At 41.3% G+C, this 72,089-nt stretch overlaps 1 protein-coding gene across 1 annotated transcript; it reads right to left on the bottom strand.

Annotated features, from left to right (window-relative positions):
- Positions 1–42,340: 42,340 nt before the first annotated feature.
- Positions 42,341–64,798, bottom strand: IBSP (integrin binding sialoprotein). Its single transcript, XM_087723769.1, has 7 exons — positions 64,781–64,798; positions 61,375–61,439; positions 54,344–54,394; positions 54,173–54,244; positions 49,984–50,052; positions 45,475–45,591; positions 42,341–43,463 (listed from the first exon to the last, which is right to left on the bottom strand). Exons 2-7 carry the CDS (start codon positions 61,426–61,428, stop codon positions 42,906–42,908), a joined length of 921 nt encoding a protein of 306 aa, XP_087579895.1. The 5' UTR covers positions 61,429–61,439; positions 64,781–64,798; the 3' UTR covers positions 42,341–42,905.
- Between the last annotated feature and the right edge of the window lie 7,291 nt (positions 64,799–72,089).

Raw genomic sequence — 72,089 nt, 5'->3', positions numbered from 1 at the left:
CCCAGGGATGTTCAAACTTGACAGCTTTAAGACTTTAGGGTTTAGATAGGACTTTAAGGTTTAGAGGTGGGCGGGGCAATTGGTGAGCCAGCCAATCAGTGAGCGGCCGGCGGGGCAAGCATGGTGCGTGGCTGGGTGTGGGAGCTGGAATAGATTCTAAACGGCATGGTAGATTTGTGGAATCTCTTCTATAGAAGAAGTTAGAACTGGCAGAAACCCACCCCTGGTTTTCCCTCTGTTCTTAAATAAACCAGCACATTTATCCCTCAATAATTAAACTCTATTTTTAATGATTCTAAAATTCTCAAATTATGTTTAATTTTAACCCATCTGTCATTTTCTTTTGTTAGCCATGTCTATCTTTACAAGAGGGGGAAAAAAATTCTGCAATTATAGTAGCAAAGATTTGGGCGGGCTGGCATCCAGGAAAATATTATTTTCATGTCCAGGCTGATTTCTACAGAAATGAATTCTTAGATTCCAAAACAATAATAAGTAATAACCTACTATTAAAAGCTTAAACATTACAGGCCAATTACCCTGAAGCATAAGACTACATATAAATATACACTTAAATTTTAGAAGAAAGCTATTTTCTTATTATTCTCCCACTCCAGTTTTATGAATGAAAATTTGGGTAAATATTTTATGCCACCAAGAAGTAGAGAACTTTTAAGATTGTAACTGATCTCCTATTGTTCCTTTTTCATCCTTAATTTATACTAGTCAATATGCTAACTTGGATCCAAAATTTGTCACTTGTAGAATAGGTAAAGGTAAAGGTTCCCCTCGCACATATGTGCTAGTCGTTTCCGAATTAGGGGGCAGTGCTCATCTCCGTTTCAAAGCTGAAGAGCCAGCACTGTCCAAAGACGTCTCCGTGGTCATGTGGCCGGCATGACTAAACACCGAGGGTGCATGGAATGCTGTTACCTTCCCACCAAAGGTGGTTCCTGTTTTTCTATTTGCATTTTTTACGTGCTTTCAGACTGCTAGGTTGGCAGAAGCTGGGACAAGTAACGGGAGCTCACTCAGTTACGCGGCACTAGGGATTTGAACCACCGAACTGCCGACCTTTCTGATAGACAAGCTCAGCATCTTAGCCACTGAGCCACCACATCCCTCAACTTGTAGAATAGTCTCATAGAATACAAGTAGGCAACTTGTAGAATAGGCAAGTAGAAATTAATGGGATTAGTTACAAATACCTCTTGATCTCACTAGGTCCATTATAAGCCAAATAGCAGAAAGAAAACACACATTTTTATTTAGGTGTTGCATAAATTACTATGATAGCTGTAGATGGCTGCATGCCAAGTTATTTAATGTTTCATGTCACATTGCTCATGACTGCTGTCTGTTATTTTCCACCAGCACTTTCCCCGATCTGAGCGTGGGCAGGATTTAATGATTACCCAGGAATACAAAATAGCATCACTTCACTTTGGCATGCCATGTGTGGGAAGGAGGAAGAGGCGACTGTGGAAAGAAACGAGGGCTGTTCATTGACACAAACCTATCTGTTAAATATGCTCAAGGTTAACTGGTGACTGGACAGTACTGATGCAATAGCAGTTTGAGGGAAAGAAGCCTGGGTGGCTGGATTTGGTTGCAATGTATTGCCTTTAAGTAGAAAATATCAGTCTCAAATCCATCTACCATATTTTTCAGAGTATAAGACGCACTGGAGTATAAGACGCACCAATATTTTGAAGAGGCAAATTAAAAAAAAGTTCTTGCGCTCTGCAGACCTCCCAATAACAGCTCGTTCTTCGCAAAAACAGTCAAAAAAAGGGCATGCATAGTTTTAGAAGCCTTATAGAGTGCTCCTGGGGGGGCAAAACGAGCAAAAATCAGCCTGTTTTTCCCTCATTTCTGCCCTCCCCAGCCCCCAGGAGCACTCTGAAAGCCTCCTAAAGGCTATGCACGGCCATTTTGGTGAAGGGGGGGAGTTTCAGGAGGCAAAAAATGCTGTATTCAATGTATAAGACGCACCCAGATTTTCATCCTCTTTTTTGAGGGAAAAAGTTGTGTCTTATACTCTGAAAAATAGGGTAATTCAAAATAAAGGTATTGCTGTTCTAACGTATTGCTTCCAGACTTATCCATGAACATAATGTGTGGTAGTCCCAAAGGGGCTTTTGCAGGAGGCAAGGGGACTTCCTTGTTTTTTTCCCCTTTTGAAGATGTTTCGCATCTCATCCAAGAAGCTTCTTCAGCTCTGTCAGGATAGTGGGGAATGGAAGAAGCTTCTTGGATGAGCAGTGAAATGCCTTCAAAAGGAAAAAAACAAGTATGCCAAGTGCTCCTCTCTTTGGGATAATCATGACCTGGATGACTAAGAATCTCTACAGACCATTATGTGTGGCATGAAGTAATAGTGAAGAATGGCTGCAGGATTTGGGTTTGGCTCATCTAAGGAAAAGAAGAATTACGGGTGACATGATTGCAGTATTCCAATATTTGAGGGGCTGCCACAAAGAAGAGGGAGTCAAATTATTCTCCAAAGAACCAGAGGGCAGGACAAGAAACAATGGGCGGAAACTAACCAAGGAGAGAAGCAACCTAGAATTAAGGAGAAACTTAAGAAAGAAAGTTCCTGACTCTAGGGGGCGGTGCTCATTTCCCTTTCAAAGCCGAAGAGCCAGCACTGTCGGAAGATGTCTCCAGGGTCATGTAGCTGGCATGACTAAATGACGAAGGCGCACAGAACACTTTTTCCTTCCCACCAAAGGTGGTTCCTATTTTTCTACTTCCATTTTTTACATGCTTTTGAGCTGCTAGGTTGGCAGAAGCTGGGACAAATAGTGGGCGCTCTCTCCATTACGCAGTGCTAGGGATTCGAACTGCCAAACTGCCGACCTTTCTGATTGACAAGTAATGGGCGCTCACTCCGTTACACAGCGCTAGGGATTCAAACCACCGAACTGCCGACCTTTCTGATCGACAAGCTCAGCCTCTTAGCCACTGAGCCACCACATCCCTCAACTCATAGAATAGACTCGTAGAATCCAAGGAGGCATTTTTTACATGTTTTCGAGCTGCTAGGTTGGCAGAAGCTGGGACAAGTAATGGGTGCTAACTCTGTTACGTTGTGCTAGGGATTCGAACCGCCGAACTGCCGAACTTTCTGATTGACAAGCTCAGTGTCTTAGCCACTGAGCTACTGCGTCCCTCTCTGTGTTATACATAATACAACAACAATAATAATAACAACAACAGCAACAATAATGCAATGTTAGACCCACTATATTTCTTTTCACTTGCCACAAATAGCATGGTGCAGTAGCATTTGCTATACAAGCTTCATCATTACTATGGCCTACCGTTCTATTTTTTTCTGAGGCAAAACCACTGCAACGGAGTATTTCAAAATTGCTTGTAAAAATAGACAATAGATAACCGAGTTTTATCTTTCTCTCCCAAGTTTTTAAATAGGAACTATTCGAATGAATGACATCAGAGCAAACTCATGGGCCATGAGCTCTTAGTCAATCCAAGCATAAGACTTTAGTCCTATGACTTTAATGGAAAACCTGTTCTTTTCCTTGCTCTAAATATAGAGCACGTATTTGCTCAGTCTTGGAAAAAGAAGAGCAATGTTAGCTTTAAATTGAAATCACTGGATGGGGTGGGTTCCGGCTTCTTCTATTGCCGATTTGCTCAGGGATGCGCTTCGGGCGTGCACACCTGCGAACTAGGTAAAAAAAATGCTTCTCTGCATGCGCAGGAGCAAAAAACAAGATGGTGGTGCGGTAGGTAAAAAAATGCTTCTGTGCATGCCGATAGAATCAGTTTGGGGGTGTGGCTGGCCGAGTTACTACATAATCGGCCAAACTGGGCCGAACCCACCTCTGATCTAAGCTACAACATTGAAGTTATTTGAATTGGAATTGATATTAGCCCTGTTTGGGAAAAATATCATATATATTTTATCATAGATGAAATATTTATTTGTTTCAGTTCTCATTCGGCTTGGTGACAAATTGTGATTTTCAAATTTCTTTCACATTAATTTTTGTTATTGAAATTCTCAGGCCCAAAAAACCAAGAACAACACATCAAGTCGATTCTGAATAGTTACGTTATTGTTATTCACTTACAACAGAATCTTGCCAGACTAAAGCAATTATCAGCAATAACTATAGATGTACTCTATGAATTGCTAGAGAGGGTCTCTTTCTGCCTACCAGACATTCCAAGCTCCACAACTCTTCACTCACTGGGAAACAGCCTCTCTAACTCTGACTATATCTCTCCACAAATTCTAATGCATATCCATGCATCTATTTAATTAGACAAAGGGACCCGGTGGGCTCAGTGGTTAAGACGCTGAGCTTGTCGATCAGAAAGGTCGGCAGTTCAGCGGTTCGAATCCCTAGCACCGCGTAATGGAGTGAGCTCCCATTACTTGTCCCAGCTTCTGCCAACCTAGCAGCTCGAAAGCACATTAAAAAAATGCAAGTAGAAAAATAGGAACCACCTTTGTTGGGAAGGTAACAGCGTTCCGTGCGCTTTTGTGTTTAGTCATGCCAGTCACATGACCACGGAGACATCTTCAGACAGCGCTGGCTCTTTGGCTTAGAAACGGAGATGAGCACTGCCCCCTAGATTCGGGAACGACTTGCGCATATGTGCGACGGGAACTTTTACCTTATTTAATTATACGTAGTCCTTGACTTACAACAGTTTGTTTAGTGACTGTTCAAAGTTACAATGAAAAAAGTGAGTTCTGACCATCTTTCACACTTACAACCTCTTACCATCTTACAATCTCTCTATGGTCATGTGACCAAAATCTGGATGCTCGACTCATATTTATGATGGTTACAATGTCCCAGGAGCATGTGATCATCTTTTGCAATCTTCTGACAAGCCAAGTCAATGGGGAAGCCAGATTCACTTAATTACAGTGTTACTCACTTAGCAGCTGCAGTGATTCACTTAACACTTGTGGCAAGGAAGATCGTAAAATGGGGCAAAGTTCACTTAAGAACCGCCTCGCTTAGCAACCGAAATGTGGGGCTCAATTGTGGTCATAAGTCGAGGACTCCCTGTGTATCAGTGACCTGGCTACGTGTGAATGTTTTGTCTCTTAAAATGTATCCTAGAGATAATGCTATTAAACTTTGCTGGCATAGTGGCTAAATTTTGGCAATGTGATTTCAGCCCATTAACTTTTTAAAAATAACATAAATTTGAAATGATTTTAAATGTACAACTACATAGTTATACATCTTAATCTAGGCTACTGACCATTGGTGCTTTTGATTTTTTTTTTGTATTTGTATTTTTTTACATGTTTTCGGCATGCATCTTAAGTAGTAGAGGCTGAAAACCTCTGCTGTAACATGTACATAAAATAAAACAAAATACCATTAAGCAAAATGTGAAGGAAATTCCAAAGCTTTCTGGAAATTAGGTTAAAAAAAAATCCAAAGTATTTTTTTGTAGAAGAAAACATTTGAGAAACTGCAAGGCAGCATTGGGTATTCTGTGGTTAGGATGTAAAAAGAATGGAGTGATTAGTGAATACGTAAAATCCCGCTGACTCCTTTAAATCTGTAGTTCTGTCTGTGCTCATAATTTTCATTCAAGGGCTGTGAGTTAGGGACTAATGTTTCTGGTATGGGAGAAAGGTTTGAGAAGTCAAAAGAGAAATACCATGTGATTCCCAATGGGAGACTCTGTAAATGTTGACACTCCTTTTTAATTAAACTATTGGCAACTAAATCTCTTCCATTAGGTTTCAGGGCCTGGGTAACACTTACAGATCATATCACAGTGCAAAGAACATGTTATGTTATAGCAGTGGTCATCAACTAGTGCTCCATAGACCACTGGTGATCCACGAGAAGATTTTGGTGGTCTGCAGAAAAATTATTTGCAATTTTTATATTGCACCAAATCAGGGGTCCTTAAACTACGGCCTCTTTGCTGGATACATGCAATGAAGGCTTGTGTTGCTGCAGAGAGCCTCCCGCTTTCGGGGTCTTTTTGAGTGGGTCGGAGGGGGGGGGCAGAAATTCTGACTTGGGGTCTGCTTCAGCCTCCTGGTGCGAGGCTTTGGGTGAAGACTGGAGGGAAGTGCTGCTGGTGGCGAAGAGCTGGAGGGAAGGGTGAGTAGAGGCTGGTGAGGCACCCCTCGACATGAGTGACATCAAGTTGGCCATGCCCACCCAGTCACATGACCATGTAGCCACGCCCACCTGGACAGTCATTAGGCAGATCGTATTAGTGGTCTGCGGGATTTAAAATTATGAATTTAAGGATCCCTGAGGTCCAAAAGGTTGGGGACCCCTGTGTTAAAGGATCTGCAACTTGGTTTAGTGCAGAGATGTCACACTCACCTCATCACGGCATCGTCATTTGACGTATCGTGACTTTCTCCCTCCCTTCGCAAAACCGAGCATGGGTGTGGCCAGCATGTGATGTACGGGCCATGAGTTTGGCAGCCCTGGTCTAAGTGACTAAGGCCCCAGGCTAGAAACTGGAAGTTTGTGAATTCTAGTCCCACTTTAGGTATGAAATCTAACTGGGTGACTTTGGGCCAATGACTCATTTCCCAGCCCAACTCACCTCACAAGATTGTTGTTGCGGGAAAACAGGAGGAGGAAAAAGGAATATTAAGTATGTTTGTCTCCCTGAGGTTGTTTTTTTTTTGTAAAAATAATATGGGTGAGATTAAAAAAAAAATCTAGATAAATAAATAATGATATCATGGGCAGGGTACCATATGCAGCATTGCTATTTTCACTCCACAAAGGATGTGGTAAGTGGGGTTGGTTGTGGGCTTAGTTAGCAATAGATTGCCAAGATCATGGATTGATCCTTTATGTAGATTTAAGATATGACATCCTTTCAGCCCTCTGGTATAACACTGACGATTTCATACAAAAAGAGCATTTGCTTTGTACGCAAAAAGTCATGGATCTAGTCCTCAGCATCTCCCAGTGGCAACCCTTAGTTTTAAACCCTCCAGAGCTGTCTCCTATCAGGAGAGGCAAAACTGAATGAAACAGACTTCCTATATATGCAGTTTCCTATGTTACATGCCAGGAGTTGACTTTTTTAAAATATATAGTAGCTGTTGCCCCCTATTTCATTGTGAGTCCCATAAATGCTACTCCACTTCTAGATTTCCTCACTGAGAGCTAGAACCGGCATGATTTAATACCATGGAGAAAAACAAGATGAGACATTTTCAGATTCATCTCAGCCATTTCACCCAAATAACTTTCCGCCGGTCACTGTTCAACCTTCCTCATCCAAGTGTTAATGCAAGAAAAAATGAAATAAGAAAAGACATCTGTTCAGGAAGGCCTCGACTTACAGCAGTTCATATAATGGCCGTTCAATGTTACGGCGGCCCTGAAACAAATGTGACTTATGACCGTTTTTCCACAGTTACGACCTTTGCAGCATCCTCATGATCATGTGATCAAAATTCAGATGCATGGCGACTGGTTCATACTTATGACCGTTGCTGCGTCCCAAGGTCATGTGACCCTCTTTTGTGCCCTCCTGACAAGCCAGAAAAGTCAATGGAGAAGCCAGGTTCACTTAACAACTGAGTTGCTAAATTATCAACTGCGGTGATTCACTTAACAACTGCAGCAAGAAAAATTGTAAAATGGGGTACAGATGTCTCACTTAACAATTTGAGCTCAACTGTGGTCGTAAGTCAAGGACTACCAGTACTTTTTTAAGTGTCTAGGGAGAAAGAGAGAAAGAAATAAACACATTTTTCACATATAACACAACATGGTCTTTTCGTTGGACAAGAGAGGGATCCTAACGTAGAAGTATCTGTAAAATAATAATACAAGCAATTCTTATGAAGGCATTTTAGTATAGAAGTCAATATTGAATCATATTGACTTCTGAGCAGTGGCTCAGTGGCTAAGATGCTGACCTTGTCAATCCAAAAGATCGGCAGTTCGGCGGTTCAAATCCCTAGTGCCGCATAATGGCGTGAGCTCCCGTTACTTGTCCCAGGTTCTGCCAACCTAGCAGTTTGAAAGCACGTAAAAAATGCAAGTAGAAAAATAGGAACCACCTTTGGTGGGAAGGTAACAGCATTCCATGCACCTTTGGCGTTTAGTCATGCCGTCCACATGACCACGGAGACATATTTGGACAGTGCTGGCTCTTTGGCTTTGAAACGGAGATAAGCACCACCACCAAGAGTCAGGAACAGCGGTGGGATTCGGGAGAACTGGTTGGTAACTTTCTAAGTAGTTCAGAGAACCGATTATTGGAAGAAATATCCTTTTGTTTTTTTCCACTTCACAGGGCTAATCCTGTAAGGAAGGCAGGAAGGAAACATTCTGGTGTTGTTTCTAGCCTAATCTTTATTGCCCTGCTTACAGAAACTGCCTCTCCGGTTAACCCTTATTACATTGTAACAGCTAAGGCGAAGCGCCCGTTGACCTGAATGATCTTGAGTTGGCCACGCCCACCCAGTCACATGACCACCGAGCCCCACCTACCCAGATGGTCATTAGGGCAGAGAACCGGTTGTTAAATTATTTGAATCCCACCACTGGTCAGGAACGACTAGCACATATGTGCAAGGGGAATCTCACCTCTCACATGATTATATTGTCACTGCAAACAGTATTATTTCCCCAAAGTTTAAAACATCAAAGAAAACAAAAGCCTCTCTAGAATGCTTATGGAGACTATGAACTTATTCAACCTGACCTCAGCCAGATGTCCTGGATTATATTTCTCACAGCACCTGGTGACCGAGGAAGATGGGTGCTGCAGCCCAGCATCTCTGGAGGGGACATGTGTTTGGCAGCATCGTCATGGAACTTTTCAAAATTTGCTAACCACTTGGGAAAGGGAAGTAGAAAAATAGGAAGCGAAACCCTCTCAGGAAGATGTGGTTTGACGATCTGACCCAAGACAAACGTTGTGAGATATGAAATCCGGTCATTGCCACACAGCCACTGTGTCTATTGCCAAAGTTCATTATAGGCTTTGGCTTCAATGTCTTGTATAGTGCGTCTTTCAGGGACTCTAAAGAGAGCCTTCCCTCGCAGTAAATTACTGCCTACAGTTGGGTTTGAAGCAAGTTGGTAAACTTGTGTTTTCGTATAGTCTGGCTCCTGAGCCCTGCCTAAACATTGAATGTACACATGGCTGGAGCATGTAGCAAGGTGATTTGCGGTTAGGAAAACAAAACGTATGGATTTCTTCGTCAACAAGGAGCAACAACTTGCTAGGAGGAGTAACAACAGGGACGTAAGGATTTGCAACTGAATCATCCGTGCAACCAGACTATTGTTACGCAGGCCATTACTCAATTCAAACTCATCACTCCCACATTCCATAAACGTTAAACATTAAACTTGGGGAAAAGGGAAAATGTCTGTTAACATATGTTGGAAGAAATGTCCTTCTGGGTTCAGTTCCAAGTGGGGGGAAAAAGACCCTGGAAACACGGAGGCTGTTTGGAAAGATGGTTTAATGGTGGACATGATCACCTGGCTTGGAACTCCTGGATGAAAAGGGAAGAAATGCTGAGAATATCTGAGTTTTATGCCCCCTCTGGGCTTTGAACTTTCTGGGGCACAGGAAGAGTATCCTGACTGGTTGCTGTCAGAGGTCATAGCTAGCTTTGTAGGTTGTCTGTGTGCTAAGTTTGGTTGAAACTTGGTGGGTGGTGCAATGAAGGGCAATACAATGGGGTCGATCTTTGTTATGTAGAATAGACTGGCCCACTCCTTTTTTTATTTTTTATTTTGGACAGTGGTTATCTTACTTTTTATTTTTTTAAAGATTTTTATTAACAAACATGTAAAATACACGCACACAAAAATTAGACGTACACCACATTTATACAATACAGTACGAATAGGAACTTCCTGTTTTTTATAATAGCAATCATCAATCGATACCGCTCACCTTATATTATTTCCCCTTCTATTGTATTTCATTTGGATTTCACCATTCTTAACCCTCTTATTTTACTCATAACTATTATTTTTGAGTTTTATTATATTCCTTCATTGATTTTTGTTTCTTTCCTCCATCCACCTATACCATTTATCCCATATCTGGTAGAATTCTGATTCTTTCTTTCCCTGGATTTCTTTAGTTACTGTATCCATTTCGGCACAGTCAATAATCTTTCTTATTATTTCACTCCTTAATGGCCCATTGACAAAGGTGGGGCGGGTGAGTTTCTGCCTCCCTTTTAGGGGAAATATTCTTCCCTTTTAATATTTCCTAAAATATTTCCTTTTTCTAGGAGAGGGACGGGTGCTAACTTCCTACACATACATATAGAAAAGCAACAGGATAAGATTCAAGTACAAGTCTGATGTTTATTACATATCAACACTAGTCCTTTTATCTTCTCTTCATAGGACCTTGTTGAATTGGACTAACTCTGCCTATAGCCAAGAGTTCGATCCTGACCGGCTCAAGGTTGATTCAGCCTTCCATACTTCTGAGGTCAGTAAAATGAAAGACCCAGATTTTGGGGGACAGTATGCTGATATTTGTAAACCATTCAGAGATTGCTGTAAAGCACGATGGAGTGGCATATAGGTTTAAGTGCTATTGCTAGTGTTGGAAGAAATGTCCTTCTAGGTTCAGTTCCAAGTGGGGAAAAAGACAATGGAAACATGGAGGCTGCTTGGAAAGATGGTTTAATGGTGGACAGGACCACGTGGCTGAAAGGTGATCACATGCTTCAGATGTTGGGTGAAGAAAAAAAGAGAGAGGAGATGCTGAAAGTTCCTGGTTTTATGCCCTCTCTGGCCCTTGAACTTGATCTTGTATTCTGATTGGTTGTCAGACACCCAGGGGGCCATGTTTGTGAGTCCATGTTTGGTGGTCCGTTGCTTCTTCGTAGGTGCCCTGTGGTGAGACAGGTAAAGGGCTAATACTATCATGCCTTAATCCCATCACTCTGGATCTGAAGGGGGAGCTCTTCGTTATGTAGAATAGACTGGCCCCTTTGTTATGTAGAATAGACTGGCCCTGGCTTTTTAAATGGCTTATTGACAAAGGCGGGGGCTATTAAGAGTGAGTCTGCTTCCTGCCTAAAAACATGTTTCTCCATTTCTGATCCATGGAAATACAACTTTCTGCCTTTTCAATATTTCCCAGGATATTTCATTTTTCTAGGAGAGGGGTGAGAGTTTAACTTCTTACTCGAGTATCAGAGAACATGCTTTACATTTGGAAGATCCCAGGTTCAGTCTATGGCAGGCATGCCCAATTTGCAGCCCTGGACAGCTAATAATACAGCCCCACAAGATCTTAAACTTTTAACATTATTGTGTGCATTGTATATTTTAAATGTGCAACAAGAGCATTCCTTTTCATTCAATGCAGCCCAGGCAAGTCAAAAGATTGGATGTGCCTGATCTGTGACGTTTCTAAGAAACCCTGATCAGGTAAGCCTTCACATCGTAAAAATCCTTTTCTGCTGTAATCATCTGCTTCACCTTACATGGTGGTGACAGGTTCTGAAACCAAAGAATTGTGTGAGATATCGAAAAGTACAGATCAGAGGTGGGTTACTCCCAGTTCGGACCAGTTCGGGAGAACTGGTAGTGGTAATTGGGTGCGGGTCACCGAACCAGTAGTGATGGCTGGCTGGCCACACCCCCGAGCCAGCTCGCTCTGATGCTCACCTTGCCTCGTCTTTGCCACCTGCATCCACACAACTGCCTCCTAGTGTCTACACACAGGTAAGCAGCATGGGCTGCTCAGTGAGCCCCGAGGCTTTGCAACCACCGCCTCCTAAGTGAGATCGAGCCTCCCTACCTCCTCAATGCACAGAGGCAGGAGACGGCAGTTTTGTTTGCTGCTTGTGAGCTAGGGTAGGGGGGTGGCCGAGCAGCCAAGCAAGCATGCCAGGATATGCCGGCTGCCTCTAATCTGCAGTTTACTCATGAGAAAGTTTACTCATGGGTGCTCGGCAGCCGGCAGATTGCTGGCTTGGTCATTCGGCTGCTGCCCCCCTCCCCCTCACAGGCAGCGAACAAAACCACACACTCTTCAGACCCTCCAGCTCTCCTGCGTTCAGCTCGGCAAAGCTCGGGTTGCTGCTTTCTTTGGCCCTTTAAAATAAAAAACTTTTACAGTATATTTTATTCCCCATCTCCAATCTGAAACATAAATTTGCCAAGCCATGCCCACGAAATAAGCTACACCCACAGAACCGGTAGTAAACAACTTTGAAGCCCACCCCTCGTACAGATGCTTTTGGAGGTAACTTTGGACCCAAGTTATTAGGAACTCTAAACATCGACGCTAAAATTTCAACTAAAAACAAGGTACATTCAGGTACATTCTGACTCTACCACTTCATTATTTCTCCTCTTCCCCAGCATTAACCGCCTAAGCTTTTCTTAAGGCTGGGTGTCAAACTCAAGGGCCAGGGGCCGGAAACGGCCCATGGGGTGCATAGATCTGGCCCGCGGGGCTGCCCTGGAAACCGCAAAGGACCAGCCTGTGCTGCCTCTGCCAACAAAAACAGAGCTTGGGAAGGCTGTGCGTGGCCCTCACACGCTCCGTTTTCCCTGGCAGAGGGTTGCAGGAGACAGCTGCAGCCAAAAATAGATCTTGGGAGCCGGTTTTCACTGGCAGAGTGCTCAGGCCACCACAGGTGCTTTGACGAGTGACGTCGAGCTGGCCATGCCCCCCACGACTCCCCCCCAAGGTCAAACACAACCCTGATGTGGCCCTCAATGAAATCGAGTTTGACACCCCTGTCTTAAGTTAAAAAAACAATCATATTTTCTCTTCTTGTATAGCCTGCTTAGCATTTGAAACCCTAAGAGTTTCCAGGTTGATCAATACCACCATCATCAAATTTATCACTCTCAATCGCCGTGAAATTTGGCTGATAATGAATTATTACATGCGGAAAGGGTTACTTGACCACTGCTGGCCAATTGTTGTTCCCTCAGAATTTAGCAAAAGTTCACCAAACCACTATATGCATATATTTTTGAATCATTTAATTAATGTGCATTTAGATTACTGGTTGAGTGAGCCAAATGCATTTTAGAAAGCCTCAAAAGGAGAGGGGGGGAGTGAAAATACAAACAGTGTTGTATTTCTGGAACATAAGGTGAGATTTTATTTCTTATTTTTTTAAAAACTGGTGACCCTGAATTTACCACATTTTGAAGGCATCTGGGTTTGTTATGTTTTATTTGTAATTATTAACAATTATGTGAGTAGGTTGTGAAGCTGTGACGATATTTCTTCTTGGATTGGCAAACAATTCAATTACAGAAAACAGGATGTTGCATAATTACCCCCAGCCAGTGTTTTAATTTATAAATGTATAATTTATACATAGGTTATAGGTGCAATATCCATGAATATTTATCAGTTTCACTTTGAGGAGGAAAAAATTCTTTGTTTCAGGGAATGAATGACTCAAATAAAATCTAACAGGTTCCTGGAAAACACCCATTTGGGGCTTATGTATTAATATTAATAGGAGGTTCGATTGAAATTTACACTGTGTTATGACTTAAAACAGATTTTAAAAAAAGAAAAAAATGATATACTCTTAGTACGTGACTCCAGAAAAATGTCTAGAATGTTTAAAGATACTTGGAATTTATGTTGGCATTGTGGATAACAAGAAGAATTATTTTATCATTCCTGGTACACTTGCAAAAATACCCGTGTTTCTTAATCTTGGAAGCTTTTGTGTGGATTTCAACTCCCAGAATTCCCCAGCCACATATCTTCAAGTTGCAGGGTTGAAAAACACCGAAGTAAGGGTTAAACCATGTGGGAATGATGATGGCCCCTTTATGACTTGTGGACTTCAAATCCCAGAATTCCTGAGCCATCATTGGCCAAAGAAAGTATTTCTGAATTGTCTTTCAGCCACACATTACCGTATTTTTCGGAGTATAAGACGCACCTTTTTCCCTCAAAAAAGAGGATGAAAATCTGGGTGTGTCTTATACACTGAATACAGCATTTTCTTGCATCCTGAAACTCCGCCCCTTCACCAGAGAGCTCCTGGGGGCTGGAGAAGGCAGAAATGAGTGAAAAACGGCCTGTTTTTTGCTCTCCCTGCCCTCAGTAGCACTCTATAAGCTTCCTAAAGGCTATCCATGGCCTTTTTTGACAAAAAACGGGCCCATTTTCATGAAAAATGGGCCATTTTTTTGCTTGTTTTGCCCTCCCCCCCCCCCGAGCACGCTATAAGCCTCCTAAGGACTATTCATGCCCTTTTTTTGAAAAAAAAATGGGCCTGTTTTCACGAAAAACTGGCTGTTTTTGGGAGGTTTGCAGAGTGCAAAAACTTTTTTCTTTTTAATTTTCCTCTTCAAAACCTTGCTGCATCTTATACTCCAGTGCGTCCTATACTCCGAAAAATACAATAAACAATTTCATAGCAACTTGTAATTTAAAACTTTAGAACCATCTAAAACAGGGGTGTCAAGCTTGATTCCCGTGAGGTCAGGGTTGTGTTTGACTTTGGGGTGGTGGTACTTGGGGTCATGGCCAGGGGCCTTGGCCAGCTCAAGGTAACTTGTGTCAGGGGCCCCTGTGGTGACCTGACCACTCTGCCAGGGAAAACGGGCTCCCCAGCTTCGTTTTTGGCTATGATGACCTCCTGCAATCCTCTGCCGGAGAAAATGGAGCTCTGAATGGAGCTGCCCGTGACCCTCCTGAGCTCATTTTTCAGTAGCAGAGACACTGCTGGCTGGTTACTTGACCTGGGTACTTGAGAGACCGCCTGCTGCCAATTACCTCCCAAAGACCCATTAGATCACACAGATTAGGCCTCCTCCGGGTTCCGTCTACTAGCCCAGTGTTTCTCAACCTTGGCAACTTGAAGATGTCTGGACTTCAACTCCCAGAATTCCCCAGCCAGCGAATGCTGGCTGGGGAATTCTGGGAGTTGAAGTCCAGATATCTTCAAGTTGCCAAGGTTGAGAAACACTGTACTAGCCAATGTCATCTGGCCACTACCCGGGGGAAGGCCTTCTCTGTGGCGGCTCCGGCCCTTTGGAACGAGCTCCCCGCAGAGATTCGGACCCTCACCTCTCTCCAGGCCTTCCGAAAAGCCGTTAAAACCTGGCTGTGTCGGCAGGCCTGGGGTCGATGAGTTCCCTTCCCCTCTCGAATCGTGTGGCTGTTGGTTGTTTTAAATGCCTTGTATTTTTTGTTGTAGTTTTTGTGTTTCCCTTCCCCTCCTTGGATTTGTGCGCCGCCCTGAGTCCTGCTGGGAATAGGACGGCATATAAATAAAATGAAACTTCAACCTTGAACCTTGGTCCTTTGCTGTTTCCAGGGTGGCCCCACGGGCCAGATCTAAGCACCCCAGGGGGCTGGATCTGGTCCCCAAACCTTGAGCTTGACACTCCTGATCTAAAAAGTCAAAACAGCAGGCATAGAAAGGCAGAAGAAACAAACCTTAAGAAAGAAGCAAAGGAAAGGAGAATTATTTGAAATTATTTCAAAGAGTGAAAACCAATTTCGTTGTATTTAAGTACAATGACAATAAAGATTATACTAATAACAAGGAAAGGTTTAACAGTCTAATCCAAATTAAACATAAGTGCTTCTAATCTTGGAATACAGAAATCAGCAGTCAGCTGAAAGTGCATTGGAAAAACCAATTAGCAGTGTTCCAATATTTGAGGGACTGCCACAGAGAGGAGGGGGTCAAGCTATTTTCCAAAGCACCTGAAGGCCAGACAAGGAATAATGGATGGAAACTGACCAAGGAGAGATTCAACCAAGAAACAAGGAGAAACTTTCTGACAGTGAGAACACTGGACACCAATGGAACAGCTTGCCTTTGAAAGTTGTGAGAGCTTCATCACTTGAGTCTTTCAAGAAGAGATTGGACTGCCATTTGTCAGAAATGGTGTAGGGTCTCCTGCTTGAGCAGGGGGTTGGACTAGATGACCTACAAGGTCCCTTCCAACTCTGTTAATCTGTTGAAGCTTGTAGTTCATTAACTGAGATTCCAAATTACATGTGAATGAACTTCATCCCACTTTATATTTTACAGATAAAAGCAACTGAGCACTATTAAACTTACGCTTTATAGTAAAAACTGCACATGGTTACTGGACAGGAGTTGGCTAAACATACCCAGAAAATACCAGTTTGGGGAAGACCAAATAACAGCCATTAAATAAGGGCCACTTTTACCGCTAATGAGAAAGGATATTGATTTCCCTTTCAAAACCTTGTAGTTTTATGGCTGATGAATCACTTTGTTGGCTGACTGATTCCAGCTTCATCAGGTGAATGTTTTCCTTAGCTTTCACAACATAATATTCACCACCTATTAAAACAACATTTGCACATTCCATGTGCAATGGAACATGCTTCCTTGAAAAGGCATGTTATATTTTGTACAAGAATATTGGGTAACATTCATATCTGAAACTGTAATTAATGGCGGTAAACTATCCACTCATCCCTTCTTCTCTCTTTAGTATATTCAGTACTTTAAAGCTCCTAACTAACAGAACAATAAGAAATAAAGTATACTTGTATAAATGTAATTTTATTGAAATAACATATTGTACCAAACCTGGGAAGATAGGGTAACAGACAATATGTACGGCTAGATTTAATACTATGTGAAGAGACGGAGCATGCTCTATGTTAACATTCAGTGGAAATTTCTATAAATGACACTCATTTATTCTTTATTCTACATATTCTTTTCTGATTTTCTTAGCACTATTATATCTTTGGTTGTATTTTATCATATATTCTGGTTGTTATACTTACAAAATATTCTTTGAAAATCTGTCATTGAATGTAATGCCTAGGAAATCTATAGAATTGTGACGTTTTTAAGCAAAGTATGAAATGTCTATGTTATTTTAATATGCTATATACTTTCCCTAGGCATTGTATATAATAACTAGGCATTATGTAGAATGACAAGAACTATTTAAGTGAAGTATGAAAAGAGAGTCGTGAGAAGGATTAGGGTGAGGGTTAGAATTAGGGTTGTGTTAACTCTCACCCCTAATCCCTAATCTCTAACCCTCACTCCTAACCCCTAACCCCTAACCCTCACCTTCACCCTAACCCTCATCCTCACTCTAACCCTCATCGTAATTCTTTATTGAAAAGACATATATGAAAATGAGAGAAGAAATGCAAAATAAAGTACAGGACTTTCTTACTTTATAAAAAAAAGTGAAAAAGAGCACTATTGATTTACTTGTTGTAATTAGGAAGGCCAGAATGGCATTTTAGTGGGACTATTTTATACTTTGCCAATTTATCTTTGGGAATGTGTAGAATGTTTAGGAAACGTGTGAAATATTCAGCATTTCATACTTTTGGCGTTCCATTTTCGGCATTCTATACATTTCCTACCCATTTTATAAAATGCCTAATTTCACACATTGACACATTAATATATGTATTAAAGAAAATAAAAATAAAAATGCTGAGCAAAAATAATATACCTGGAATGAGCCCTGAGGAAAGTTCACAAGACCCAAAGCATAAAACCATCCCCAAACACTTCCGGTCTTGGAGGAAATGAAATGTGGCAAGATCCAAAGCCACATATGAGAGCCTTTTAGGGCGTGTGTGTGTGTGTCTCTCTGCCTAAGAAAATGCTGGCAGTGTTTATCTAGACATCCTCGTCATGGGAGTGTTTTTGCTGTTGCTTTTAAAATTAAATTTAGGATGAAATGTTTGCCCTGATCTTAGTGTATTGATAAACATCATTGTCCTTTCTGAAGACTGCCATTATCTATTTGTAGCTAAGGTGGACAAAATTTCTTCATCAATCCCAAAAAAGAAATACAGACAGGGCATCTTTAGTTACGTGAGTGTATCTAAATATCTAATTTTAAAGATCTATAAAAAAAATATGAGTCCTGAACACCAAGACCTTATGAGTCCTTAAGATAGTAACACGTAGACCCTGAAAAGTTATTATCCTTTTATTTCTAGGAAAACATTTTAGTGGCAAAAGTTGTCACTACCAGTTTGACGTTTGCAACAAAGGTTATCTTAGGTTATTTTAGGTTTTTGCCAAACCAAACTTTACATAGACAGGAGCATAAACAAGAAACTAAGGATGGGAGGTTTAATTAAGGCCTATATTCTGAAACACAATTTAGAGTTCTGGGTAGAACTTCAAATTATTATTTTAGCCTTCAATCTCAATCCAAATCTAGCAGGTTTGGGGAACTTGTACAATTGAATGCTTTATTTGGCCAAGTGTGATTAGACCCACAAGGAATTTGTTTCTGGTATGTAGGCACTCAGAGAACATGCAAAGCAACAGAATAATAATAATAATACCAATAAAAGGAGTAGTAGAGAAGATAACAAGGATAAATGGTAATAATAATAAGGTAGCCCTTGATTTGGCTGTTTGTCTCTTCTTAGAGTTTTAATGACTATTAGGCCTAATAAAGTGATTGCTAGGATGTTCTTCAATTAATTAAGATAAGGAAATTTGCTTGATGAAAAACCCTTTCCTAAAGTACACTGCATGCAATGTGATCTTCTTGGCCCATATGTAATTATAGATTATAGTTTCTACAACTGCTATAATGTAAGATCTATGTACTATTTAAGTAATTGTGAATTGTAACCTGTTGTTCAGAGCGTCCTAGTGGATTGTAGAGTGTATTAGTCAGTTATACGATTTATTCCATCAATCCATCAAGTACTAAGGAAAGTTGTGGCAAGAGCTGTTGGCTATAATTCATGTCTTCTATTCTTTTCCCTCAAGAAACAGTATATTTGTCAAAAGGTAAAGGTTCGTCTCGCACATATGTGCTAGACGTTCCTGACTCTAGGGGGCAGTGCTCATCTCCTTTTCAAAGCCAAAGAGCTAGGTTGTCCAAAGACATCTCCGTGGTCAAGTCGGCGGCATGAACAAACGCCAAAGGCGCAAGGAACGCTGTTACTTTCCCACCAAAGGTGCTTCCTGTTTTTCTACTTGCATTTTATTACATGCTTTTGAACTGCTAGGTTGGCAGAAGCTGACAAGTAACAGGAGCTCACTCTGTTACGCGGCGCTCGGGAATCGAGCCGCCAAACTGCCGACCTTTCTGATCGACCAGCTCAGTGTTGTAGCCACTGAGCCACCACGTATTTATTTGTTAGGCCTTTGTAAAAGCCTTGAAGGAGTATGCCCCCTTCAGCTGAGATTTCCACCATCCGCTTCTTTATTATGGCTTCATAAAATGACCTGGTGCTTGGATTCCAGATACTGATCAAATGGATCACTTAATTTGTCTTCAAGAGATTTTTAAACACAAGGTTGCAGAAGACATTTCCACCAAAAGAAAGCAAAGCAAAGCAATCTCATGCTATCCAAAGAAGATATTCAGTCAGAGTGCGTTGGCTGTCTGAAGTTCCACCATGAAGTAATTATCTCCAGCAATCAGAATTGAGGTGTGCCTTCTTGCACGCCTTTATTATTATTTAATATATTTTATTCCATTCCAATGACCTTGGATAAAAACAGGATATGCCTGCCCTCTAGTGGGAGATTAAATTTATTTGAATAGTTCTCAACACATGGCTTCTTCCAGGATTTGTCCATATGTGTTCTCTGCTTGGCTGGACCCATAGGAATTGGATGATTTTGCTGAATTCTTCAGGAATGGCTTTCTCACCAGCCCAGAAAGACCTTGATTTAACAGAGTAGCACAGCTTTTAAACAAAGTGTTTGAAGTTTGATCTTGGGATTTCCTGAAAGAAGCTCCTTAGGCAGACTGTGCTGACATCCCTGAGCTATCATCACTGTAGGTGTAGCTTGGTCTAAGGCGGGGGTCTCCAAACACGGCAACTTTAAGACCTGTGGACTTCAACTCCCACAATGAGGAATTCTGGGAGTTGAAGTCCACAAGTCTTAAAGTTGCAGAGTTCGGAGAGCGCTGGTCAAAAATAACCATTTAGTCTTGAAGTAAAATTCCTAGTTATGAGTACTATGCGGAGGTGGGATCCTACTGTATAACAACTGGTTGGTTGTTTGTGCAGTTTTGAGAAAACCTACCTTCCACATTACTGCTGGGGAGGAAACAGCTGAGGCACAGCAATCCGCTCTGCCGCGTGACTCAGCTGAGAGGATATAGGTCGCAAGGGCGGGTGGACGGGCCCAGCTGATCATCAGAGCAAACCAGCTCGCTCCCGGCTGATTCTTGGAGCTACCAGTTCGCCCGAACCAGTTCGAACCCATCAAATCCAACCCCTCGTACTATGTAATTTGAACCCAGGACAAAATGACCAAATATGGACTGTCTTTAACCTTGGGGTCCCCACTGTAGCATAGGGGGAAACCATGTGCCACGAATCCCCTTGGTTACCTACTAAACACTGTGCCCCACACAATTCTTCACTTTTTTTGGGGGTGGGGAAAGGTTGGTTGGTTGGTTGGTTTATTCGACTTGTATGCCGCCCTATTTCCGGAGGGAATGTGAAAAGGGACGTTGTCTTGCTGCTAAGCAAAAGTATCAGCCTCTAGCATTGCCTTGATTTAGAAATATGTCTTTGAGAACTAAATGGGCCCTATCCACTTAATGTTCGATAGTCATGATCTTTTATATGTATGACCCAGTGGTGGGTTCTGGGTGGTATGGCCCGGTACGGCCGTACTGGTAGTAGCCGGGAGAAGCGGCCACTGGACCAGTACAGTGGCTTGTTTGGTCCACTTGCCCACCTGCGTTCTATGGGTGTTTAATACCGCAACCGGCCCATTGCTCACGCGCGCACAGCATGCGGTGCCTGCGTGACCTCCACCGGACAGCTGGGTGTCACAGGGCAGTGGGGTGTGCATGCACGTGCAGCACGCATGCCCATCTAGGACACGTGGCCCCATGCTCAGCATACCGGCTACGCCAGGGTCCAGAACCCACCACTGGTATGACCACAGCAAAAGAAAAGTAAGGGGGCTATTAGGGAGGCAAACAGGTTAATAAAACTGAACATTTTCAGCAGGCTGATAGGAGTGAAGTTCATTGCTTTCCTCTTTTAGATTGGTAGACATTAACTACAATTATTTACCATTGATTTAGTAGTGAAAGAGGGCACAGTTCAATGGGTATAGAAACTGACCCATTTCAAATTTCTTTTGTGTAATTAGCTTTTCATAAACTTAATTTGTCATGTTGACAAGTTTCCAGCAGAGGGAGCAAGACTGAAACAGAGAAGCCCGCAATAGCAATAGCACTTAGACTTACATACCTCTCCATAATGCTTTACAGCTCTCTCTGGGTGGGTTTACAATGCCCACGTTGTTTGCATATTGCGCCCAACAATCTGGGTCCTCATTTTACCGATATCGGAAGGATGGAAGGGTGCCGTGTGACTCAGCTGAGAGGATATAGGTCAGTAAAACACAAGGGCGGGTGGGCGGGCCCAGCTTGATCCCTGTCGGCATCAAACTGCAGGCTGTGGGCAGAGTTGGCTTGCAGTACTGAATTCTAACCTCTGTACCAGAGGTAGGTTGCTCCTGGTTTGGCCTGGTTTGGCTGAACGGGTAGTGCCAGCGTCGGGAGACTCCGCCCACCCTCTTCTGCACATGCGCAGAAGTGTTGCGAACTCATGTGAATGTGCGTGCCAGAGAGAGTAAGAACATGAGCAAACCAGTAGTAAACCAGTTAGCAACTCACCACTGCTCTGCACCACCAGGGCTCCTAAAACTGATATCTAGTTACTAAATTCTATCTTGTTATTGTCAACCCTGAAGCTGGCCTGATTGAAGCCATTTTGATCGCTTCAGTGTTGCCACACTGGAGCTGAGGGATAGAGGGGGGGGGGAATCTGAGATAGAAGGCAACTTATAGCCAAAACAAAATACTTTCTCTTGGGAACCAAGGACATTCTCACACGTGGCTGGAGGAAGGCAGGGTGATGCTACCTGATTGTCAGACCGCACCATGATTGGACCATGTGACTTATTGTTTTGAGAAACTCTTTTTCTTTTAATTAAGTGAAAACCACAGGAGTCTTCAGATATATGCCAGTAGGATATTTCCCAAAAATATTCTTTGAGGAATTCAATTGCCTTGGAGTAGTGCTTGCCATGGATTTATTATTGGAACCCTGACAGTTATCAGAAATCGGGGGGGGGGGGGAATTTCATAACAAAGCTGCTGGAATGTGTCTTTCTGTCTGTCTTTCTGTCTGTCATCCTCGAATTAAAACCATTCATTTCGCAACTGTTTGAAGTTACCACAGTACTGAAAAGGTGATGTAGAACTGGTCGTCCAGGGGTGGGTTCCTGCCAGTTCTAACCTCTTCTATAAAGAGGTTCCACAAATCTACCGTTTAGAACTGGTTCCAGCTCCCTCCCCCTGCCCATCCACACATCATCAAGATGGGAGTTGAAGTCCACAAGTCTTAAAGCTGTCAAGTTTGAACACCCCTGGGTTTTTTTTTCTAAAGGGTTAGGGGTGCAAGGGTCTTATAACTTGACAGCTTTAAGACTTGCGTGCTTCAAATGCCAGAGTTTCTGAGCCAACATTTTGGTTGCTAAGCAAGAGCGTTGTTAAGTGCATTTCACCACATTTTACAAGTTGGCCACGCCCACTCATGAGTAACAGTCAATGACACAAATGGATATCAGATGAGAGGTGTGACTGATCATTCCCAAGCTTCTTCATCAGTGCAACATAAAAGATTCGCCCTATTTATCAATGAAAAGTTTTGTTTCTGGCACTGCCCTGAAAATTATTTGAAGGGACATCACTTTAAGGCTACTTCTTATTCTGTCTGTTTTCAACTTTTCATAGCCAGATGAGATTCCCTGGATTGTTTCCTACAGCATCGCCATAGGATGTTGTGTTGAAGTCAGTGGGGAAAAAATCAACTTGAGGGTATATTATTATTATTTTCAAAAATGACAAAAAGTTGGTGTTCTTAAATTCTTTATTGATAGGCAATATCACTGAAGTATCAGTTGTTAAGAAATCTTAATTGATAGATATCTAAGGTTTCATAATATATTGATAGATATCTAAGGTTTCATAATATAGTTTTATTGGTAGAAAATTAGAATGTCTGTTGTATGGATTAAGATTGCATTGGTATCCTGATATGGAGTCAAAGAACATAAATGCCATAGCTGTTTTCCTATACTTACACATTGGAATGAATAGATTTCATCCATGCTTTTAAAGGATTTAATGGAGTAGAAATGCTTCAACTGGACAAGTAATTTTTTTTCAAGAAGTCATTTCCCCCGGGTGACTATTCGGTTACCAATCTCTATCATGTTTCCCCGAAAATATGACATGTCCTGAAAATAAGGCCATGCCATATTTTTCGGGTGGGCAAAAATATAAGCCCTCCTCTGAAAATAAGCCCCTTAGATAACCCCTCCTTCTGGCCAGGCAGAGCGCCACTCACTGACCTAGCTGTATTCCGAAGGCACCAAACCGTGTGGCGCTCTGCCCGCCCCCCAGCTCTCGCGGCTTGCCGCCTTCAGGATACCCTTGGTCAGTGAATGGCACTCTGCCCAGCTGAAAAGGGAGATTACCGGGTGGCTTCTCGTGAGCGTAGTCACCTCATGGTGGCTGTATTGCGTTGGTGCAACAGCGCAACACAGCTATTCTCCCTTGAGGCTGTGTCTGGCTCTTCAGGAGACTGCTCGCAAGAGAGAAGCTGACCAGCAACACCAAAACAATAAGCCCCCCTGATAATAAGGCCCAAGTCATATTTGGGGGGGGGGGGGTTCAAAAGAAATAAGACCCTGTCTTATTTTGGGGAAAACACTGTACTTGTCAACTTCTTTTGTCCTGAATTATGGGAATCTGCTGGGGGTGGAATCTCTAAGACGGTGATCATGGCCTTATGGTCCAAATCCCACCTCTTCTATAAGGACATCGGTCAATTTATATGAATAAGCCAATAGATTTGTTTTGACTCTCCTTCCTTCAACTAATCTCTATTGTTGTTGTTGTTTTAAAGAAGGCATCTCACTAAATATTTATGACTTTTAATAATGTCTTTTAGACAGCCATCACATATATCCAAGCCTGACTGAAAGCTCCATTGAACTCAATAGGAAAACTATATCTAGATTAGTACTGTTAAGTCTGACAATATAAAATAGATGGATTGATTATGTGCAGTCAACTTAAGAGTCGACTGTTAGTGACATAAAACAGACCTTGTCTGAATGATCTGACCCCAACCTGGCCTTTGATGTCTTATAACTACGTATTGTGAGACTTGGGTGGTACCTAGGTAGGAGACAACCATTGGAAGCCAAACTGGGTAGTCCAAAAACATTCTGGAAGGAGGCAGGGGCAACTGTATTATTGACAAAACCCCATCATAAAATGACTATGAAGTGACTAGGATTTAAGCTTGACTTGAAAAGATATAGAATGCAGTGGTGGGATTCAAATAATTTAACAACCGGTTTGCCCAGGGTCAGGTTGGCTGTCATGAAGAGCTGGTATTTGACTGGTTTGGTAGAGGAAATCGCAGGTGGCCCCGCCCACTCGCCCTTGCTCTATATCATCCCAGTTAGGCTCCTTTTTAGCCAAAAGCTAAAGACTTAGCGCATGCACACATGCGTTCATATTTGCAAGCCAGTAGGGAAGGCAAGTAAATACCACTCCTGCTGTCATGGGAGACATGGCCCATCCCTAGGGGTGGGTTCCTGCCAGTTCTAACCTCTTCTATAGAAAAGGTTCCACAAATCTACCGTGCCGTTTAGAACCGGTTCCAGCTCCCTCCCCCCACCCATCCGCCCATCATCAAGATGAAGAGCGAGAGGAGGAATTCTGGGAATTGAAGTCCACAAGTCTTAACGCTGTCAACTTTGAACACCCCTGGGTTTTTTTCCTAAAGAGTTAGGGGTGCAAGGGTTTTGTAACTTGACAGCTTTAAGACTTGCGTGCCTCAACTCCCAGAGTTTCTGTGCCAACATTTTGGTTGCTAAGCAAGAGTGTTGTTAAGTGAGTTTCACCATATTTTACAAGTTGGCCATGCCCACCCAGTCACATGACTGCCAAGCCATTCCTACTCGGTCACATGGCTGGCAAGCCACTCCCACAAAGTAGGCCACACCTATAGAAGAGGTTCTAAAAAAATCTGAAACCCACCACTGCCCATCCCTGTCCTCCAGCTCCGCCACACATGCAGGAAGAGCCTCCCGCAATGACCAACCTGACCCTGGATGAACCGGTTGTTAAATTACAAATACACCCGCTATCAAAGTGGATCCAGGGCGCTGCGCCACACAGCAATGGAGAAACGGGCAATGGAGCAGCTGACATGAGGGGAGGAGGAGGAGCAGGGAGAAGAAAGAGGGAAAGCAGCCTTCTCCTTCCTTAGTGCCAGCTGCTCTGTGCCCATTTCTCCATTGCAGCGCAATGGATTCGCTTTGATAGCAGGGTGAGGGTGGTAATTTAACAACTGGTTTGCCTGAACCGGTGCGAACTGGCTGAATCCATCCACTGTATAGATGTATATCTTTCCAAGTCAAGCTGAAATCCTAGCCACTTCATAGTTATTACTTCATATATATAATTTAATATCCGTATTAAATTTAATTAATTAATTAAATTCAATAAGTTTACTTGCTGCTGATCTCACCACAAATATAGATTATATATTTATCAAGTGTAATTGGTGTTATTTTTTTAAAGAAAAAACAAATTTAATCACTGCTTCTGAGCTCCTTGGAACTTTCTTGAGAGGCTTCTTCCACGTGGCTATGATGGTCACTCAGATTCCTCTCAGCTGACAGGTCAATTTCAACACTTTCGGATGACTGATAACTATCCAGCTGGTCATTCTGATAATCTTTGGATTGGCGACTGTCATTCCGGCTATTTTCTTTACTCTCAGAGGATTGGCTGCTGTCACTTCCATGGACTTTCTTCCCCGATGAGTGCTTCTTATTACGCCGACTCTTCCTTTTCCTCAAAACGTCATGTCTGTGATGCTGCTTAGCTGCATGGCTTCTGTGTCTTCCAGTACTAACTTCAGCAGATGTTTTGCCTCCCTTTGGAACTTTTTTCTTCACGGTGGCTGAAAAATGTCCCTGAGCTTCGAGGTGACCCTTCTTTGGAATATCAGCAGCATGTTGTATATTATGAGATCCATGAGATAAAGGAAGGCCCTTGTTGTATTCATTGGCTTTCCCCCCGTGATATTCTGCCTCTGTGTTGGAAGGTTCTATAGTATTACTCTTCTTGAGTCCTGCAACAATTCCAGCGCCTACATGGAAATTAGGATTTTCTTTGTTAGCGTTATCCATGGCTTGAAATGTAACACCTAATCTCTCTTGACTTTTCTTGTTCCCTTCGGGATCATTCAGTGATCCAGAGGTATAATTTTTTCTGTTGATCTTTTCACCATTGGCAAGTTCTTTTCGAAACGCTTGGGGGAAACCAACATCTTCTTTAGGTTTTTCATTGGTGAAGTCAACGTTAAGGGTAATTTTCTTGCTTTGCTCTTTTGCGTTAGGATCCGCTCTTCCATTGCCAGAAATTCCTGTATGGAAAGTAACTTCACCCTTCAGGGATGGTTTGGTCGCTTCAAATCTATTTAGAAGACTATGGAGTTTTCCTTTCAATGTAACTTGATTTCTGTTTGTTTTATCTGGACTAACCTTTTTATTTATTAGTCTTCCGCTGACATCAACTTTCCCATAATCCTTTTCGTGTGTACTGGAAGGGACTTCCATGTCTTTGTTGGACTGCCCCCTCATTACATCTGCAATTGTTCCATCTTTCTTACGTTCCTTGTTAACATTAGTTTCTTGCACACGGCTGTTACGAACGATATCGACGTTCACTCCAACCTCTTCATGTGGCTCGCTAATTTTAGAGGTATTCATTGGCCTGTCCAATTTCCTAATGATAAGAGTGTCCTCACCTCCCTCTTTCTTGCGCACTGTTGCATTGCTAATGCTCTTTTCATTAGGTGCTTTAATTCCACTAGACTTTGAAACATGAATGTCATTGTTTCCGGTTCTTATGGGTTCAATTTTCTCCAGGAACTCTGTAGAAAGATTGCTTCGTACGTCAAGATGGCTAGCTAATTTGGACATTTCTCTGCCCTTTTTGCCCTTGTGTAACAGATCGATGGAATTGCTTTCACCTTTGTCTGGCTCAGTTGACCCTTTCAGAAAGGCCTTTGAGTCATCTTTCCTTTGAGGGTCCTTAGTTTTCTTAGGCACGGAAATGTTTATTTCTGGAGAGATCATGACATCGTTTTCTTTTGCTCCAATTTTGATATCACTCTGTTTTGATGACTTATTATTGTTGGCCTCCCAAAAATGAGGTTCTTTCTCTTTCATTAGGACTTGGTAGTTTTTGTCTTCCTCGTGGTCCTTATCACCAGTCGTGACAGCATGACGGTCAGGGAAATGATGCCCGCTTCCTTCTATTTCACCAGTCATATCTCCAGTAGAAAATTCATTCCTTCTTTTATCTTCAAAAAATTCCAGGGGACACTGGTCCAAATCCCACTTTCTAATGTTCCCATGATGTCCAATCAAATCCTGATTGTTTTCAGGAGTTCTTTCCAGGCTGTTAGTTCCCATTTCAGTTAAAGGCTTTTGCTGGTGATTTGTCTCTTGTTCGATTTCAGTATGATTGTCAACCAGATCTCTGGATTCCAGCACAGGATCAGGAATGGGATTGGAAATATGCAGATTGTCTTCCTTCTAAGTTGCATTTCCCCAAAAAGTTAAAAAAAAAAAAAGGTTATTTTGGCAAGAGAACGCCATTATCTGGCTCATTGTTAACAGTGAGCAAAGACATTATTAATCATTAAGGCCAAGATAAGTTGTAAGGAACAGAGTGGTGAAATTACTATCTCTAGTTATTTCCAGAGAAATAGTTCAACTTGGATTTAAAAAAAACTGTAGGAAGTTAGCACTCACCCTTCTCCTAGAAAAGTAAATATTTTAGGAAATATTAAAAGGGCAGAAAGGGAGGCAGAAACTCACCGCACAAACACACCTTTGTCAATGGGCCATTAGGTCCTGGGTCAGTCTGTTCTACATAACAAAGATCTACTTCCTTCAGGCAGAGCCACAATAGGAATCCCAAAGCCCTTTCATTACATCATCACCCAGCAACAGTTCAACCAAGCTTGGGACTCAAAAGACAGACAGCCTACAAAGTTAGCTAAGATCCCCACCCCTGGGAGTCTGACCACCAATCAGAATACATTTCTTACACAGGAACAGGAAGCTCCAAGGCGGGGCCCAAGAGAAGGTATAAAACTCAGGCTCTCTCAGACTCTCTTCTCTTTTTTTTCCTTCAAGATCTTCAAGGCATGTGACCCCCCATTTCCCCCCTCGAACCATGTGGTCCTATCCACCATTCAAACCATCTATCCAAACAGCCACCATGTTTTCAGTGTTTTTCTCCCCACTTGGAACGGACTGCAGATGGACATTTCTTCCAACAAAACAAATAAATACCATTGCTAGGGTGTGGTGTTTCTGTGTTTCCTTTCTTTTTGCTTCCAAATACTCTAATAGTAATTGTTTTGATTGATAACCTAACTCTAGAACTCTCCAGTCCAGCGTGCAAAACTCTTCAAACTTTTCAGGGCGACGGTATTGTGAATGAAACGCTGCTCATTTTATTTCTCGCGCTTTTATTTTCTCCTCCAGCTTGCTAATTGCCTACACAGATAAGAATGGTTGTACACCAGTTTCTTTTGTTGGAAAGAGAAAACAATGGTTTAGAGAGGTGAATCTCTGGTCTGCAGGCTACATATAGATTCTGAAAGTTCCATGTTCAGTCTGCCTGCCCACCATGCCCCGCCCGTGCCATCCCGAGAGTCTCCACGCCAGTGGTGGGATTCAAATAATTTACCAACCAGTTCTCTGCTCTAATGACCAGCTGGGTAGGTGGTCTCGGTGGTCATGTGATCATGTTTAGAGCCGAGGTGGCACAGTGGTTAGGGTGCAGTACTGCAGGCCACTTCAGCTGACTGCTATCTGCAGTTCAGCGGTTCAAATCTCACCAGCTCAAGGTTGACTCAGCCTTCCATCCTTCTGAGGTGGGTGAAATGAGGACCCAGACTGTGAGGGCGATATGCTGACTCTGTAAACCGCTTAGAGAGGGCTGAAAGCCCTATGAAGCGGTATATAAGTCTAACTGCTATTGCTATTGCTATGTGGGCGTGGCCAAGTCAATGTCACTCAGGTCGATGAACCTTAGTTGTTACAATGGAAATAACTGGAGAGGCAGTTTCTGTAAGCAGGGCAATAAAGATTAGGCTAGAAACACCACCAGAATCTTTCCTTCCTGCCTTCCTTACAGGATTAGCCCTGTAAAGTGGGAAAAAACAAAAGGAGATTTCTTCCAACAACCGGTTCTCCGAACTGCTTAGAAAGTTAACAACCGGTTCTCCCGAATAGGTGCGAACCGGCTGAATCCCACCACTGCTCCATGCGGCCTGTTTTGGATGTGAGGTAAGTGCAGGGCCTGTATGGAGGCTTGGGGAGAGGGAAAAACAGGCCTCCTAAAGGCCCCTGCAGCCTAGGGATGATGTTTTCACCATCCCAGGGTCTCAAGGAAAGCCTCCACAGCCTGGGGAAGGCAAAAATGCCCCCCCCCCCGGTGCAGGAGGCCAACTAGGCCTTGTCTACCTAGGCCATACCCACCCAGCAACTGAGCAGAGAACCCATTGCTGAAATTTTTGAAGCCCACCCCTGCTTCTTCCCATCCCTGATCCCAAAACTCCCCACGGACTTTTTTTTATTAAAAAAAACACCTGAATACAACATGGGGATGTTGTAGTAGTGGGAAGCACTGCTGGGAAGAAAGGACATTACCTTTCTTTACTAAATGAGGAAACCTGCCCCCCCTTTTTAAAATCACTTTTTGCTGGGGTCAATTGTAAAATATTTTCCCTGCGAGACTTTAAACTTTAGAAACAGCTATCGCTACCTTGCGAATCAAGCCTGCTTTACAGATAGTAGATGTGGCATCTACAGTACATAGCAGTTCTTGAATGAAATTATACAGCCTTGGCATAAAAGTGACGATAAAGATGGAGATAAAGGGGAAAAAATGCACAAATGAAAATATCATTTTACCTTAATCTGTGTTTGATTGTTTGGCTTTGAGGAGGAATACATATAATTGAATATGTAAAACCCATGCTTGGAATGACGACTTTTGACTGTTATCTGTGGACAAGAGAAATTAAGCGTTAGAAGCATTTTTTTTTTAGATTTTAAGAATAGAAGGCGTCAACTTATACCCTACAATACTTTTGACTTGAAAGCATCAAGTCACTTTCCTCAGCTTTGATTTCTATTTATTTCTGCCATGGGAAGGAGAAAAATAAAACAGAAACCAATGTTGTATTATCATCAGCATTGGTGATCACAAATAGGCACATTCAAGTTTCAATTCTAAGGTGGTAGTTTGTATCATTTTTTTTTTTTTTTACAAATTTAACTTTTCTCAATTTTTCTGGAAATTATTAGAACCACTAGATGGCAGACTTAATCCTCTTTCACCCCCAGACTTGGTTTTGTTGTTTTAGAAATATGTAAAACTAGCTGGATACCCATGCTTCGCGATGAAACTATGTGATCGGGCAATGCAGGAGAAATTTGGTGCACAATCTGTTGGCTCAGTGGTGGTCGGTGATTGATAAGGGAATATCGCTCCTGCCACCTTGAGTCCGGAAGCAGTTCCATAGGTGGAAGGCATAGACATTTTGGTGGGGTACCGACATTCAGTACTGTAAGGAGCCCCAGACCACTCCTGAGTGAGGGAATGGAATGTCTGCCAGTTGAAACTGAGGTAACAGAATGTGATGCAACTGGCAGTTGGAACAGAGTTCTTTTCAGGTGGGGAGGGGGAGTAAAACTCCTTAGCATCAGAGCATGTTAATTATTGTATAAGAAATACTAATGATCTGGTGGTCATTTCGAAAAACCCTTTCTTAACAAGAACCTAGAAGCCAAGAGGAACATATGTGCCAAATTTCAAGTTTGTAGACTTTACATTTCTGGAGATTTCGTGATGAGTGAATGGCACTTGGCTTTTATATAGAGAGAGTTCCTAGTACAGGCACCAAAACAATATTTTTAAATGCTGTACATCTCAGGAGTTTATCAAATCTGATAAGATTTTAGTGAACTCAGTTAAAATAATCTCAAATTTTAGGAAAGAAAATTACTGCTGTTTTTATTATATCCTCATTGTTTCATTAAAATAAATGAATTTTTAAAAATCCAAGAAACTTGCAAATAAATACATAATGCCTTGTTAGAACCACTTGAAATACTTGAAATGAATTTTGAACTCTTCAACATTCCAGCTGCCACAGTAGCAGAATTGCTTCCTTATTGGAAAAGACATGGCATCACTTTCTCTATCACTGAAAAACTATTCTCATTGAGATAACTCAGAAGAGATACACATATGACTCCATCTTGACGTAGTGGTGCAGTGGTTAGAATGCAGTATTGCAGGCTACTTCTGCCAACTGCCAGTAGTTTGATCCTAACCAGTCAAGATTGTCTCAGCCTTTCATCCTTCTGATATCGGTAAAATAGAGACCCAAATTGTTGGGGCCAATATGCTGATTCTCTAAACCGCTTAGAGAGGGCTTTAAAGCAACATGAAATGGTGTATAAGTCTAAGTGCTATTGCTTTTGACAGGGAATTGTTTGATTCGGGCAACTCTGCACATGCACACACTGGGAATAGATTCCAGCTGTGTGTCTGCCTCACTGATGTCCAGTGACGTGCGGTGAGGGATACCGTTGGTGAGGCAAGAGCGCGGCAGCGGCGAGAAGCAACGTCCCCGCCGCTGTGTCCGACAGGCTTCTCTCGTTTATGATGGACATAAACGCGAGATGCCTGTCGGACACAGGGGCGGGGGTGTTGCTTCTCGCCTCTGCCGCCTCGCCCCCCGCCTCCTCCGTCCCCGCTGACATTCTTGGGAGCAGGTCGGGTGGCTGGCTGGCTGGGAGGAGAAGAGCGGTGAGTCTTTGTGCCGGCTGGCCGGCCAAGCAGGGAGCAGGTTGGGTGGGGGTGAGTGGCTGGCTGGCTGGGAGAAGAGCGGTGAGTCCCTCCCCAGCCATCCACAAGGGCTCACCGCTCTTCTCCTCCTCCTCCTCCTCGTCCTCCCCGCTCGGTGCTGCAGAAGAAATGGCGGCTGGTGAAAGAAAATCCTCTCCAGAATCACTCTTGCACTTGCGCAGTTACTCAAGTGCAAGACATGATTCGCTGCTCCCAGATCAGGAGGCGGGAGAATCAGTGCCTCTTTTGCATATTAAATCTTTTGCTTTTTAACTCCGCCTTAACTTTTAAAAGGCGAAAAATTCCTTAAGCAAAAGAGGCCCCAAGTTCTCTGGCCTCCTCCTAGTTAACACTGAGAGCAGACACCAAGCCACTGTGACTTGAAATCTGGTAGCAACTATCCTGGCTTTAATTCATTAAAAAAAAAATTAAAACTCTTTCCTTTCTCTCAGGAGACTGGGGAGGCTCCGCCTCCCTTGCCTCTAGTGACTGCACGTCCCTGCTGATGTCTGACTCTGAAGGCAGCTGATAACTGGCATGTGACTCTGGCCCCCTCTCTGCCTCATCAGAGCCTTCCCCAGACTCCAGGACTGGCCCATGTTCCTCCCCTACCTCCTCACTGATGAATCTGCTGTCAGCTGCACTGGCCACTGGCAGGCCACAACCCCATTGAACACCCAGCATGCTTATTTAAACAATCACATCAATTGCATCAGGAAGAATAGGGAGTCAGGGTCATTAAGTGAGGCCATTTCACTTAGACATCACTCCTTTTGACCACAATGGGCAGGCTCCATTACAGTTGTAAGTTGCGGACTACCTACCTATCTTCATTAGCAAGAAATAGAGAAAACTATATTTTTGTCACAGTGATTGTTAAACGTACCTGATGTTCCCCAATACATTTCTGCTTTCCTTTTCTGTAATGGGTCTGAAGCTCCTGGAAGAAAATGGAGGAGACAATTAAAGTTAATAATTTCACGTCTTGTGCTCAAAGTAAGGTGCACAAATTTTGGAGGGCTGAGATAATGTGCTACAAAAGTTGGTTGTAACCAGGACAGAGTCAGAATAAAAATTGAATTTGACTGAATTTCAATGTAAATTAAGGAAACTTCCATTTTATACATTTTGCATTCTGTCAACCCTCACAAAGCAATCTGAAGCCCCCTTGCGATCCTCTGAATTTCTATTTCAACTGCTGAGCATAATATGGAGTGAACCTTTCAACCAAATTAATGCAACCACTAATCAATTTAGGGAGACTGCAAAGAATATCATTTAATCAGTGCTGTTTCTAGTTACTGACAATCTTGGGACAAGAAAAATCCTATTATAATAATCCCCTTATGTAAAGGTAAAGGTTCCCCTCGCACATATGTGCTAGTGATTCCCAACTCTAGGGGATGGTGCTCAAAGCCAAAGAGCCAGCACTGTCTGAAGATGTCTCCGTGGTCATGTGACCGGCATGACTATACACCGAAGGCGCACGAAATGCTGTTGCCTTCCCACCAAAGGTGGTTTCTATTTTTCTACTTGCATTTTTACTTGGTTTCGAACTGCTGGATTGGCAGAATCTAGGACACGTAATGGGAGCTCATCCCATTACGTGGCACTAGGTATTTGAATCGCCGAACTGCCAACTGATGGTCATCTCGAAAAAAACCCTTTCTTTGCAAGCACCAAGAGGAACGTACATGCCACATTTCATATAACAGTGTTCAGAGTAGAGATATAAAGAAGCCTATTGCATATAAAACATACAAATTCTTCAGAAGTATGCTTAAGACTGCTGCTTAAAATTACGAATACTTACTGACTGTGCCCAAGTAAGGCTGCAGAAGCAAAAATATAGCAGGACAGCTTTCATGTTAAGAATTCTCTAAGGATAAAGAAGAAAACACCATACTGTTTACTGTTTCATGTTAGTCAGCCAGCTAGCTCCAGAATGTTTTTATTTTTATGTTTAAGTATCATTAGCATTCAATTTCTTCTTTTGATAAACTGATTCAGTGAGGCAAGTGGAATCCACATGTAAAGAATAGAATAGAATAGAATAGAATAGAATAGAATAGAATAGAATGCAATGGGATAGATTTCACCATGTATTCATTGATTTGTTACATCTTTGATTGCCTTCTTCGGCATTTGTAGGTCCTTCCAACTTTTAACCTGTGCATGGTGAGGTAAGTGAAGAAGACATGGCTCTCTGACCCTTCAGATAAGGTATCTGATAAGGATATTTTCCCTAATTAAGTGGAGATTTGACATATACATCCCTGTCTCCAATTACTGGGTTCACAACAGCATACTAACTAAGCCATAGTTCTCCATAACTGTTCCACGTTGCAAAAATTGCTGTGAACTATATGGTTGAGTTATGGTTTGATTTATGTCAGATAACGTCTGATGTAGATTGAAAGTAAGATTTCTTACTCCATGGGTTGGATTCAGATAGAATAGAATAGAATAACAGAGTTGGAAGGGACGTTGAAGGTCTTCCAGTCCAACCCACTGCTTAGGCAGAAAACCCTACACCTCTTCAGACCAATGGATATCCAACATCTTCTTAAAAACGTCTAGTGTTGGATATCCAAAAACGTCCAGGTGATCAGGGCAATGGATGCTTTGGCTATCTAAGTAGGTAGGCACACACAAAATTGCATAAGGTATAAAACTCATAAATATTTAACAGAAATGTTTGTCTACTTTGGGACCAAGCAGTCTGATATCTTCCAAAATCCACTGAATTTCAATTATCCATCCATGTCAGTCAGCATAGCTAGCGGGGAGGTCTAATCCAAAATGACAAGGACATAAGGTGGCCTTATTCTACTTCAGATTATTTAAATCCACAAAATTGCCTAATTGCAATTGCATAGCTGCAATAATAAATAATAAATACTAAAAGTGCATAACTGCCCCCTAGATAGATGATAGATAGATAGATAGATAGATAGATAGATAGATAATATAGCTTTTATGTTTTTATGTCTTATTTGTACACCACCCAGAGTTGCAGTTTCTAAATGCAATAGATAGATAGATGATAGATAGATAGATAGATACATGATAGATAGATAGATACATGATAGATAGATAGATAGATAGATAGATAGATAGATAGATAGATAGATAGATAGATAGATAGATAGATAGATAAGACACCCACTTGAATTACTTGATTGAGTTGGGTGACTATAGTAATTGAATGAATGAATGAATAAATAATAAAATAGATAAATAAGTGAATAAAATAGTAGAACTGTTGAAGAAGGAAATTATTCAGACTACAATCTTATGCATACTAATTTCGTAGCACGGATTAGTGGGAGTTCTTTTAAATAAGGATTGTATTCCTAGTCTCATAAAACCTGCTCACTTAAACTAACGGCTAATCTGAACGTATCTTAGCAAAATGTTAACAATATATTAATGAAAATCTAAAACATAACAGTCCCTCCAATATAAATCATACCAACAATAAAATAAATAAATACATAACCAGTAGCAGTTAGATTCATTAGGCCAGCAGATAGTTCAAAATATCTTTTCCCAAACCGCAAATACAACAATTAGCCAATACAACAAATGATTTATAAAATGCTGATAGATATTTACAAATAATTATATAATACTATGAAGAGTAACATATTTGCCCAGATTCTATTTATTCTTTCATTTATCCTTCTAATTAACCTATTCACTTCATACTCCTTATGCTTTGGAGTTCAAATCCCTTCATTTTTAATGAACACAATTAATATCACCTTGGACTTGGTGATAATTATAGTTGGCTGCATGGTTGGGTTAAAAGAAAGGTTATGATCCAGTCAACTGGGTTTGTTTTAAAGGCAATTCAGCTCCTTCTAGCAAAATATCTGTTTAATCAATCTGAGTAATTCAATCAGGTTAATGCCTAGTTCAAGTTCCTTTTAATCAGCATTTTCAAGATAGGTCATACATTTGCAGATGCAGAAAGATTGCGCTTAGCCTAATCAGGGGAGAAGGAAGATTTTTGTAGGATAGAAGAAGCAAAGGTGTTACCTCTTCCTTCTGAAGACCAGATACCTCCAGCAGTTGTTCTCAGTCGTTCGCACACCTTGTTGAAGTTTAAATTATAACAGCCATGGATGCTCAATCTGGCTAATTTTAGGACTTGCCCACAGATAACTGGGGGAGGGTCAATTTTAACCTAAAAATGGTTTTGTGGTGGAAGACAACCACCTAATGTTCCAGCTGGTTGAATAAACAAAAGGTAGGTTATAAATAACTATTGTACGGCTTAAGAGGTTTTATTGTAAGAATGGCAGTCGGGGTAGAATGTAATATCATGGCAGAGCTATGTTTAAAAGAGCAGAGAGGGATTTCAGTAAAAAAAGGCAAGCCTATATCATGGCTTTAGACCAGTCACCTTCCCTTACCTCAAAGGGTTGTTGTTATTGGGGGGGGGGGGGAAGGAGGAGGAAGGAGTATTAAGTAGGTTTGCTGTCTTGTGTTATTTAACAATTTATTCCTGATTGGCTCAAGCTTGACTCAGCCTTCCATTCTTCTGAAGTCGGTAAAACAAGGCCCCAGATTGTTTGGGGGCAATTTGCTGACTCTGCACACAGCTCAGAGAGGTGTTCTGACCTAGGCTTCCCAAGCAGCACGGAGCTGAGTCCTTGTCCTGATAAACCCCTTTTATTTAATTTACAGTGAATTCCTCTCCAGCAAAGTCTTTCCTCTTCACAGTCTTTCAAAATAGTTCACAATTACCAACCTTTATCAGGCTTGGAGAGTGGCCAAGCCGGTATTTTTCAGATGCCGCAATACTTGGCAAGAATGCAGTAATTGTTTCCTGCAAACTCCTGCAAACTCCACTCCCCTTTCGCTCCTCTTTTATTTCCTCTGGGAGGGGCCATTCACCATCCACCTGTGGCCTTACTCCCAAGTCGATCCTTGTTCCTTAGCTGTTCCCTTTGTCTGGCAACTCTGCGCATGTGCACACTGGGAACAGGCTCCAGCTGTTCATCTGCAACACTGATGTCTGACTCCAAAGGCAGCTGATAACTGTCAGATGGCCCAGGCCCCATCTCTGCCTCTGACGCAGAGCCCTCATCAGAGCCTTCCCCAGACTCCAGGACTGGCCATGTTCCTCCCCAACCTCCTCACTGTCCGAATCTGCTGCCAGCTCTGCTGGCTGCTGGCAGGCCACAACAGGAGGGCTGTGAAGCACTATGGAGTCTTGTATAATTGTAAGTGCTAGTGCTATAAAAATAATAATAATAAAGGCAGATAATAATAAACAAATAAAAATTATTTGTGTAACAGCAAGATAGACTGATTGATGCATGTTCTTTTTTCCTCATCCCTCTTGCTGGAGGCAGAAGAAGCAGCTGTTGCTAACCGATGTGGAGTCAAGGAGTAAGTTTGACAATACCCTCAAAGGAGAAATGGTTGGTGATTAGAGAAAAAGGAACATCTACATTTATGGCTGAAAGGAAACCCTTTAAAGCAGGGGTGTCAAACCTGCGGCATCACGTTGCTGTCATATGACTTATTGTGACTTCTTTCCCCTTTGCTAAACTGGGGGTGGGTATAACCAGCGTGTGATGCAGGGGTGGGTTTCAACCGGTTCGCGGCGGTCCCCGCGAACCGGTTGGTCGGCGAACCCGGAAGTAAGTAACTTCCGGGAACGGCGAAGGGCGCACCTGCCCGCCCACGCTCCTTACCCGGTTTTGACGAGTTCTGCGCTTCCACGCATGCGCAGGAAGCATACATGCGCAGGAAGCACCTGCGCGATCCTCCAGGAGCAGCTGGCGCATCACACAGATGCTAGTACGCATGCGTGCACTGTGCGCGTACACGAGGACGCCGCCGGCCCCATTCCAACCGAACCGGTTGGAACGGGGCGAGAAACCCACCCCTGGTGTGATGCATCCTGCCCATGGACCGCGAGTTTGACACCTTTGCCTTATAGCCTTCTTATGATTTCTGCGCTTGACGATTGGGAAAAAAACCTGGGATAATAGAAAAGAACGCATCCTTTTGCAATCATAGAGTAAGAGATAACTTTGTAATTGTAATTATATTCACGGCAAAGGAAATCAGAAGCTCCTTCTTATTTTTTAAATCTTTCTCTCTGCACTTTTGAGGTTCTTTTTTTTTTCTTTCTCTGTTTTCTTTTTATTAGTTTGTGCTTGTTCTTTGCAAAAAAAAAATCAGTACAAATTTATTAAAAAGAAAGAAAGTCCAGGAGATGACTATGAAGGAAATAGGCAAGAACTGTTACATAAGCAAAGAGGGTTGAATCATTCCTTGAATTCTGCAAAGCAGGACAGTGCTTAGAAAAGATTCAGGTCAGTTCTTCCTGATTTACTGGGCTGTAACTGATCTATACCACAAAAGGAACTTAGAGTAATAAAGGGATGTGTAACAAAAGTACTTTTGATTCCCCCCCCCCCCCCAATATGTCAGCCATAAAAGAAAGCAGGGGCATGACTGGGCATGTTAGGAGATGGTAGTTGGATAATAACAGGATAGACAGAGGAGGTGGAGTTCTTCAGTTCTTATTCTCTCTGAAGAGGAACTAAGCAGAATACTAAAAAGTGAAGGAGTGGAAAACCAAGGTCAGGAATTCATGGCTAACGAGTTTGAGAGTCTAGGATCAAAACGGTTTCATCTGAGAGTCCCAAAGGACTTTGTAGATGTCACCTTGGATTCCTTTTGTCACATTTATCTCATTTACTGTGACACTTGAGGGTTCATGAAGGACTACAGAGGGCAAATGTTCTTTCCTATTTTCAATATAATAAGAATATATTATATATTCTTATATATTCAATATAATAATAATAAGAAAGAAGACTTGGCAACTACAGATGGCATAGCTTGACATTAGACACCAGGGAAATGTATGCATGTATGTATACTATGTATGTTTGTACAATTAGTCCTTCACTTACAACAGTTCATTTAGTGGCCATTCAAAATTACAATGGCACTGAAAAAAGTGACTTATGACCATTTTTTGCACAGCGAAATTTGTTGCATCCCCCTGATCATGTGATCAAAATTCAGATGCTTGGCACCAGACTCATACTTATGACCATTGCTTATGGTCAGAAATGTGATCCTTTTGCAACTTTTCAACAAGCAAAGTCAGCAGAGATGCCAGATTCACTTAACAACTGGGTTACTAAATTATCAACTGCGGCGATTCACCTAACAACTGTGGCAAGAAAGGTCGTAAAATGGGGCAAAACCCGCCTAACAAATGTTTCATTTAAGAGCAGAAATGTTGGGTTCAATTGTGGTCATATGTTGAGGACTTGGTTGTTGTTAGTTGCGAACTCATGTCCGATCTATCGCGACCCCACAGACAACATTTCTCCAGGCCTTCCAGGCCTCTACCATCCCCTGGAGTCCCTTTAAGCTCACACTGACTGCTTCGGTGACTCCATCCAGCCACCTCATTCTCTGTCGTCCCCTTCTTCTTTTGCCCTCAGCCTTTCCCAGCATTAAGCTCTTCTCCAGTGAGTTTGTTTCCAGTTGAGGACTACATGTATGTATGTATGTATGTATGTATGTATGTATGTATGTATGTATGTATTGCTGTGATAGATGTGATTAAACTGAATGTGTCAGAACTATTATAACAAGTTTTCTCAACCTTGGCAACTGGCAGGGGAATTCTAGGAGTTGAAGTCCACGGATCTTAAATTCAGCCGGTTCTATCCGATTCGGGTGAACTAGTAGTGGCGGGAGGCTCCGCCCACCCTCCCAGACATCCTGCGCATGCTGTAGGTCCTGCGCATGCCAGAGGTGGCCTGTGCACTCACATTTGAGAACCAGTAGCGAAGGTAAGTTGATTTCACCCTTGATCTTAAAGTTTCCAAGCTTGAGAAACCTTGAGTTATAAGGCTGTGTTTTGACTGCCAGGAAGACTTTTTTTTTTTTTTGCCTCGTGCTTGTGTTACTAAACGTACAAAAATAGCTATTGTGGAAAGTTTAGACACTAATTGGTCTGCAGTAGTCTCTTTTGTCAGATGCACATGGATCAGACAGAGTGGAAATGAGATAATGGAGGCCATTGGGTAAAAGAAATGACAACTCACCTGGTGAAAAGAAGAAAAACATTGTTTAAAATAAAAATGGAACATTGGTAAATGAGAGGAAAGATGCCTTTTATTGTGAAAGTACTATCCATCATCTCAGACGCTATGAAATACTGGCAGTTTCTTTTTTTTTAAATGTTAAGAGGTTCTGTAGTCATACTTTCACTGATACCAGCATGTTTTTTTAACAGCAGAAAGAATTCCCTCAGCGATTACTAAGAAAGATAAGAGGGTGACCAAATGTTATTCAGGCATAACCAGAGGTGGGTTCCTACCAGTTCGCACCTATTTGGTAGAACCGGTTCGTCAAATCTACCGAACCGGTTAGAAGAGGTTCCACCAGTGGACCCGGAAAGCAGGCCACACCTACAGAAGAGGTTCCAAAATTTTTTGAAACCCACCACTGGTCCTTGGATATGATTATTCTACACTATCATGCTCATATTTATAAAACTCCGTGCCTCTGTGAAAGGTAAGGATGACTACTGCGTTTGTGGTGCAATCAGAACATTGCGTGTGTTGAAGTTGTTTTAACGCAAACCAAAGATGCCTTTTAAAAAACAAGTTTACATCATCTTCTTATGCATGCCAGTGCTGGGTGTGAGGTAATTTAAGGTGGTTCTGACAAGTGTCGTTGGCATCTTCATATCCGGTCACATGGATGGCAAGCCACTCCCATCTGGTCACATGGGTGGCAAGCCACTCCCACAAAGGAGGCCACACCCACAGAGTAGGTTCGAACAATTTTTGAAACCCACCACTGGGCATAACTATAGGTACATAAACTCACATACTGTATATTCATTCCTAATATTTTTAGGAGGGAGAAACTGCAAATCATCTCAGCTGGATTGATTGATTTCTGCCAGGTGGCTCCTAGATCAGGAGGGTCAAATTCAAGGCCCGGGGGCTGGATGTGGCCCGCGGGGTGATTAGATCTGGCCTCCAGGGCTGCCCTGCAAATAGGATCGACCCGTGGTGCCTCTGTCAGTGAAAAGGGAGTTTGGGAGGGCTGTGTGGTCTCTACTTTATATTTAGCTTTCTATATTCTATAGTCTTAGACAAAGTCTAAGAAGAGCAGTGACCAGAACAAAAAAGTCATGTCCAAATCTATCTATCTATCTATCTACTGTATATAAAAATGGCTGTGTGTGTCTGTGTTTGTGTGTTCCAGCATAACTCTGGAAAGCCTCAAGCAATTTTGAGCCAAGGTGGCGCAGTGGTTAAATGCAGCACTGCAGGCTACTGCTAGATCAGCAGGTCAGCGGTTCAAATCTCACCGGCTCAGGGTTGACTCAGCCTTCCATCCTTCCGAGGTGGGTAAAATGAGGACCCAGATTGTTGGGGGCAATATGCTGACTCTCTGTAAACCGCTTAGAGAGGCCTGAAAGGCCTATGAAGCGGTATATAAGTCTACTGCTATTTCAACCAAATTTATTGCACAGATGACTTACTCTCTGGAAACAAATACGGTGGGGGTAAGACACCCCTAACACTCCTCGGTGTGTGTGTGTGTCAGTAGTTTGTGTCCGTGTATGTCCGTTCCAGCATAACTCCAGAATGCCTGGGTCGCTAGAATGAAAAGGACTGAATTATATCTATAGTGTCAAGTCACAGTACTTTTGACAGTGATAGTATGCATTTTGGATTCAGGTTCTGTTAAGATACAGCCTGTTGTGCCCTAAAATGGCTTCTACTGTACAGCACAGTAGAGGTTGCCATGGTAACAACTTCGCAGTACTCCATAAGGGAGGTCCCTCTAATACAGGATTGGAATAAATACATACCCTGGGCTACGCTGGGTTATCAGCCAGTGTTGTATAAGTGTGTCTTTGCAAGTTTTCAAGAATTTTTAAATCTAATTTTTTAAAATAACGTTGCCTAGTGAATCTTTAAGTCATAACATTACATCCATATATTTTGAATTTTGAGAATGTTTTCTTATTGCTAAACATGAACTGTCTGGTTCCGGAAATTTTTCATGTGTGCAGTTAAGTTGACCTTGTTGAGGTCTCTGATCAAAAAATGTACATATATGGTGGAAATATTATGGGAAACGTATTACAGATGTGGATATACTCAGTCACCCTCCTCCTTTTTTTAGAACTATCCTTAGTTTTAAAAATATTCTAGGGATCATGATGTGAGGTTTTTACTGATAACCTGAGGAGGGAGATGGTATTGTTTAAGCAGATTTGAACCAGAGTCAATATTTGAATGAGAATATCATCCAGATACCCAACAGATGGTAGTCCGAGCTTTCAATGCAATGTCGTAGTAGGAATGATTTTATTTTTCATCTGTAACTAATGTAAACATAATTATACTCTTTATCAGTACAGAATAATCAGAACAAAATGAAATTAGTCTGATACATTTAACCTCTTTCATTATGTTTACTTCGAGTTAATCTGGTTGGTATATCTCAGCTTTCATATAAATATAAGAATGGGCCATCTCTTTTATACAACAAACTTCAGTTTGATAATGTTTTCATCTGACAAAGAAGTGGCTAATATGGAACCAAGTCCAAGTTCAGCACCATCCAAAGAAAAACTGATGTTGAGCAACAAAATAATATTAATCTTCAATGTGATTATTTCTTTAAAATAAATCATTGTATAAATCCATGATGGGTACATGAATATTGATCAAAGACAAACCTTTAAAAACAGCATATTTTCATAGTTAGCACTAATACCAGATTATCAACTGCTTATTTCATTTTACAAGCACCATTCTATTGTGATGCATTTTCCTGAGTAGATTTTTGTGAACAATTGACATGCAAAAATATATAACCAACATGTCAAGGGTTGGCTAATTTTTTTCACTGATTATAGTAATAATCTTGGCCATATACATCGTATCCGTGCCCCTTGTAGTAACTATACTCATCCTCGTATGTTCTGAAAGTATCTCCTCGTGGGTACCCGTTCTCACTGCCATAATAATCAGTTTGGACTTCATATCCATGTTCATCATAACCATTTGTGGTGGTGGCATCATGCACCCATGGATCTTCAGTGGTCGTGTCATGCTGGCCCTGATCTGCAGCGGTGGTGCTGTCTTGAAATTGTTCGCCCGTAGTACTTTCAGTAGGGTTGACAGTTGTGACCAAGGTGGTGAGACTGATGGTGGTCGCTTCGTTTTCTTCCTCCTCTTCCTCCTCTCCACCGTTTCCAGTTTCTTCGAGAGTGCTGTTTGTGCTGGTGGCATTAGCGCCACTTCCATTTTCATCTACTTTCTCCTCTTCTTCCTCTTCATTCTCCTCTTCCTCATTTTCATCACTGTCTTCTTCCTTGGCGCCTTTTTTGGGAGCATTGTCAACCTTTTTATCGCCTGTTTCTTTGCCCGGTTTCTGAGGAGGCTCTTTTACTCCTGGCACCTATATTGATGCAAATTTTAAAAAAATTAAAAGGGAGGGATAGATTAGGAAGCTAATTATGATCCGCAAAGGCCCCCATTCCCAGAATGTATGATCTTGTTTTTACCTTCACCAATATGAACTGTATAAAAATTATGGGAATCTTAAATTCATAAAGTTGAAAGACCCACTTATACCACTGAATTCTTATTCAATACATATATCCTGTTGCAAGCCCCCAAAAATTCCTTCTGGGCTTAGAGCTGCAGTTCAATCTAGATCAGATAGTCAATTTCTGTATGATTCCAATTATGTTTGATGGGAGAATCATCAGGGTTGTCTTAACACATGGGCCTAATGGGCACTTGCCCGAACATAGGTGCCCCATACTAATATGTGTATGCTAACCCTTCAATGCACCTTGTATTATATAAATACAGCAACATGTTTATTACATTTTACTGCATTTTTAATTAATACTAACATGCAAATATATTTTTAATTTTATTGACCATTTACATTTTTATCCTTGTGAGTAATTGTCGTAGGGGCCCCAGTACACTGCTTTGCCCGGGGGGGGGGCAATAATGCTGTTAAGATGGCCCTGAGAATCATTTTCTCTTTATCCACTGAGCTACTCTAAATATCAAAGGCACGTGCACTTTACAATGTATGTCAGAATGCCCTTCCTTCTGAGCTTTCCCAGGCCAAGTATCACAAAACTCCTATAACATGTTTCATATGCTTTTGTGGCATGAAAGAAATTGAAATGGGTCAGTGGTGGGTTTCAAATTTTTTAGAACCTATAGATGTGGCCTGCTTTGTGGGAGTGGCTTGCCGGCCATGTGACCGGGTGGGAGTGGCTTGCCAGCCATGTGACTGGGGGGCATGGCCAACTTGTAAAATGTGATGAAATTCATTTAACAACGCTCTTGCTTAGCAGCCAAAATGTCAAGCTGTCAAGTTACAAGACCTTAGCACGTCTAACCCTTTAGAAAGAAAAACCCAGGGGTGTTTAAACTTGACAGCTTTAAGACTTGTGGACTTCAACTCCCAGAATTCCTCCTCTTGCTCTTCATCTTGATGATGTGTGGACGGGCGGGGGGAGGGAGCTGGAACCGGTTCTAAATGGCACTGTAGATTTGTGGAACCTCTTCTATAGATGTTAGAACTGGCAGGAACCCACCCCTGAAATGGGTACATATCTCCTTCTTCAATGATGATCTGATTTGGCCTTATACCAAAATATGATAATGATGATGATGATTGTCAAGCACTGGGGAAATCAGGTGATTCAGGCAGTTCAAATGAGTATAAAGATTTATTGCAAGCTTACGCTTTCTACAAGAATCTGGACTACTAACAGTCAAGGGAAATGAGTGTGAGTTAAGAAAGGAACTCAAGGTGGGCTGGACTTAGCTCTTTTGTGAGGGCTCAGGGATTCAGGATTGATTATGCCTTTGACTCCTCCCTCAGGCTCAGCCTAGTCATCCCCTACTGTGATGATATTATCCATTCAATTGTGTCCAACTCTTGGCAATTCTATGGATCAGGTCTTTCCATGTCTTCCATTACTTCTTTGAGTTGTTCTATGGTCAGCTTTGATGGTGTCCAGCCACCATGTTATTTGGCAGCCTGGCTTCCTTTTATCTCGCACTCTTCCAAACATAATGGCTTTCCCCAGTGAATTCTCCCACATGCCATGGCCAAAATAAATGAGATGCAATTTTGTGATTTTTTCCTTCCAGTGACATGTCTGTCTAGTGTTAATACCAAAACTTAATATTGCCTTCTTTTCAGTGATTAGTGCCATGACAGTCAGATGGTTATTATATAGCTTCCTATTAGCCAACAAGAACTTTCAGGTACTTTTTAACAACACCAAATTCTATTCTCTAGTCAAGAATGTGGCAGTTGATGATACACCCTGAAGCTCAGCTTCCTCCTACGCCTCTGTCTGTCTGTCTGTCTGCTTGTTTTATAGCTCTTTGACCATGAAAAGGTGTATTCCAAAGTCCCATAACTTGCTCACCTCTGTGGGAAGTTCAGCAATTCCATCAGTCTTCGTATCTGCAGCTGCAGGTGTAGTGGGAGCCACCGTGGTCTCTTCACTTCCCTTTCCACCTTCATTTTCTTCATTTGACTGTCCCTGTTAGGGCGTTAAACAATACGAATATCACACTGCGTTTTATTTAAAAAGATATGTAAATGAAAACATTTTAATTATCATATTCACTATCAATATTTTCATAGTACTAATACCTATAGATAGCAACAGCACAGACTTATATACCACTTTACAGTGCTTTACAGTGCTCTCTAAGCGGTTTATAAAGTCAGCCTATTTCCTCCAACTATCTGGGTCCTCATTTTACCGAACTCGGAAGGATGGAAGGCTGAGTCAACCTTGAGCCTGGTGGGATTTGAACTGCCAAATTGCAGGCAGCCGATAATCAGCAGTAGCCTGCAGTACTGCATTCTAACCAATGTGCTATCGTGGCTACTAATACACGGTGGTACATACCTCAAGTTGAAACAATCCTATCATCAAAAATCCATTCAAGCCACTAAATGAAAATGTATATTTGAATCTAAGGTAAAAATGGGGCTTGACACCTTTCCAAAATTAGAATATGGTTCATTCCTAGATCTCGAAAGAACAAATCCCATTCTTGGCAGAGATGGGGATGGGTGGGTTGATGGATAATGTTTCCCACATGTCAAGCACCTGGAATTCGTATCTAGTGATATGTACAAAAGGGCTTCTCATACAAATTTTAATCCCTAGATAGCTGGCTAAGCAGTCACAAGTTTCTAGAAAGTCACAAGTTTCTAGAAAGGGCAATTCACAGTGGGTTTTCTTACGTTTCTACAATACAATAGCAGAGTTGGAAGGGACCTTGGAGGTCTTCTAGTCCAATCGCCTGCCTAGGCAGGAAACCCTGTTTCAGACAAATGGCTATCCAACATCTTCTTAAAGACTTCCAGTGTTGGGGCATTCACAACCTCTGGAGGCAAGCTGTTCAACTGATTAATTGTTCTCACTGTCAGGAAATTTCTCCTCAGTTCTAAGTTGCTTCTCTCCTTGATTAGTTTCCACCCATTTCTTCTTGTCCTGCCCTCAGGTGCTTTGGAGAATAGTTTGACAACCCTGAGATATTGGAACACTGCTATCACGTCTCCCCTAGTCCTTCTTTCTATTAAACTAGACATACCCAGTTCCTGCAACCGTTCTTCATATGCTTTAGTCTCCAGTCCCCCAATCTTTGTTGCTCTTCTCTGCACTCTTTCTAGAGTCTCCACATCTTTTCTACATCGTGGCGACCAAAACTGAATGCAGTATTCCAAGTGTGGCCTTTCCAAGGCATTATAAAGTGGTATTAACACTTCATGTGATTTTGATCCTATCCCTCTGTTTATGCAACCTAGAAGTGTGTTGGCTTTTTTGGCAGCTGCTGCAGCTTCTGATGTTATAGAGCCAAGGTGGCACAGTGGTTAGGGTGCAGTACTGCAGGCCACTTCAGCTGACTGTTATCTGCAGTTCAGCGGTTCAAATCTCACCGGCTCAAGGTTGACTCAGCCTTCCATCCTTCCGAGGTGGGTGAAATGAGGACCCAGACTGTGGGGGCGATATGCTGACTCTGTAAACCGCTTAGAGAGGGCTGAAAGTCCTATGAAGCGGTATATAAGTCTAACTGCTATTGCTATTGCTATTAATGATCATGATTGGTGTGGAAAACAGAATATTTTCTGGAGTTGTCCTGCGGAATCCTTGCCCTTATAAACAAGATTATCAAATATCAACATTCCAATTTTCTTTTTAAAAAAAATTATTAAGCTTTTTTTAAACATTAAAAAAACAAAACAGAAATTTTCACTCATTACAGTGAATCCATATCAGTATTATTGATATCATTCGTATTTACATAAGCTCTATTTCTATATTCTCTAATATATTCTATATTGTATAATATATCAAATTAAATATATCAAATGTCAGCATTCCAATTTTCATTGGTAATTTCAATATTTCCCAAAGCTTATATTAATATTTAATTATAATTTTGGAGGGATATACAGTGGGACACGTGGTATAAATTCCATCAATCCATGACCTCATGATTGTAAGATACCCTGAAAAAGTTTAGTCTAAAATTTCCGGATGAAATTGAATCTGAAGCACTCGGGCAGTTGCCTGGAACTCTGATAATATCTTTCTACAAAATTGGCAGAATGTCGTGTTTTGCAATATTGTTCTAGCACACTGCTGGTCGGACCAACCTAAATATTTATATGCCAGTGTAGCTGAACTTAAGATCAGATGGTTAAAATGCTTAAAAATAAGTCGAAATGTGATACCCAGAAAAATTGAAGTCATTTCCCTCTCAATTGACAGGACTTGCAAAATTACAGGGTGTGGCCAACTATTTGGATAGCTACCAGAGGTCTCCATGACCCTCATATAATGGCAATGTCAGGATTATTTATTTAAATGTTGTTGAGGTTCTGCTTATGTCAAGACAGGACATATTTTGGAATAAAACCACTGAAATGGATCTGAGAAAAACTATAGCTCCGTGGAGTCCAGAGGTGGGTTGCTCCTGGTTTGGCCCAGTAGTGGCAGTAGCGAGAGGCTCCACCCACCCACCCCGATGCTTCTGCACATGCACAGAAGCTTTTATGCATGCGCAGAATCGTTGCACGCATGCACGAACACAAGTGAACCGGTAGTAAACCAGCTAGCCACTCACCACTGGTGGAGTCATGTATCTGAAGGTGTTGAAAACTCAAAGTTGGACTACCTACTGCCAGTGGTGGGATTCCAAATCTTTTCCTAGCGGTTTTATGAGAGCGCTTTGAACACATGCGTGCAGCACTCAAAGACTGCCCTCAGTGTCAGCACTGGTGAGCCGAGCTGTTTTTTTTAAGTCAGCTGAAGCGCAACAATCGTTCTGGCTCATGAATCAGCTGAGCTAAAAAACAAGGGAATATAGGACAGGGAACGACAGGGGCGGGAGGGCGGGGCCAACCAGAGGTGGTATTTGGCGGTTCTCTGAGCTACTCAAAATTTCCACTACTGGTCGCCTGAACCAGTCCGAAGTGGCTGAATCCCACCTCTGCCAATCGCCCCATTGATGTCTTTCCCCAACCGCTACATGTTTAGGCAAGAAATCTGAATGGACAAATGGAAAAAAAAAGGTTTAGAAACTTTATTAGTTGACTTTTACTTAAAAGATGTCATAATGGTGTAATGTTATTGGAGGATTTTTTGAAATAGCTAATGGATGCCATTCTGTGGTGTCTTTAAGTATGAATGATTTGAGGTAAAAGCACGTTCAAATAATTGTAGTCAAATGAGAATTGTGGTACATTGATAGTAAGATATACAAAGATTTTTGATTTAAAGTGTATAATCTAACATGAACTATACGTAACGACTGTGGAAGAAATGCACGAAAGTTATCTGTAACCAATCGACACACTTTCTACAAGATGTAATGAAGGATGATTCTTTTTGGTGTTTTTGTTCAATTAAAATAAAATAAAAAACAACAAAAAGAAATCTGAATGGGTGATGTACATAAACGTGTGTATGTATTTTAGACTTTTTTAAAATTCTGCCTTTATACTTTTATAGATAATTCAAGATTGCAAACATATCTAATATTCCTTCTTCCTCCTATTTTCTCCACAACAACAACATTATGAGGTAAGTTGCAGTGAGAGAAAGTGACAGACTTTCTCTCACTGCAGTGAAAAGTGAAAGTCACCCTGCCAGCTTTTATGCCTAGGCTGGGACTGGAATTCATGATCTCATTTCTAGCCTGGTGTTCTAACCACTAGACTGGATTGGGTCTCATAAACTCATCTTCCCCTTGTACAAATTGGTTCTCATGCAGTGACGAAGTTACCTTTCTTGGTAATGAAATATCTGCAACAGGAAAACAAACTCAGAGAACACCAGAAATCCCACAAATCAACTTTGATCTACCTATATCCTCCACCATTTTTACGATAATAAAGGCCCTTTGAGTCCACACTGGCTTGATAGCATACATTATCAAGCAAAAGCAAAACCACACTCAGTAGCAATGATGATGTTATCTAGTGAGGTATTGAAATGTCTGCATGAAAACAACCCAGCTCAGAAAGCACCAAGGACCCCACAGTTCAACCCTGAGCTACAAATATTCTTGTCTATTGATATTGTGTCTACCTGTCTGTCTGTCTACCACTGAACTCCTTAATTCAGGCCAGTTTCTTGTCAAAGAACTTATTCCTTCATTTTGATGGCCCAGTCAGAATTTTGTTGCTTGCAAGTCATGACAAAAATAGAAAGGCTTCCATTCTGATAGCTTTTACTGTATCTGCAAGGTTGCTGCTTGTTTAGATGACTTAGACTTAAAAAAAAATACAACATCAAACCAGAATAGAAACTTGTGGTCAGTTACTAATCTTCACCATAAGCATTCACAGAGTGTAGGGTTTAAAAACAATGCTCCTTGGGTTTGGTTTGAATAAAACCAGACACATTCCTTACCCCTTCTTCTTCTTCCTCCTCCTCTGAACTATTGCCACCAAAACCTTCTTCAGATGAGTCACTGTTAAACTGGAAAGAGAGACAGTTCTGAGACATTTGCTCCCAGACAACAAGAATGCATATTTACAGAAAAACAATCAACTTTTGCTCTCCCCTATGTATATAGCCGTGATGAGGAACCTATGGCCATCGCCCCAGCCCAGCTCCACCGTGCATGCGCGCACGCCTCCTGCCGCCCAACTGGTCTTTGAGTCTCTGCTGCGGGGAAGGGGGAGGTGCTTGCATTTTGGGACCCTTGTGCAGTATCCCCGGGCCCTTTTTTGGCTTCCAGGTTGGTGCACAAGGCCTTCCAGGCCCAAAAAAGGCCGTGGGAGGGGTGCATGTTCTGCCCCCTGTGCCACATTTTGGACCTGGAAAGCCTCCTGCACCAACCTCTGGAACGAGCTCTCCGTTGAGATCCGGACCCTCACTACCCTCCCGGCCTTCCGCAAAGCGACTAAGACCTGGCTGTTCCGGCAGGCCTGGGGCTTTTGAATTGTCCAGCCCCACTTCAGGTTTGTGACTGTTGTGTAATTTTAAACTGTTGTTTATTTTTTTTATACCCCACCTCCCTTTTATTGTAAGCCGCCCTGAGTCTCTTTTGAGAGTGGGTGGCATACAAAATGTAAATGAATGAATGAATGAATGAATGAATGAATGAATGAATGAATGAATGAATGAATGAATGAATAAATAAATAAATAAATAAATAAATAAATAAATAAATAAATAAATAAATAAATAAATAAATAAATAAATAAATCTCTTCTTTAAAACTTCCAGTGTTGGAGCATTCACAATTTCTGGAGGCAAGTTGTTCCACTGATTAACTGTTCTAACTGTCAGGAAATTTCTCCTTAGTTCTAGATTGCTCCTCTCCTTGATTAGTTTCCACCCATTGCTTCTTGTTCTACCCTCAGGCGCTTTGGAGAATAGCTTGACTCCCTCTTCTTTGTGGCAACCCCTGAGATATTGGAACAGTGCTATCATGTCTCCCCTAGTCCTTCTTTTCATTAAACTTTCATTAAATACCCAGTTCCTGCAACCGTTCTTCATATGTTTTAGCCTCCAGTCCCCTAATTATCTTTGTTGCTCTTCTCTGCACTCTTTCTAGAGTCTCCACATCTTTTTTACATCATGACGACCAACACTGAATGCAGTATTCCAAGTGTGGCCTTATTTGATTTAATCTTGATTGATTTAATCATAGAATCTCTAGATTCTACAGTAATCCTTGCATCTCTAATTTTCCCTAGAAGGATTCTTATCTGAAACCACGCAGCTGAGTATAGATTGCATTGTATAAAGCACTAGCTTATTTTACTAAAATGGCCTTCGAAAGGCAATTATTCCAGCTTAAACATGGCTTAGCAGCTTTGCCGTGCTCTGAATAAGCCACTTTAGGTTATGTCAATTTCTTTCATGCTACTGTAAAAGGCAAAAAACATTATCTCTTTCCAAAAGTGGGGGCCAAGTAGGCCATGACTTCAAGCTCTTCCAGGCTTTTAAGAAAACTATTGATGTTCAGAGTTAAACTTTGTCTTATCCATAAGGAATAATAAGACAAGCAAGAAGGATACACAATAAGTTGTCCAAGGCTGCAAGGCAGTGATGGGTTTCAAAAAATTTTGGGACCTCTTCTGTAGGTGTGGCTTGCTTTCCGGGTCCACTGGTGGAACCTCTTTTAACCGGTTCGGTAGATTTGACGAACCGGTTCTATCGAATAGGTGCGAACTGGTAGGAACCCACCTCTGCTGCAAGGCCACTGATCAATATAAAAATATCTCCGTTGTCCGTAACAGAGATGCCAAACCACTATTCTGTTGAGGCAACATTCCCAGAAGACAATTTTTAGTTCCTTACATGACCCATATTTGAAAACATATAATTAACAGGCCCCTGCATTACTCCCAACTTGTCCATAAGAAACCACTGTTTTATGGATGTTCTTTCACATCCCACTTGTCTCCTTAACAATAGAAGAAAGAAATCCTTCCAGAAATATATTATTTTCATGGATCATCAACAGTATTTTTCCATCTGTAGTCTATACAAGTTATTTCCTTTTCTGTGATTTTAATTCTGATATTTGACTATTTGGGCAAGAATTAATACATAATCAAGTTTTCTGCATATTTGTCAGGTGCAAAGGAACGGAAAGAATAGTAAAAATGTTACTATCCATGGGATTTTTATCTCAGCGAAGTTGAATATACTGTATCTGGACGGCTGTACATAAGTAAAACTAGGTATTTGGGGCATTTTATAGAATTACAGGTAATCCTTGAGTTATGACAACTGAGCCCAAAATTTCTGTTGCTAAGAGAGAAGAGTTGTTAAGTGAATTTTGCAACATTTTACAACCTTTTTTTGCCACTGTTGTTAAGTGAATCATTGCAGTTGTTAAGTTAGTAACACAGTTATTAAATGACTCTGGCTTCCCAATTGATTTTGCTTGTCAGAAGGTTGCAAAAGATGACGACAGGATCATGGGACACTGCAATAGTCATAAATATGAGTCAGTTGCCAAGTGGACAAATTTTGATCACATGGCCATGGGAAATGGTGCAAAGGTTGTAAGTGTGTAAAATGGTCATTTTTTCCAGTGCTGTTGTAACTCTGAATGGTCGCTAGCTATGTTCCAATATCTAAGGGGTTGTCCCAAAGGTGCGTTTTCAGGAGGCTTTGATTTTTTCTTTGAAGACATTTTGCTTCTCATCCAAGAAGCTTCTTCAGCTCTGACAGGATAGTGGGGAATGGATGAGAAGCAAAACATCTTCAAAGAAAAACCAGAAAGGCCAGTTGCCTCCTGAAAAGGCACCTTTAGGACAACCACGACGTGGATGACTGAGAATCTCTACAGACCTTTACATCTAAGGGATTGTCACAAAGAAGATGGAGTCCAGCTGCTCTCCAAAGCCCCTGAAGGCAGGACAAGAAGCAATGGATGGAAACTAATCATGGAAAGAACCAACCTAGAACTAAGGAGAAATTTCCTGACAGTTAGAACAATTAATCAGTGGAACAATTTGTCTCCAGAAGTTTTGAATGCTCCAACTCTGGAAATTTTTAAGAAGAGATTGGACAACCATTTGTCTGAAATGCTATAAGGTTTCCTGCCTGAGCAGTAGGTTGGACTAGAAGACCTCCAAGGTCCCTTCCAACTTTGTTATTCTGTAAACTAAACGAACTGCTATAAGTTGAGGAGGACTATCTGTATTTGCAGCAGGGGTGGGTTCCTGACAGTTCTAACCTCTTCTATAGAAAAGGTTCCACAAATCTACAGTGCTGTTTAGAACCGGTTCCAGCTCCCTCCCCCGCCCGTCTGCACATCATCAAGATGAAGAGCGAGAGGAGGAATTCTGGGAGTTGAAGTCCAGAAGTCTTAAAGCTGTCAAGTTTGAACACCCCTGGGGATTTTTTCCTAAAGGATTAGGGGTGCAAGGATCTTGTAACTTGACAGCTTTAAGACTTGCACACTTCAATGCCAGTTCCTGAGCCAACATGACTGTAGGAGGAATTCTGGGAGTTGAAGTCCACAAGTCTTAAAGCTGTCAAGTTTGAACACCCCTGGTTTTTTTTTCAAAGGACTAGGTGTGCAAGGGTCTTGTAACTTGACAGCTTTAAGACTTGCGGGCTTCAAATGCCAGAGTTTCTGAGCCAACATTTTTGTTGCTAAGCAAGAGCATTGTTAAGTGAGTTTCACCACATTTTACAAGCTGGCCTTGCCCACCCAATCACATGGCTGGCAAGCCACTCCCACCCAGTCAAACGGCCGGCAAGCCACTCCTACAAAGCAGGCCACACCTACAGAAGAAGTTCTAAAAATTTTTGAAAGCCACCACTGATTTGCAGGTATTATACAGCTTACATAGCTACTATATCCATCTTTGTATTGTGCTTCAATAATCAGCACTGGTGCTTTTAAAGATTTGAATCTGGAGCACGTGTGCCTATAGCCAAAAAGGTTAAGATGGCAGCCACAATTGTGCAATCAAAGACCTGCTTTTCTTTGTGCACGTGTTGCATATTAAAAGGTGACAGCTTTCGATTGTACTATTGGAGTTGCCATCTTACCTTTTTTGATCTCGCTTTCTGTAGAAACTCCTGTCTGGAGTCTAAATGTTTTTTTTCAAAAAACTGTATTTACCTGGAATCTTTTCATAGGCGGGTAGAAGTAAGGGTATCTATAAAGAAAATTCCTGTATCTGTTTTTGAACACCTGTCAAAAGAAAAGAAAGACATTTCAATAGTTAAATTTAAAAGGGAGGATTTAGATGCTTAGTAGCAAAGTAAAAATTCAAGGATTTTGCCAACATACTGCATTTTCTTCTGAATCGTCTGACTTAAATCTTCTTCGGAAGTGTTTTGCCTACAACAGAAGAGGAGATAACTTTAGAAAGGGAGTGATTTCATTTTTATTGTAGGGCTAACTTAATTTTGGCGTCAGCCTCAGTCTCCATATTTGTTTCCTGTAATGTACTTTGGACTTTTTTTTAAAAAAAAAAACTTTATTAATTTTCAAAAAAGTATAAAATTCAAAAAGCAAAACAGAGAAAGAGTTAAAAGGAGGGGGGGGAACACTGAAAGAACAACAGAAAAAACAAGATTTAAAGGGGAAAAACTAGAGGAAAAAGTAACTTCTGACTTTCTTCAATACAGATAAGAACTTAAAACATCAATGATCCTTTGAACTAGAATAAGGCATAACAAACAGTACTTCTATCATCATAAATAGATCTAATCTATTTAAGAATTCTTAAGTAATTGTTAAATAATAGAAGAATGCTTAAGAATTCTATTCTATTCTATCAATCAAAACACAAAGTTTTTTTGCAGTTTCAATAAACAAATCCAGAAGTAGTACAATAGGAGTGCTATCCTGTACCGAAATGTAATGAATACCATGTAATACCATCTGAAAAGGTATAGAGTTTCCTGCCTGAGTAGGGGGTTGGACTACAAGACCTCCAACTCTGTTGTTATTCTGGTATTCTTTATAGAAACAGCGATCAGCATTAAAGGAATATTAAGCTGGCCATCATAGAGCCTAGTGGTAACAGGCTGAGCATGAAAATAGAATGGTAAAAGCTTCCTATATATCTATAGGATCTGAATTTGCTTTTTAAATATTTCTTGTAAAAGTAGGGCAGAGATAGTGAAGCCTTAAACAAAATTCCAGGCTGGGAAACACATATGGCTAGGACCAGCAATGGTACATGGCAGCTTTCCAAGATAGATAAGGTCTGTAGTCATAAACATTCCTTTGAAAGACTGTTTGCCAGACCTTGCTGAATGTGAATGAGAGGAATTCACATTTGTTTAATAAAAGGGGTTTTGTCGGGACCAGGACTCTGCCTCGTGCTTTTTGGGGAAGCCTAGGTCAGAACTGGTACTTCTGGTTAGAATTAGCAGCACTTGGTTAAAGGGATGGGTGAGCTGGCTTAATGGTATCTTCAGTAACAATTTAGAGGTATATGAATTTGCTTTATATGAGACATACTATTATAACTGGACTATTTCAAGCAGGAATATTTTTAGCTCTTCTGGGAGAGGTTGGGAACTGAACTTAACCTCTTACTCTAAAACAGAACTATTGCTCATCCATACTAAACATGTAATGAAGTTGAGAGGGAACATGCAAAATTCATTCATTTGTTCCTGAATTGACCTATTTTGCATATGCCTAAAAATGAACTGATGGAGAAAAGAGAAAATGGTCTTATAGCCTAAATCAGTGGTTCTCAACCTGTGGGTCGGGATCCCTTTGGGGGTTGAACGACCCTTTCACAGGGGTCTCCTAAGACCATCGTAAAACACATATTTTCGATGGTCTTAGGAACCGAGACACCAATTTTATGGTTGGGGGTCACCACAACATGAGGAACTGTATTAAAGGGTTGCGGCGTTGGGAAGGTTGAGAACCACTGGCCTAAATGAATTCATTTGTTGTGTATGTTTATTATAGCTTAAGTCAGATGCCCAGAAAGAATGAGGGACTGCTATATAATTCTAAGCAATTGTTAGGATGCTAATTTGCACTTATGTTATATAGCAGATAGCTTTATACGTAAGGAAGAGTTGCTAATCAAGAGTTGTGCAATTTCCTGATGAAATATTAGTATTTATGTAATGCTGGTGTGCATTGTGCTCCAGCAAGAGATTGATATTGAAAATACAAGAAATTATTTTTCTTACTATTTTCCACTAGATGGCATAGCTGACTGACAAATAATTCAGCTGCTGGATTTCTTCCTTTACCATGAAGCAGGGGGTGGGGTTTTGGGGTTCCCAGGTGTTTGGGAGAACCTCTAGCTAAGATTCTGTGCAGTTTGGAGAACCCCCAAATCCCACTCCAGGCTGGCCCTGCCCCGCCCCACCCACCCCCTCCCAGGAGTCCCCACACAGCCCGTTCTGGATGCAGGTAAGTGAAGGGCGTGTGTGTGGAAGCTCGGCGATGGCAAAAAATGGCCCTACTGGAAGTTTGGGAAGGCTGGAAATGGGGCCCAGGGGGCTCCGGAGCCTGGGAAGACTGTTTTCACCCTCCTGGAGGCACGAGGAAAGCCTCCGGAGTCAGGGGAGGGCAAAAACACCCCCTTCCCACCGTGGTGCAGGAGGCTGACTAGGCCACGCCCATCATGGCCATGCACCAGTAACCGGGCAGAGAACCCCTTGCTAAAAATTTGGAAGCCCACCCCTGCATTGAAGTATAAGATATGTTCACTACTTTTTGGGATATGAACAATTACGCTCCATTGCTTTATCATTATCGTTCGGTTATATCCTAAATATAGTGTAACAACAAGAGTATTTTTAACAATAAATTTGTGGATGTTCCTGTAATTGCCTTAAGTCATAGATTTCTTTTAACAACATGCAATCTACTACTTACAGAACATAAAGTTTAAATGATATCTTATTCTTGGGATAAATAAATATAAATTTCTACACTACCAACAAGTGAGTAGCCAGCTTGACTCGTCACATTTATCAGACCATGTCAAGTTGGCAAAGTTTAAGAAGCTAAGTGAAGTGCATCTTCCAAAGGACATATATTACACCATCCAGACTCAGAATTTCAGTGCAAAGTGCAAAAGGAAGCAGGGTAGATCACACTTGCGCTGATGAAGTTGTTGGCTAATATTATCTCTGTACTTCATTTGTCTCCAGTTCGACATACCATGTAATTGTGGATTTGGGCAATTGTTAGTTGATTATCTAACAGGCTTACATGAAATATTTGGCTTTGCCTTTGCAAAGTGGTTTCTACTATGTCGTTCAGGCAAAGCTGAACGACAGTTATCTTGAACTGTGAAGCAGTTCTTGAAAAGGCTGTTAGAACTATCAGAAGATCCTCAGGTGAGAGACAGGAAAACAAGGAGCAGCTCCGTTTTTAGATGGGAATGGACTATGTCGTTCCATAAACAAGCCTTAAGAGGTGCTTTTCTCAAATCGCTCTCAAAATGAAGCATCCCTATAAAGATCTGCAAAATTGCGCACTGTTTCAATCTCACTGTCCTAGACCATTCATGACCAGGGTGTTCCTCGATATCTGTTTGAAAACATACAGGAAGAGTACACTTCTACAAATATTTAGATGACGTCTGATCTCAGATGAAGAAGGTCCACTAGGTACCTTCTCTTTGCTATAGGTTCTCCTGTCCTGTCTCCCATCCATCCATCTGTTGTTGCCCGTCAGCAGCCAGTGGAGCTAGCAGCAGATTTGAACAGTGGGGAGGTTGGGGAGGAACGTGGGCCGGTCCTGGAGTCTGGGGAAGGCTCTGATGAGGGCTCTGCGTCGGAGGCAGAGAGGGGGCCAGAGCCATATGACAGTTATCAGCTGCCTTCAGAGTCAGACATCAGTGAGGCAGATGAACAGCAGGAGCCTGTTCTCAGTGTGCGCATGTGCAGAGTTGCCAGACGAAGGGAACAGCTAAGGAACAAAGGTCGACTTGGGAGTAAGGCCACAGGTGGAGGGTGAATAGCCCCTCACATAGAGAATAAAAGGGGAGCAAAAAGGGAGGGGTGTTTGCAGGAGACAATTAGTTCATTCCTGCATTATTCCCAAGTATTGCAGCATCTGAAAGATATCAGCCTGGCCACCCTCCTAGCCCGATAAAGGTCGGTAATTGTGAACTATCTTGAAAGACTGTGGGAGAGGAAAGACTTGGCTGGAGAGGAATTCACTGTAAATTAAATAAAAGGGGTTTATCGGGATGAGGACTCGGCTTTGTGCTGCTGGGGAAACCTAGGTCAGAACACCATCTATCCATCCATCCTTCTATATAACAATTCCTATAGGGTTCCTTGAAAGTATTAAGTATTCCAGTAATCTTTTTATGACTTTAAACCTTCTCAGTTCCTTCACGTTTTTCTCTATGACATTTTTCCATAGCTTGGATCTTGTACCAAATTAGTCCTTAGCTTTCTTGTAGTATGGCACACGGGACAGGACAGTATATTGAGGTAAGATTTTAATAATATGTATTAAAGCCAATCTGTTATACTGTATGTAGTGACTTGGAAAGTATGGCTCTTCAAACAGAACTTGCTACAAAAAGATTCACGGAATAACGTCTTATTAAGAATTCATGCTTCTGTGGCCTTCTGTAGGATTCTCCATTCCATCTGAATTCATCAGATTCATCTAGTTTTGTCCTTCCCATTGGATGACTCGATGAGCAAACTGTCCACCAGGGGGTGTCTTCAGGGTGGGGTCAAAAAGTCAAGATGGCTGCTAGGATCAAAGTTCTGCCTGTATTTTTCGTGTGTGTCCATGTGCCACGCATTTTAGAAAAGTTACACTTTCCAGCCATGGTCTTGAATTTTGGCCATATCATGGGGATACCTTGATGCCTATTGTGAACAAAGTGAGCCTACATTGGATGCTCTGGGTTTCTTCTTCTGCCTTCTACCTACCTGTCTACAAAGATTTTTCATAGCTCTGCAAACCTCTAAGTTACCTTAAATATCGGTCACTCACGCCCTCGTCACCTCAAGACTTGACTACTGTAGTGCGCTCTACATGGGGCTGCCCCTGAAAAGTGTTCGGAGACTACAACTAGTCCAGAATGCAGCCGCGCGAGAGATACTGGGTGTACCAAGATACACCCACATTACACCTATCCTCCGCGAGCTGCATTGGCTTCCCATTGGTCTTTGAACGCAATTCAAGGTGCTGGTTATTACCTTTAAAGCCCTACATGGCCTAGGACCTGGATACCTGCGAGACCGCCTACTGCCGCATACCTCTCAACAGCCGATAAGATCGCACAGGGTGGGCCTTCTCCAGGTGCCGTCAACCAGACAATGTTGCCTGGCAGCGCCCCGGGGGAGGGCCTTCTCTGTAGCTGCTCCGACCCTATGGAATGAACTACCCCCAGAGATCCGGACCCTGCCCACTCTCATGGCCTTCCGAAAGGCTATCAAAATCTGGCTATTCCGGCAGGCCTGGGGCTGTTGACCTCATGACTGAGGTCCAGCCCCGACCAGATTGGGTTTATGATGTGGTTTTTAATCCTGTTTCCTCTGTTTTTTAAATTCCTTCTTTTTTTTAAATTTTACTTTCTGTAAGCCGCCCGGAGTCCTTTGGGATTGGGCGGCCGATAAATTTATTAAATACTAATACTAATACTAATATGCTTGTATTTTCCTCCACTTCATGGGTAGAATTTTGGCCAAATGATAACTGGCATTTATAGGTGTGAGTTTTATTATAATTGTTCTACGATGAACATATATTTATGATTCATGTTTCCTAAAACAATATTAGACTCTTCGCAAGCATACAGATCAAGTTTCTGATTCATGTTTAAACTGGCAGGGCCAGAAAAATTCCATAGCCAACATCCTATCAATTGACTGTGCTTGTTGGATGATCAGGACAAAAGTAATAGTAAATATTTTAAAATTAAAATTAAATTAAACCTATATGCTGCCTGACTCCCAGGGATGCTGGGTGATTTACAGTTTGATAGACATTTAAAAACAAGGAGCAACACAATACACAAAAACAGCATAAAACCAAAGAGCAGAGATACAGTAGCAGAGAAAACAAACTCAAATGGGAACAAGGAAAGGAAAGAAAGAGGCATCAACAGTCCTCACTCAAAGTCTTGGCAAACAGCCTTCAAAATACTAGGAGGTGGGGGCTGTTCTAATCTTGGGAGGTACCTCATTCCAGAGGCAGGCACTGCTAAAGAGAAGAAATGCTTCCAAACTCTCAATAGGTGGCATCGTTCAATCAATGGAACTTGGAGTACATCAACTCTGCTAGATCAAACCAGCCAGGCAGCTCCCATGCGCGACAGATGATTCCCCCAAGTAACAACGCCCTCTAATGTCCTCTACAAAGAGTGACCATCACCTTGAATCATGCTTGGAAGCAAACTAGCAGTCAGTACAACTCATGAAGGAGAGGTTTTATATGGGCATACCCAGGCATGCCTGGCACTGCCCATGCTGTTGTGGTCTGGACAGAAGCTGAAGCTTCTGAATGGTCTTCAAGGGGAGCCCCACATAGAGTGCATTGTAGTAATCAAGCCATCTGATGACCAGGGGATAATGGAATTGAGCAAAACTTCATTTTTTTCAACATGAAAACAGACTGATCTATGCATTTATATTACTATCAATTAATTTGAAATAGTTCTTTATGGGGCTGTCTTGCTTTTTAAAATATGTTTGTACTAAAGGATACTGTATAGCTGTGTAGTTAGGGTATAAATATGAATAATGTAAAGGGAATGCTTTATGAGAGCAAATGCCTACTCTGGATAATTGTCAATTAATTGCTCCAGCAAAAGCACCATGCGTGCAAACAGTTTTCGGCAAGCATAACCTACATGGATCAAGATGTTCACCTCAACTATTCCAAAATCTGAATTCATAGATAAATATCCAGAATCATCAGTTGCAGCCAGTAGATTAGTAGTGTTAATTGCCAGAGATAAAAGCAGATTGAAGCAAATCTAAAGAAGGCTATTCGTAATGTATAAAGGGCTGGAAAGAAGAAAAATACATAAAAGCATAAAAAGATAATAGGTGAATAAAAACAGGTGAATTTAAAAAAAAAGCCAATGGGTAATAATTTGTCCCAAAAGAACTGAACCCAAAAATGATTTATCATTTGGAGATAATGTATTTTATATTAGCATGAAAAATACTGATTAACTGATAGATTTTTAAAATCAAAATATTATAATGGATTTGAAATCTGTTAAGTTGTGGAAAAACTTCTCTAATTAATAAAAATAATATAGTCCTAGTAATAATACAACGAATGGACATTAAAGTGAATATTCACAATACAATATATCCTAGCCAAGATAAAATATTGTTATTTTTACTCACGGAGAAGGCGCAAGTGATTCCTATAATACAGAGGAAAAGCAGGGCTGTCTTCATTTTTCTGGTGTCTGAAAAAGAAAGAAAGGAAAAGAAAATATATTTCCAAATAGGAAGCTAAAGAAAATTGGAAGATATTAAAGATAGATAGATTTGAATTGTGTTCAAATAATACCATAAATATATCTGTTGGGTATCATTGTAGGATTTTGACAAATGATTGATTGATTTCATCAGTACATTATACAGACCTTCAATTAATGACAGGGAAAGATTTTTAACATTGGTCATTCTATACTTATATTTAAGTGAGGGTGAGTTTGAGGTAGTGGTTAACCTGTTAGTCTAGAAACCAGAAACCTGAGAGTTGTGGTTATACCAGTGGTGGGATTCAACCAGTTCGCACCTATTTGGGAGAACCGGTTGTTAACTTTCTAAGCAGTTTGGGGAATCGGTTGTTGGAAGAAATCTCCTTTTGTTTTTTCCATTTTACAGGGCTAATCCTGTAAGGAAGGCAGGAAGGAAACATTCTGGTGTTGTTTCTAGCTTCATCTTGATTGCCCTGCTTACAGAAACTGCATCTCCGGTTAACCCCTATTACACTGTCACAGCTAAGGGGAAATGCCCATTGATCTGAGTGACAGTTGAGTTGGCCATGCCCACATGCCCACATGGTCACATGACCACTGAGCCACGCATACCCAGCTGGTCATTGGGGCAGTGAACCGGTTGTTAAATTATTTGAATCCCACCACTGGGTTATACCTTAGGCATGAAAGCCAGCTGGGTGACTTTGGGCCAGTCAATCTCTCTTGGCCAAATCCACCTCGCAGGGTTGTTATAGGGAAAATAGTATGTTGGAATATTAGATATGTTGGCCACCCTGAGACAAAAATTAATATAGATAAACATCTATTAGTAAATTGTCCATTCTCGCAGACATTTAGAAATATTCTAAGTTGAATTTAGAAATATTAGATTTAATATAAAGATTTAAATACAGATTTATACTAGCAGTTTATGTATCGTAAGATCTAGATTTCCATGGCTAACTCATGCTAACTCAATTGGTATTACAAATGGTGGCGCAGGGAGACAAACCATATCACATCATGAATTCTGAATTCCCTTCATTCATTAATTGAGCCAATTCTGTGAATATTGGCTGTGATGAATATGGCAACAAGAAAGTTATGGGATAGAAAAATGGGGGGGAGGGTTGAGGAGAGTCCCCATCTCCCTAAGTGACACATTCAGTTTCTCATGATTGCTTTTTGGTATATCTCCATATGTCTACCTCAGAGGTGGGTTGCTAATATTTTTACTACCAGTTCGGGTGCACTGCCGCATGCGTGCGACACTTCTGCGCATGCACAGAAGCGTCCGGGTGGGTGGCAGAGCCTCCCGCCATTGCTACTACCGGTTCAGCTGACCCAGGCCGAACCGGAAGCAACCCACCTCTGGTCTACCTCAGAACCAACTTTCAGGCTGTGGCAGTGCCTTGAATGAAGGAAGAAATGCATAGATAACTTTATGCTTGGAGCTCTTTCATGCTTCTTTATTTCTGCCCAGATGTGGACGTACGTGAAAGCCTTACTGGAAGAAAGAATGGGCTGAGGGAGCAGGAGCAACTCTATGAACAGCATCAAAAGGCCACCATTACAGCCTCTCTATAATGTTTCACAGTCATGTAATGCTGCTTCAAGGACCTGAGGGAAAGCATAATGATTTCCAAAAATTGCGGAGGGGGGAGAGAGATGAGGCCTGAGCTCATTTTCTATCTGCAATTGTACAATTTTTGCTGGGAGATGATTTCTGACTTACAAATGTTGCAGCCCTCACATTTATGTATTTATTGATATGTTCGTTGCATTTCTGGCTAATCTCTTTTGGGTTATCATACTTGTAATTTCAGCACAACCAGCATGCATTTAATCATTTTGCCAACAATGCTGAGCTAAAAGGTATATTGCTTTGAACCCAAGGAAACCCAAAAAGCGAAGGAGGTATTGTGGAATATGTATTTTTGGAGAGGGACTAACAAAGCTTTGTTTTATATGAAATAACGGGTTTTTAAATTTGGGGAATAGACTTTCACAACCTGATTACACCCAGATGTATTTATTTTCAATCAGCATTTTGAAAGTTGGACACCAAAATATCTGAAGAGTTCCAAATTGAGAAAGGATATTCCAGATCTCAGAGTCTTAAAAAACACAAGAGATGCATAATTGCATATCACTTCTCTGTTGCTAAAAACTATCCATTAAATTTCAGAATTTGTCTAGGACGCTGCTCTGGAACAATTTCATCAGCTTCATTGGGGTTAATGTCCTTGATCTACATGCCTTAAAACAAACTTCCAAGTTTGGAAAGCCGACAAAAGCCGACAGCATATTTAATTGAAAGTATCAGTAAGTGGAATAAACCTTGTTAAAAGAATGCCATGTTAATCCATACCTAATGTGCTTTGTTACAATTTGTATTTAAACCACCAATTGAAAGAAACAAAATTCAGTGAAGCATAATCCATTAAGGATTATGAACATGTATAAGTAAATACTTGGATTAGTTTTACCTATATTCAACCCTTCTAGAAAATATTCAAAGGCCTAACATAACAATACATTTAATTGGGGATATCCATATTAATATTTTTGTTTCTACAATACAAATAGTAAGCTACAAATTCCATGTTATGTGAATTATCTTTGGGTAGCAGACCAATGATCTTGGCTTAGAACCTTTATTAATTTATTAATGACCAAGAAACATTTGAACAATAATTTTGTGGACTTTGAAATGTATTAGGTTCATCTCTATCTGCATTATAGAGAATTATGTTTAGGAGTTTATTTAATCAAAGATGGTGGTGGGGAGGCGAAATTTGGCCCTCCAGATGGATAGAAATTCCTATTATCATCAAGGCCCGTGCCAAATGATGAATGTTGGAGTTCAGTCATTGTTGGAACGTGCCTCATCCCTGAAACTTAGTTAATGCAGGAGAAGTGCCATAAAAACAGTGTTTTGATTAAACACAAGTTTCTTTGTAATAATGATCTCTCTATCGCTTGGCTTTCCATCACCATGCCCTCTTCCCAATTCCTGTTAGAAATCATTTTAAAATAAATCCAGCGTTTTTTAAGAAAAGGAAACTAGACGGTCTCTGTGTTATAGTTGGTACAGTGTAAAAATCCCAGCCTTATTAATCTAACAGAAATAAAGCAAGCAAAATATAGTGGCTCAGTAAATCACTGATTTAAATCACAGAAGTAATGTGCATGAGAAATTCATATCTGAAAAACAAGACATTATCTTAAAAACAGAGTTCAAAAATTGAGAATTGCACGGATTAAGCAACGTCAGAGACCTCATTGCTTGCAAAGAGCCAATATAACTGCCCGTCACTTACCAAGCTGCAGTCCTGCAGGATGGAGATTGGTCTCCAAGGAGTCAGGGAACAGAGATTTAACAGAGCATCTGTTTGTTCTTGGCCAACCTACTGGGGATACGCACACTATTTTTACCCTCCACCAGCCAATCAGCGCTTTCCTTGCGTGATGTCAGCAAGTGGACTCTTACCAGAAAAAATCTCCAAACTTCAACCATTTCCCTAGTCACAGATGTCACTTTCAAACATAAAGAGCTGTTTTAGTGCCCAAAGTTTTGGATCATTCCACTTAATTGAAGGGTTGAGCTAGAGATGAATAGGTTTGGATGCTGAACTCTATAATGATGGTCTGGGTTTGAATTGAGCTCAATATTGGGATCATTAGTTTTGTGTGTGTGTGTGTGTGTCTGTGCCTGTGCCTGTGTGTGTGTGTGTGTGTACTCTCTCTCTCTCTCTCTCTCTCTCTCTCTCTCTCTCTCTCTCTCTCTCTCTGTTTCTTCTGTGGGAGAGGGGTAGACTAGTCCAGTGTTTCCCAACCTTGTCAACTTGAAGATGTCCGGACTTCAACTCCCAGAATTCCCCAGCCAGCGTTCGCTGGCTGGGGAATTCTGGGAGTTGAAGTCCGGACATCTTCAAGTTGACAAGGTTGGGAAACACTGGACTAGGCAACAAGTACAGAAGGAATTTTCATTCTGTTATAAAACTGCAAATAAAAGCAAGTGAAATGTCTGCGGGACAATTCATCCGAACATGGATTACAGTTGACTTTGTCCTTGAAAGGTCATTTTACCCCGTATTTGTCTTACTTGGGGTTCTTCGAATAAACATAAATGACGACAAACGAATAAATGTGTGGAATTATTTTCCAACTGGCAGCTTATTGCCTATTTCATACTCACTGTTTTTGGGTGGCTAATGCATTTCATGCCTTATATATCTCCAGAGCAAAGAAAACTTAAAGCCACAAAAATGTAGCAGAAATGTTTTGAAGCAAACAATCCCAGATATTCCTAATAACCATTCCGAGTAAGAAGATTTAAAATAATAAGAGGCTGAGCTGGATCGATATTTGGTTGTTTGTTTTTTGTTTGTTTATTTCTATTTATATGGCTCCTCTTCCTGGGCAGCAGAGTTTCAATAACAATAGTATATGGCAGTGATGGCTAACCTTTTTGCCATCACGTGCCAAAAGCGGGGAGAGTGCAGAGGGGTCGTGCACAGGTGTGCCCACACCCATAAATCTATGCGTGCGGCCCTCTGTGCATGCACGTGCGACACCCCCCCCCATACACACACTTTTTGCGTGCGATGGACTCATTTTTCGCTCTCCCCAGGCTCTAGAGACTTTCTAGGGAAGCCTCCGGAGGGCAACAAACAGCCAAAAATGAAGGCCAAAGTCAGCTGGCCAGCGTGAGCATGCGCACTGGAGCTGGCAGGGCAATGCCTCACATGCCCTAATAAATGACTCCATGTGCCACCTGTGGCGCGCATGCCATAGGTTCGCCATCATAGGTATAGGGAAAGGGAAAGGTTCCCCCTGCACATATGTGCTAGTTGTTCCCAACTCTAGGTGCTCATCTCTGTTTCAAAACCAAAGATCCAGCGCTGTCCAAAGACATCTCCGCGGTCATGTGGCTGGCATGACTAAATGCCAAAGGTGCACAGAACGCTGTTACTTTCCCACCAAAGGTGGTCCCTATTTTTATATGCTTTCAAACTGCTAGGTTGGCAGAAGCTGGGACAAAGTAACAGGAGCTCACTCCGTTATGCAATGCCAGGGATTCTAACCGCCGAATTGCCGACCTTTCTGACTGACAAGATCAGCGTCTTAGCCACTGAGCCACTGAGTTATAAATAACTGTAAAAATACCACACAATCTAGATAAAAGGGAAAAATGGCAGCCAGGAGTAAAAGCTGCAGACTAATAGCAAACCCTGTGAGCTTCATTAATTATATGATTCAAATGCCTGGTCTTAAGTACTTTATGAAAAGCCAGCAGGTTCAGGTCATTTTACCATCCGGAGGAGGGCCTTCTCTGTGGCTGTTCCGGCCCTCTGGAACGAGCTCCCCGTGGAGATTCGGACCCTCACCACCCTTCAGGCTTTCCGCAAAGCCCTTAAAACCTGGTTGTTCCGACAGGCCTGGGGCTGACGGGTGCCCCGCCCCCGCTCGAATTGTGTGGTTGTTGAGTGCCTTTTTAAATTGTTTGTAGTTGTTTGTCCATTTTCCCCCCCTCCTGTTTGTATTCCCCCCCCCCCTACTTTGGTTTGTAAGCCGCCCTGAGTCCCTCCGGGAATAGGGCGGCATAGAAATGCAATAAATACAAATACAAATATAAATTTTGACCTCTGATGGTAAGATGTTGCATGACAGAAAAGTCATACCATATTTTTCAGAGTATAAGACGCACCGGAGTATAAGACGCACCAAGATTTTGAAGAGACAAATTAAAAAAAAGTTTTTGCACTCTTCAGACCTCCCAAAAATGGCCCATTTTTTGTCAAAAAAAGGGGCATGCATAGCCTTTAGGAGGCTTGTAGAGTGCTTCTGGGGGCTGGGGAAGGGACAAAATCCAGCAAAAAACAGCCAATTTCTTTGCTCATTTTTGCCCTCCCCAGCCTCCAGGAGGACTCTGGAAGCCTCCTAAAGGCTATCCATGCCCCCTTTTTTTGCAAAGGGGTGGAGTTTCAGGAGGCCAAAAATGCTGTATTCAGTGTATAAGACGCACCCAGATTTTCACCCTCTTTTTTGAGGGGAAAAAGGTGCGTCTTATACTCTAAAAAATACGGTAGCTCCTCAGTCCTTCAGGATGGCATTCTTTATTTGATAGAACAGCCAGCAGAATTATTAGGGATAGAACAGGGACAGGTAGAGACAGTGAATCTTTCAAGTATTTTTGGCCCCAGGCCATGAAGGGTATAGGTAAGAATCAGCACATTGATATGTACCTGATTAGGAGCCAGTGCAGTTCATGAAGCAAATGGAATCAACATGAATTAAGAAACAGACATATTTCCCTCTACTATCACATTTTGGACCAATTACCATCTTCCACGTGTTCTTCAAGGGCCACCCCAAGTACAGTGGATTTTAGTAGCCGATTCAAAAGGCAATTAGAGCATGAGTAACTTACCCAGTGCCTCCTGATCTAGGAAATGTTTCAAGTAATACCCAACATAAGGTTTTGTAGAAGCTTTCCTGGTCATGGCTATTGCCATAGTTTGCCCCAAGCTAATAGCATCCTTTTATTCATAGTGTCAACTCAGATGTCTACAAGAAACTAAATTAAACTGAAAGTGAGTTAGTGCCATGTTTCCCTGAAAATAAGACCCAACTGGAAAATAAGTCCTGGCATGATTTTTCTGAATATAAGCCCTACCCCAAAAACAAATCCCAGTTAAGATTGCCAGTCAGATGGACACATTTAGTACTGAATTTCCTTGAAAATAACTGGAAAATAAGCCCTAATGTTCCTTTTGGAGCAAAAATTAATATGACTGGGTCTTATTTTCAGGGAAACACGCTATAAACATCTTTAAGTATGGCTGGAACAATTTCTCTCTGAAACTATGGGGATCTACCTTTTGTCAGTGTTAACCATACAAAGTTAGATGGGCCTATATTGGATTCCATATATTGCAATGTTATATGTCCACATATAAAACTGCTCTTGTTTTTATTTTTCTCCAGAAAGTAGAAGTCAGCAATATAGTGACTCAAAACTTTGATGTTTCATGTACTCAGACATAAACCTCTCTGTTAAAATAAAGCTTCCCATTTTCGAAGCATCACTCCAAACTATCTATCATCAGTACACCCAATGACAGCTCCACTTCTCTTTGTGAATTATATCTTGGGTAAAGAAATATTTCCTTTTGAAGAAAAATGATCCCCTTACCTGCTTCAACATCTTCTTTATGTCTTTTTATTTCATTTAGAATTCTTTGGAATCGTTGAAAGTATTTATTGTCTCTATCTTAACAAAAGGGAAGAAGGAGAACCCAAGAAACTACAGGTTGTTAGCTGTATGTTAATTTTGGACAAAGCATTGGACAGAGAGTTATCAAGCAGCAGGTTTGAAATCATAAGCTTGTTATCAACAAATTATGCCAGATTAAGTTTACTTCCTAATTTGATTTATTTTAGTAGATTAGGGGTATGCAATAAAGCTCAGAAATGTCATTTTTAGATTCAGAAAGCATAAAAGAAATTTCCTTAAAATTATCAGCTTTGTTACAGATTATTTTTTATTCCTAACATAGAGTATATTTTGAAAAAAATATTAAAAATACTAGCAACTCAAAGGACAGTTCTGTTTGCTAGACTTAAACAATCTCTCTACAGTTAGGGTCTTCAACTTTACCTCTTATTCTTCAGCAACATTAGACCAGAAAACAAACAAAAAACCCAGATGTTGTTAAATGTGGAACACCACAAAAATGTGGTGCATTGGAGAATTTCAAAATTTTAAAAGTCTTATTCAAAAGAACAAGGCAATCGGGCAGAGTGAAGCCCCAGTATTTGCAAAATTTACCTTATTAATAATGTTATTAATAACAGGGAAACAAAGAATCCACAGAAAAATGTGTAACATTTAGCGTAGGTTGAGCAATAGTGTTCCCTTAAATTGCAGAGTTCGAATGTTCTAGCTGGTTTTGGTTTGGATACCAAGGGTTAGTAGTCACTGATCTTGAAAAAAAAAAACATTTGACCACAAGAGGACTTTGGGTTTTGTGGATTCCTTTGAAAAATGCCATCTTCTCAAATTGTGTTCTTCAACACTATTCTAGGTTTGAGACTCCATGCTGACTCAAACAAAATGGCCACCTATATTCAGTGTAATTTTCATTTAGCATTCCTTGGTGGTCTGACACGACTGAACAGCATAGGGAGAAGCAGGTGGATGTTTGAGATTGTGGTTTAGGATCAATTCAAAATTATTACTGTATTTTTCGGAGTATAAGACGCAGCAGATTATAAGACGCACCAAAATTTTGAAGAGGCAAATTTAAAGAAAAAGTTTTCTCCAAAAAATGGTCTGTTTTTCACAAAAAAAGGCCTGGTTTTTGTCAAAAAGGGGCATGCATATCTTTAGGAGGCTTGTAGAGTGCTCCTAGGGGCTGGGAGGGGGGCAAAAATGAGCAAAAAACAGCCAATTTTTCACAAAAACGTACCTGTTTTATGTCCAAAAAAAGGGCATGTAAATCCTTTAGGAGGCTTATACAGTGCTTCTGGAGCCTGGGAGGGGGCAAAAACAAGGAAAAATGGCCCATTTCCCCCTTTTTTGCCCTCCACAGCGCCCAGGAGCACTCTGGAAGCCTCTTAAAGGCTAAGCACGGCCATTTTAGCAAAGGGGACAGGGTTTCAGGAGGCAAAAAATGCTGTATTCAGTGTGTAAGAGGCACCCAGAATTTTACCCTCTTTTTTGAGGGAAAAAGGTGCGTCTTATAGTCTGAAAAATATGGTAATATGCATTGTATATTTATATGCTTTATGGTTAGCACCTGAATTGTTCGTGGTCTGAGGTGTTCAGGAACCGAGGTCCCATGTAATTTCCTGGGTTATCCTTACTTCCAGTTTTGAAGACAGAGTTAACACTCATGTCTTCCAGTCTTTTGGAAACACCAAGTTTCTTCTTAGACTCAATGATTCTATGGTCATCTTCACCATTTCCTTCGGTATCCTAGCATGTAAACTGCGAGGGACACGTGACATGGACCCTGTAATTTGTTAACTAACTGAGTACTTTATATTTTACTTTGTATTTTAAACAGGCTTTACATTTACTTTATATTTTGATTTTACTTACTGTTTTTGCCATTCGTCTAGTAAACTTGCAAGATTTATTTCTCTAGCCATGTACATTTATATGTGTGAACTAGACTGTGTTGTTTCTCAGTGTCATATAATATATGGGGGTATATCTATAAATTTGTATTTATTTGTTTATTTATTTCTGTATTTATTTATCTTGCCATGTTTAAGTTTATGTTAGAGATGGAGACCGTTTGAGAGCTGCATGCAATGTAATTTCATTTTAATATACGCTGATTAGTGTACATTCAAAGTGATAATAAAGTTATTGTAAGTCTAAGTCTTTTCTCTCTTTTAAAATGGTGACAAGGTTTTATAAAACTTCTAGCTGATAACCTGCCATTGTCCAAGTACTTATTTATAGGGGAGAAATGTCCAGACCAAACATAATTTCTAATGTTGGATTTTCCCCCTTACCAGAGGGAGCCCCCTCGTGGATTACTATGAAGCCATTACCATGGCAACTCCACTGCACTGTACAGTAGGAGCCATTTTACAGCAGTACAGTAGAAGCAATTTTTCGGCACAACAAGCTGCATCTTAACAGAACACACACAACCCCGAGTGGTGTTAGGGGTGTGTCTTACTCCCACAGTATCTCTCTCTCTCCCTCCCTCACTCCCTTCCTCCCTCTCTCTCTCTCTGTCTCTCTGTCTCTCTCTCTGTCTGTCTGTCTGTCTATCATCTATCTATCTATCTATCTATCTATCTATCTATCTATCTATCTATCTATCTATCTATCTATCTATCTATCTATCTATCTATCTATATCCTATGGCTTTATGGATTGATTAAATAGCTTCTAACATCCCTACAAGTGAAAAGATAAGTTGCAGAATGATGGCTGGATACTATCTCCTGATAAGAAAAAGTTCCTTAGTGTCAACAAGCATTTAATTATCTAACTTCAAACAATCTTTATAGTTGATTTACTGTGCAGAGTAGGGATTGCTTTTATCTTGTCCAAACAACTTTCCTCTTTCATTTTTTTTATTATATTAACTATAAGCTAAGGATCCTCTTTGAATGAGAGGAATCCCTTTTGTCTGAATATTCTAATAAATTGTAATAAAATGATCTTCCTGTCTTGGTCTGTCTTGTTGGAAAATATGCAAGCCTGAAACAGCCATATTTAGCCTTCATTAGCCTTGGAGACTTCAATGCATTTAAATTAGCTAAGTATTACTTAATTATTATTCTTCCCTTGTCTTCCCTCAGCTGCAATTCTTTCCTTTTACTACAGACAAAATAATAGCCAACTCATACTCCCTTTTTTCTTGAAGGAAAACCCATTTAAAGTACAGACATTCTGCTTTCTGTTACTTTTTCCTTTGCAACATACTTCCCTTTTTGTTTCTACGATAGACACAACAAAGGCACACACAAAGATTTATGTTGTTGTTATCTTGGTCATTTTGCACAAGCTTATTCTGTACATTTATTTTTTTTCTAAAGTATCCTTCTTTGGTTATATTATTCTACTTCTGTTTTCAGTAGATATCCCATTTTCATTTT

Source organism: Thamnophis sirtalis, unplaced genomic scaffold (assembly GCF_051295495.1).
Source record: "Thamnophis sirtalis isolate CommonGarterSnake01/CBP01778 unplaced genomic scaffold, rThaSir2_p1.2 scaffold_10, whole genome shotgun sequence".
Lineage (NCBI taxonomy): Eukaryota > Metazoa > Chordata > Lepidosauria > Squamata > Natricidae > Thamnophis > Thamnophis sirtalis.
The sequence above is the reverse complement of the archived record's forward strand: the minus strand, read 5'-3'. Positions and strand labels throughout refer to the sequence as shown.

Excerpts from the sequence above, each read along its gene's own strand:
- IBSP (XM_087723769.1), bottom strand. The coding sequence starts at position 61,428 with ATGAAGACAGCCCTGCTTTTCCTCTGTATTATAGGAATCACTTGCGCC. Across the intron at positions 50,053-54,172 it reads CGCCTATGAAAAGATTCCAG|TTTAACAGTGACTCATCTGA; the intron begins GTAAATACAGTT and ends CTCTCTTTCCAG. Across the intron at positions 45,592-49,983 it reads AGGAGGAAGAAGAAGAAGGG|GGACAGTCAAATGAAGAAAA; the intron begins GTAAGGAATGTG and ends ACGCCCTAACAG.